The 71,846-nt window shown below is 42.6% G+C and overlaps 4 protein-coding genes across 4 annotated transcripts; all 4 read right to left on the minus strand.

Annotated features, from left to right (window-relative positions):
• Positions 1-4,926: 4,926 nt before the first annotated feature.
• Positions 4,927-6,986, minus strand: LOC128740924 (sodium- and chloride-dependent glycine transporter 2). Its single transcript, XM_053836501.1, has 7 exons — positions 6,475-6,986; positions 5,961-6,418; positions 5,754-5,905; positions 5,567-5,695; positions 5,311-5,511; positions 5,087-5,254; positions 4,927-5,025 (listed from the first exon to the last, which is right to left on the minus strand). Exons 1-7 carry the CDS (start codon positions 6,984-6,986, stop codon positions 4,927-4,929), a joined length of 1,719 nt encoding a protein of 572 aa, XP_053692476.1.
• A 196-nt stretch (positions 6,987-7,182) lies between these two features.
• Positions 7,183-26,875, minus strand: LOC128743202 (fatty acid synthase-like). Its single transcript, XM_053839732.1, has 6 exons — positions 26,442-26,875; positions 24,420-26,384; positions 23,940-24,360; positions 15,357-17,501; positions 8,932-9,278; positions 7,183-8,872 (listed from the first exon to the last, which is right to left on the minus strand). Exons 1-6 carry the CDS (start codon positions 26,873-26,875, stop codon positions 7,183-7,185), a joined length of 7,002 nt encoding a protein of 2,333 aa, XP_053695707.1.
• A 14,181-nt stretch (positions 26,876-41,056) lies between these two features.
• LOC128740925 (fatty acid synthase-like) lies at positions 41,057-53,266 on the minus strand. Its single transcript, XM_053836502.1, has 6 exons — positions 52,833-53,266; positions 50,803-52,767; positions 50,322-50,742; positions 43,219-45,363; positions 42,816-43,165; positions 41,057-42,758 (listed from the first exon to the last, which is right to left on the minus strand). Exons 1-6 carry the CDS (start codon positions 53,264-53,266, stop codon positions 41,057-41,059), a joined length of 7,017 nt encoding a protein of 2,338 aa, XP_053692477.1.
• An 11,312-nt stretch (positions 53,267-64,578) lies between these two features.
• LOC128740926 (uncharacterized) lies at positions 64,579-67,472 on the minus strand. Its single transcript, XM_053836505.1, has 5 exons — positions 67,297-67,472; positions 66,620-67,236; positions 65,283-66,557; positions 64,978-65,212; positions 64,579-64,911 (listed from the first exon to the last, which is right to left on the minus strand). The coding sequence occupies exons 1-5, from the start codon at positions 67,390-67,392 to the stop codon at positions 64,579-64,581; spliced, it is 2,556 nt and encodes an 851-aa protein (XP_053692480.1). The 5' UTR covers positions 67,393-67,472.
• Positions 67,473-71,846: the final 4,374 nt, after the last annotated feature.

Consider the following 71,846-nt stretch of genomic DNA (forward strand, 5'->3'; position numbering starts at 1 on the left):
AACTTCAGTGCACATGCGGGACGTTAGACAGTGGTGTATACGCCATCGCACGCTCTGCTGTCGCTAGGAATGGAAGTGTGTGGTGATTTTTGCGCGCGCCTCTTGCATACACTGAGGGGAATGCCAAGACTGAATGACATGATAATCTTCACTAATTTTCACGCTTTTTCGCTTTCTAATCATAGTATATTCAGTATTTCTCGTTGAAACGGGGCCACTACTAACACGAGGTCTTCAAATATTGGAACTTTTACACGTAGTTGAAAATGGTTTAAAAATGAGAATTACATTTTTAATACCTAGAAATAGTTCGCCAAGGGGTCTAACAGTTTCAAAAAACGTTGGATTTTTAGCAAACCTTAAAAAATTTCATAAATCTGCAATGAAACAACTAACAAATGGTCCGGTTCTGTAAAGCAGAAGAACGGGGCTGGAGTAAACAAATTTTTTGCGGCCATCTTGGATTTGGTCGCCATATTAGATTTTATCAACGAATCGCCGTTTTCGCCATGAACCCCCCAACTGATTTTCATTTTAAGACCACCATTGGAAAACTGAGAAAAAATGTTACGAGAAACTTTCATCCTACAGATGTGCAATGGCATTAACTAAATGGGGCAATTACATTTCTGTAGTAAGATTTACCATTTTATGAGAATTGTAAACTTTGAAACAGATAATTAATTGTTTCGTTTATTTAATGCCACCGCACATCTAATTTGATGAATGTTTCTTGTAGCATTTTTTCCCAGCTTTCTGATGGTGTTCTTAAAATTAAAATCGATTGGGGGAACATGGCGAAAACGGCTATTTTTTGATAAAATCCAACGTGGCGGCCAAATCCAAGATGGCTTCCAATTTTTTTTTCACTTCGTTTCTAAGTCCTATCTCTCCTCTTTACAAAGCCGTGCCGTTTGTAGTTTGTTTCATAGTAAATTTTGGAAATATCACAATAATTATATGAAAATTGTGAACCTTGCTACAGGCCACTGATTGTTTTGTTCAGTAAATGCCATTGCACACCTAATTTTATGAATGTTTCTTGTAACATTTTTTCTCAGCTTTCCAATGGTGGTCTTAAAATGAAAATCGGTTGAAGAGTTCATAGTGAAAACGGCGATTCATTGATAAAATCCAATATGGCGTAGAAATCCAAGATGGCCGGCAACAAAAATTTTACTCCATTTGAAAACCCTGTTCTTATTCTTTTCTAAACCGGGCCATTTATTAGTTGTTTCATGGCAAATTTATGAAATTATGAAATTATGAAATCACATGATATAAATGTCAAGGTTTGCTAAAAATTCAACTGTTTTTGAAACTGTTAGGCACCTTGGTGTACAAGAGGTCCACTGTTTCTAGGTGTAATTCTCATTTTTCAATCATTTTCAAACAACTAAGTACAAAAGTTCCAGTATTTGAAGACCTCGTGTTAGTAGTGGCTCCGTTTCAACGAGAATTACTCAGTAATATTTATATATTTATTCTCCCTACATTTTAACAATTCCTAATCTGATTTCTGTAGTGCGATAGAACTTCAAAATCAAGCGTATAAGATTGTTCCTTATAATCAAGTAGCTGCTCTTTTTATGCGATAAATAAAAACTGCTGAATATTTAAGCCTTCAGAAGGAGTCAAGTGGTCAAATACCCCAACAAAAAGAGCCTTCAAAAGAGATGAAAAAATGACTAATGTCCGTAGAAATTTTGTTGTTTTTTCTACGGACATTAGTCATTTTTTCAGACGACGACAAGACAGTGTAAAGATGACAACAATGTGATGGAAAGATAATAAAAAGTCAACCAAAAAAGATAAAAATACGAGGGAAATAACGTAAAAATACGATGAAAAGATGACGCAAGGACACCAAAACCGTGATAAAAAACACGACGAAAAGAGTGAAAAAGACAATAAACAGGACGAAAGATGTTGAAATAAAAAAAGAAGATTAAACGTAAAAAAAAAATCGTAAAATTTTTTACGACTTTTCAATGATATTGACAATTTTACGTCGACTTTTTGATTGATAATCGACTAGTTGACGACTTTTTTAACGACTTTTTGGCAACTTTCTATTGGGTTTTTGACGCTGTTGAGTTTGATGACTTTCTGACGACTTTTTGACGACTTTCAATGACTTTCCGACGACTTTTTGTCGACTCTCTAACGACTTGAGAACGTTTTAAAGACTTTTCGACTGCTTTCCGGCGATTTTCTGTTGACTTTTTGACGAATTTTTGCTGTTTTTCTAGCAACTTTTTGTCGACTTTATGGCGCCTTTCTTTGGCTCTTACGTTTTTTTCTTACAATTTTTCGACAAATGTTTTCTGAGGACTTTCTAACGAAATTATGAGGACTTTTTGATGACTTTTTAATGAATTTGTGATGGCTTCTGACAATTTTCTAACGCTACGTAACGAACGTTACATTCATAAAATTAGGTATGCAATGGCATTAACTAAATAAAAGGATTAATTCTCTGTAGCAAGATATTCCATTATATGAGATTTATAAACCTTGATACAGATAATAAATTGTTTCGTTTATTTAATGCCACCACACATGTAACTTGATTAATGTTCCTTATAGCATTTTTTCTCAGCTTTCCCATGGTGGTCTTAAAATTAAAATCGGTTGGAGGTATCATGGCGAAAACGGCGATTTTTTGATAAAATCCAACATGGCGGCCAAATCCAAGATGGCCGTCGATTTTTTTTTCACTTCGTTTATAAACCCTATCTCGCCTTTTTACAAAACCGTGTCGTTTGTAGTTTGTTTCATAGCAAATTTTGGAAATATCGTAACGTTGTAACGATTTTCTAACTTTCTGACAAATTTTTGACGAATTTCACTCTTTGTGACGGCTTTTCAACGATTTTTAATAATTAGTTTTTGCCGACTTTTTTATGAGTTTTAAACGCCTCCATTTTCGACAATTTTCTATGAGTTTCTGATGAGTTTCTGACGACTTTCTGCAGACTTTTCGTCGACTTTCCGACGATTGGTTCACGTCTAACTGACCAATTTTTGACGACTTTTTGAAGATTTTGTAACGTTTATCTTACGGCTTTTTGTCGACTTTCGGATGATTTTTGATGATTAATTGATAACTTTTTCTCTACTTTTTGACAAGTTTCTGCCGATTTTCATACCTCTCACGGAGGTCTCGGAAGTTTGATTAAATTTGGCCTCTTTTTCAATTTTAAATGAAATTATAACCCTTTCTTCGGTTATGAAAACTTAGATGGTAAAACTACGAATTTTTTCTTGTAGAATTTTTCTCAGCTTTCCAATGGTGGTCTTAAAATGAAAATCGGTTGGGGGGCTCATGTTGAAAACGACGATTGTTTGATAAAATTCAATATGGCGACCAAATCCAAGATGACCGCCAAAAATAATTTTACTTCACTTGAAAGCCCTGTTCTTCTCCTTTACAGAACCGGGTTATTTGTTAGCTGTTTAATGGCAAATTTATGAAATATCACATGATATAGATCTCAAGGTTTGCTCAAAATTCATCTTTTTTTGAACCTGTTAGACCCCTTTGTACACGAGGGGTTCACTATTTCGAGGTATCAAAAGTGTAATTCTTATTTTTTAACAATTTTCAACGAATTAAGCGCAAAAGTTCCAATATTTGAAGACCTCGTGTCAGTAGTGGCCCCGTTTCAGCGATAATTACTCCGTCATCTATACACCGTTATTTTTTGTTTGGGATCTTTCGATCCATTTTGCACAGTAATTTTGAATAGTGCCCACGAAAACGAATTTTCGAACAACTGAAAATGTTACACTTTTACACTTAAACTTTTAATTTCCTCCGTTCTAAATTTAAATTTACGTCCTGATTTCTTACGTCCAAAATTTGAATTAACATTCTCTCTTTTTACGTCCTAAATTTGAATTACCGTCGTCTCTCTTTACGTCCAAAGTTTGAATTAACGTTCTCTCTGATTACAACCGAAATTTAAATTACCGTCGTTTCTTTTTACATCCAAAGTTTGAATTAACGTTTTCTCTTTTTCCGTCTGAAATTTAAATTACCATCCTCTTTTTTTACGACCAGAATTTGAATTAACGATCACTTTTTCCAGAACGATTTTTTTACGTACCCCAATAATGAACGTAAAACTGAACTCTCGTTTTACAATCAAGTCACTTTTTACGCGAAGGATACGTTCCGCATAAATCAGAACCCAGTAAATGCCGGAATTCGCCGAAAACCTTGTGAATTCCGTAGACTTGTAGAGCACATCCGCGTAAATTCCGAAATTCGCGTGAAAAAAACGCGTAAATTACAAAATTGACGTGAAAATTGTCGCGTATACAAAAACCGCGTAAAGAGCGACTTTAGTGTATATCAAATTATTTCAAAATAAAATTTGACAAACTGCTAAAACGCTCCTGGTGCTCTAATTATTAGCAAGCAGACTGCATTAAATGCATTCTTTTATAAAGTATTTTCTCTTTTTGGTCTTAAAATCGCTTTTAAAACACGAAAATGGTGACGAAATATTAAAATTCAACGTCCGTCAACAATACAAGTTTAATAGATATTGCAAAAGTTATGAGAACTACCTTCTACCAACCAGGTACTTCATGTTGGTAAAGTTTGTCTGCTTATTGTAAAAGTCTCTTTTAATTCTTTGAAAGAATTGATGTTTTGCCTATTACTACTCAAAAATTGCAGCTGTTAATGTCAGTCAAATACTTTCATCTCTTAACATAATTCATACACATTGAAATTTGCATAATTATTTCCGATTTATTGATCTCCTAAAGACCTAAAAACAAGCGCTCCACATCATTTTCCACCAAAACGACATTAAGCCAAGGAACCGATTTCAAAAACACTTTCTAGTTTTCTGAAATCGGGTGGATCGGGATGGATTGTCAATCGCGAGATAAGGTCAAGATTTCTCCACTCTACGGTCTGCAGTTCATTTCGATGTGACTCTTCCACAGAGTTCTTTCCAACTCATCCGCCGGTCCCCAATCTTTAGCTTTTAAGTTGTGCTTCACTCTCTGCAATGTAAAAAGTGGTAAATCGTGACGTGAAAAATTAAAAACAACAGTCTAAACGTACTTCCAGAAAAGACCCTTTCGATCGGATCAGTTTATAAACGGCAACACTTGGTATCCACAGCATCGATGCCAAACAACTGCCCCATCCTAATGCGATGGCCCACCGAGGATAGGAAACTCCGTTGTAGGTTATTTCCGTGTTGTAGATAATGGTCGTTAGGAAGATGAACTGAAATTTGATAATTCTTTAGAAGATAAAATTGAACTTCAGAAATCTTTGCAAACCGTTAAAATAACAGGATTTATAAACTTCCAGGATACTATCCAGTACTTCTCCACGGGTCTCTCGATCATGTATTCGATATCACGCACATAGTTGTGGACACCGTAAATCCACCCTATGGCCACTATTTCTACGATACAAACCAAAATTACCGAAATTGAGGACGAGTACCAATCGAATAACTGCAGCAGGTACATTCCCCCCTATAAAAAGGCTTAAAATCGTTAGGTTTTCGAATACGCCAAAGTTCAAGCTTACTTGCGTCGCACAAGAGATCGACAGCAGAAACATTATGAAGCAGGTGCCAAGCGTGATCCAGCGCTTTCGTTTTCTGCACCGTGGATAAACATCCATTACCGATGAAATGATGGCCTCTATTTGAACGAACTAAAAGTAGATACTTAAAGTGGTAAAAGCTATTTTGAAATTTGTTTGTAGAACAAACCTGGCTATCGACGCCCAACAGAAATAGCATAACGAAAAACAAGCAAGCCCAAAACTGCGGAAAAGGCAGCATTCCGATAGCCTCCGGGTAGGTCACAAACGCCAGACCTGGTCCTCCAGTGGCGACCGTTGATACCGGCAAACCCGTTTGATCTGAAAATGTTTTCTTTACTAAAATGAAGCAACAGCATTGTTTGATTTGACTTACGTGACATATACCCTAGCACCGAGAAGACAACGAATCCAGCAAAGATGCTGGTCGAGCAATTAACGATCGGAATAAGTACGGCGTCGAATTTGGTATTGTTTCTGAACTTATTATAGCTCGCCATATTAACGATTCCACCCCAGCCGGGTCCGAGCGAGAAGAAAATCTGCACCGCCGCATCGGCCCATACCTTCAGGTTGGTCAGCTCACTCCAGTTGGGCATGATGTAGAACCGAATTCCGTCCATCGCCCCGGGCAGGGTGATCCCGCGAACGAAAAGGACGGCCAAAATCACAAACGGAAAGGTGGCGGTGAAGTAGACGACCTTCCCGACCGACTGCACTCCGTTAATGATGCAGCAATAGATCACCACCCAAGCGATCACGTCACAAACCAGCAGGTGCCATACGATGCCGCCCGGCGTGCCGATACCGTCCGAGATGTGCAGGATTTCATTGCTGTTTGATAACATTACCGTAAATCTTTTAATAGTTTTAATTTTTGGACACTTAACTGGAAAAACTCATCCGCTGGAGTGCGCATCCTCTGTGACGGTTCGAGCAAACTATTGTTCATCAGCAGCTGCACTGCACCACCAGTCCCGTTCAGTTCCAGACATCTCGGTGTATTCCAAGCGTTCCGGCAATTTTCCCACGGTAATTGAGCTCCAGCAGATTTCCAAAGAAACAAAATCGGATAGGCAATGATCACATTATAATAGGAAGAACAGATAAAATTAATTATAACGATCGTTATTCCCGCACCCTTCAGCAGTGGAACCAGTTTAAACACCGTCACACACCCGGTACCGGTGAACTGTCCCAAACAAACTTCCAAAAAGAACAACGGAATGCCGCAGAGAAACAACATCAACAGATAGGGCACGAGGAAGGCACCACCACCATTACGATAGCAAAGATACGGAAACCGCCAGACATTACCGAGCCCGATTGCATAACCCATACAGGACAGTATGAACTCCGTTTTGGAAGCCCAACTTCCTCGCGCTTTCACACTTGACGACATGTTTCTCGCTCAAACCGAAGACACAAACTGCCAACCCGACGACAAATCCGTGCGTTAGCGATTCACTTTAGCTACTCAATTGGATAATTCGTTCGGGAATGATACTCAACTAGAAGCATGTACGCGTCCTGCATTTCACTTACATACATTTATTTGACGTTACGCTACGCATAAGTACACCAATTGCTTAGCATGACTACAGAATAAAGCTATTTATAATCTCCACAAGCTCGGGATTTTCCACCATTGACATGTGGCTGCCTTCGATCGTTCGCACCGCCACCGGTCCACTCGTGTATTCGGACAATCCGTAATCATTCTCGATGTCCAAATAGGAAGCCGCACTCGGTCGTATCAGCGTTATCGGCACGTTCAACGGCCGGCCAGCATCCAAATTGAGTAGTGCTGCCATACGAATCCGTTTGTACAAAGCTTTCGTCATTTTTCGGGTGTACTCGGCTGAGTACACGGTTTGACCTTTAGCCAGTTCAATCAACTTCTCCGTTTGCTCCTCGAACGTCGGTGCCTTCATAATCGAAAGAAGCTTCTCGACGGATTCGTTTGGCAGCGCGAACGAAACAATAAGCGCCATAAGTTTTTTCTGGATTTTCTCCGGCGTGTCGCCCATCTGTTGGAGGGACAGGAATTTCATGAACTTTGGGGCACCATCCAGCAGCAGAAGTTTACCGCTCATTTTTCGCGCTTGTAAACGCTTAACGATCTCTATCGCGATCAGCGATCCGAAGGAGTAGCCCACGATCGTGTAGTTATCGTACTTGTTGAATAACGTGCTACACAACTCCTCAATCACACAATCCACAATCTCCGAAACACTATCGCATTCGTAGGTACTTAAAACTTGTAACAACAACACCGGGGCTTTAATCTTGGCTGCTAGCATGTGCCACACATTTAACGCAACTCCTTCGAGACCCGGGATTACTAGCACCGGTCGTCCGGTCTCACTAGCCGACGGTAGTCGGAGAAGGGTTTGATCACTGTTTTCTTCCGTACCCAAATTTCTTATCAAAACCTCAACGCCATCTGCTGGTTCATTTTCAGCTTTTTCGTCCTTCCCGCCTCCATCCAACTCCGCTTGCTTCTTCTTTTCATCCAATTTCACCAGCTTAGAGAACGTCAACGTACGCAGGTCTTGCGGCGACAAGACCAGATCAAAGTCTCGCTCGAGAACTTGCTTGATCTCAACCGCCATCAGCGAATCCATTCCGATATCCGCCAGGGTGCTTTCCATCGAAACGGACTTCAACTCCCGAATATTCATAATATTCATCACAGCTTCGATGATGTTCTTCGAACCTCCTCCAGACCGCTTTTCCGCTACCACCATACTAGCCACGATCGGTTCCTCGCAAGTCAACAGTCGATCCAACTCCTGCAAACACGAGCTAATCCGCTGCTGTAGTGTTCCACCAATCTCCATGTCCACCTTATCTTCCACCATGTCGGCCACTAGGCCAACCTCTCCTACAGCACCCCACTGGATAGCCTTCGCTGGCAGACCCTCGGCCCATCGCCGCTCAATGATTCGCTCCATGATGGAATTCGCCATACCATAATTACTCTGTCCAGCATTTCCTCGACCGCACGAAACACTGGAAAACACCACAAACCGTTTCAACTGTGGACAACACTCGCGGCTAGCAACATCCAGATGCTCGGTAGCGTGTGCTTTTGGACCAAGGCACTCGTAGAACTTTTCCGTCGTCTGATTTTCCAGTATACCATCCCGTAGCTGCACCGCAAGGTTGTATATTGCCGTGACTATTCCCAACTTGTTAGCTTCTCGCAGCAGCGAGTAACATCCTTCCCGGGTGGTGATGTCTTCAGTACTAATCGCCAACCGGACTCCGTAACTTTCCCATAATCTGTAAAAAAATCTAGTCGGTTATTTGTTCACCACCGCAAGTAAATAAAACAGTCCTACTTTATACGGCACTCCTGATACGGTTTGGTAATCCCCCTACCGGAGCTCAGCACCAGCCTTCGGCAACCTCGAAGAATTAACCAATCGGCAAGCTCCAGTCCGAACCCACCAAGTCCACCGATCAGCACCTGGACATGTTCCGGATTGCAGTACACCCTCGGAACGTAGGTTATCGGCAGCGTTTCCCGGTCGGTTTCGTTGCTGCGCAACCTCAGCAGTACCTTGCCGATGTGTTTTCCGGAAGCTAGATAGCGGAATGCCTGCTCCAGATCGCCCGCATCGTACACGGTGGCATTCAACGGTTTGACCACGCCCGAGCGGAAGAATTTATCCAGCCGACTGTGGAGCTGTCGAAAACGAGCGGTAATAGCATGAGTAAACGCTCAACATTTCATTCAATTACGTTAAGAGTACACAGTATCGCAGTAGGCATTTGTTTTCAGGATTAGTTTATTTGTTTACAATCTGACGTCACCAGAATTCCGGTATAGGTTATAGCAAAATTGGGAGACAATCCGTGGGTGTTTCACAACCGAGGACAATAGCCTACTTCAAATCCACGAAGTGTGATGTCCTGAAACTGTTTGAAGAATGTCTGACCATGGACAGAAAATCCAATAGTGGTAGAAAAGAACCTAAAACTCGAAAATGGTAGCGCACTTCAGACTGAACCCGAAGATTTTCCACGAGGCACAAGTTGTACCGGACCGTAATATCAATCAGCAATTGGAGGTGAATAAACACTCAGAGAGTTTTTACCAGACTTTGCGGACAAAATACGATTGCTTCAGTATGGCTGACTAGCAATAGCCCGCATAGGTCGCCTCGCATCTGATTGAGAGGGAATCGGTGGTACTCAACCAAATTTTCTTTAACTTCTATAACATTCATTCCAGCGGTTAAGCATTCTTCCATCGTATTCCACATGAAAATATTTCTTTTATGTTGAGAAAAAATCAATTTTATCTCGGCAGTTTCCTGATTTAAACTATACATCACCGGACAAAAACTGTTAAAAACAACCACGTACCACGCATAAAAACCATATCTTTGGAATACGTTAAAAAATGTCTTTCCCGAGATTAGGCCCAGCCAATCAACATTTGAAGATATCACGATTGCTTACGATACCATTGCTGTAGCAAAAAATGCACACCGTGTAGTGGTACAACGACAATGGCGTCAACGACAATTAGAAATCAAACAAGCAGTCGGAGCAGAGAAAACAGCAGTTTCATTGGATCAGGACGGTGGCTTTGTTGCAGAGTGTCTCGATGAATGAAACCTTAGCGTATTCAAATGACTGAATATTTTTCTAGCATGGTGACCGCAATTCGAAAGCTAATAACTAGAAGTTTGATAAACAATGTACAGGAGCATCCATGGGGAACCCACTGCTTGTTCTCTCATCTTGAATTCGCAACCAGCGAATGAAGAAAGTAGTATAAACAAGCTTGCCGATCCGGTGAATAGAGAATAAAAAAAAATGAAAAATAGCAAACCGAATATAGAGTACAAACGAAGTTTTGGAACCACGGATGAGAAAATTTTGCGATTCCTCCCCCAATGTTTCTTGGCAGACCTACCTATTGTTCCATTTGCTTGATTAGTTCTCGAGTTATACAGAAATTTGTGTTTCATTTGTATGGGAGCCCCCCCCCCCCCCCTCTTAGTGTGGGGAGGGATCTCTAACCATCATAAGAACCTTCCCTGGCACCAAAAACCCCTGCATGCAAATTTTCACTCCGATCGGTTCAGTAGTTTTCGATTCTATAAGGAACATAGGACAGACAGAAATCCATTTTTATAAGCATAGATTTGTATGGGAGCCCCCCCCTCTTAGTGGGGGAGGGGTCTTTTGCCATCGAGGGAACCTTCCCTGGCCCCAAAAATCCCTACATGCAAATTTTCACGCCGATCGATTCAGTAGTTTTCGATTCTATAAAGAACATAGGGACAGACAGACAGACAGAAATCCATTTTTATAGGTATAGATCACTGGATTTTGATCAAAAATTTGAAATTTTGCTACTAAATGCGCCACTACTGGTACGCTTACCCTAATTTTTGAGCGCTCTAAAACAAATTTTTTATGAAGATTTTTCTCAACAATCTAGAAAATATATTAGATAGAAATTTTTTTTCAAAATCTTCCACCACGGTGAAAATTTCTAAAGGAAAGTTGAAAAATCATGTTCTAACGGGTGGCAACTAAAATTTTGGAATTTATTTCTCAAGCTGTCAAAAAAAGACAAAGATACTTGATGAAGATCTGATTTACTGATATTAAAGATGCATTTTCTATTGTTAGTTAGTTAGTAAAATTAGTGAACATTTGAAAACGGTCCGAAATCGGCTGTTCGGCGAAGCTTTCGTTTGACGTCGAAACAGGAGCATTGTACGGTCGTCATATCAACTTTGCGAATGCATCTCTTGATTCTACCAAACAACTGTTTGAAATTTGTAACTCTCCAGTTATTTTTGTACACCAAGGAGCTCAAAATCCCGAAGAAATCTTTGATTGGGCGACACTGAGGCATATTTGTCTGGTTGTGTTTTTTTGGGTACAAATGGGATCGAATGGGTATTCAGGAACGATTTTTTTTGGTGTAATGCGATGATGCACGATGATTCTACGTCCATAATTTTGGCTGGTCTTACACAATCCTGCTTGCGAGTAGTTGTTGGGGATCTTAGGACATGGCAAACAGTGGAAGCCGCAACATTTTCGCTTTTAAAATGTTTTACCGTATACTTTTTGCCGAGATCTTTGTGCAATTCGCAGAAGTGCACAGCGCGCTCGCGAAATGCTTGTTGTTTTGACGCCATTTTGAGCAAAACTTGGTAAGCTTAAAGAAAACAAAAAGTACTGTCAGAAAGAGGAGAAAGAGAGCTAACACATACACACACTCTCATTTCTCTCTGAGCTTGTTTGTTGTTGTGTATACGGGCCTCGAAAAAACTCCAAAATTTTAGTTTCAAGAATTAGCCACCCGATAATTCTTGATTTTTTTTCTCATTTATCAATTCATTATCTTTAAGTGACAAAAATTCCAAGAGAGCGTTTCTTGTTATTCTGGAGTTATTGGTCGGAAAACTATCACTAACCATTTGTTTACTACAAATGTTCATATATCAGGAACCAAGCATCGCAGAATAAATGTTCTTTAAAGAAAATATAAGTATATTTTTTTAACTATTCAGGAAAAATACTATCTGAAAACGTAGAATTTGTATGGGAGCCCCCCCTCTTAGTGGGGGAGGGGTCTTTTGCCATCGAGGGAACCTTCCCTGGTCCCAAAAACCCCTACAGGCAAATTTTCTCGCCGATCGATTCAGTAGTTTTCGATTCTATAAAGAACATAGGGACAGACAGACAGACAGAAATCCATTTTTATAGGTATAGATCAATGGATTTTGATCAAAAATTTAAAATTTTGCGAAAATGTTGCGGCTTCTACTGTTTGCCATGTCCTAAGATCCCCAACAACTACTCGCAAGCAGGATTGTGTAAGACCAGCCAAAATTATGGACGTAGAATCATCGTGCATCATCGCATTACACCAAAAAAAATCGTTCCTGAATACCCATTCGATCCCATTTGTACCCAAAAAAAACACAACCAGACAAATATGCCTCAGTGTCGCCCAATCAAAGATTTCTTCGGGATTTTGAGCTCCTTGGTGTACAAAAATAACTGGAGAGTTACAAATTCTTGATATTTTTTCTCATTTATCAGTTCATTATCTTTAAGTGACAAGAATTCCAAGAGAGCGTTTCTTGTTATTCTAGAGTTATTGGTCGGAAAACTATCACTAACCATTTGTTTACTACAAATGTTCATATATCAGGAACCAAGCATCGCAGAATAAATGTTCTTTAAAGAAAATATAAGTATATTTTTTTAACTATTCAGGAAAAATACTATCTGAAAACGTAGAAACGAGTGAAAATGTTGGAAAAATCATGTTCTAATTTCAGGAAAAATTCAGCACTGCAAGTTATGAATGAATTGTTTTCAAGGGTAGAAAACTGAGAAAAACAAACACTGTCAGCAGTTCACTAGTCACGTTCATAGGCTGACAGATAAAAGAATACTACCAGCGGCAAAACTGTATGCGCTGAATGCGTTTTATATTCGTCTGCATGCAAGGCCGTCAATTTTTTCGAGCACTGCCCACATCATAGGAACTCTTATATCTTTTTAACGTAGGACTACGTCTTACTGGAAGATAGTGGAGATAAGGGGTCACTAGGATAAGGGATTAACAATTTCTTGACTCAATATTTTTGCAAAAATCGGTCGGCAAATCTTCTAGGTGTCAACTCCAGTGAATAAAACTATTGATTTTGCGGTGCGTACCATTGCAAAATTGAAAATAATGAAGTATTGTCTAACTAGACGCTTCGTGATTGATTGGATAATACTAGCTAATTCGCGTTGCGTGTAACGAAAGTGGTAACATTTTACACGATAATGACTCAGTCAATCCTCAATATATTTCAGAGTTTAAAATACTTTATCACTAGGAAGACGGGTGTGTCTTGCACCAACGCGTTTAGCGTAATATCCTTTTTACAGTGACCTATTGAAAAATGGAGAACAGCACGACTTATAGTTTGTTCTAACGAGCCAACCAGAACGGCGTGCTTTCTGCTTCTTCTTTCTCCTTTGGGTACTTTCCATTGGTTTTCGGTGCCATTTCGATGATTTGCGTTGACCTACTCCGCAGCAACTGATAGTACTGCGGAGAGGTAGCCCTTGTTTTATTCCAACACATTTCAGGAACAATTTTAGTCCGTCCCATTTATCACGTTTTATCATTTTGTTACTTACATAGCCGAATTTTTTCTTCGATTGTTGCTTAGATGTATAACGAGAGGAAAGTCGGTGGATGGTATCAGTTTGACGTTATTTCTTTTGCAGTGGAGCAAAATTAAAAGTCATTCAACATATTTGGATGCGGCAAAAAGGGAATGGCAATGTCCCGTTCAGTTCACTGGTCTCGAGCTCCCGGTAGGCAGTATTTACCGTTTGAGGCGAACGGGAATTACGGTGAACGCGTTAGCGCAGCTGTACCCGTCTATTTAGCATCCCTAATAGAGCACTTGAATATTTTGGATTTGGCAATTTATGCCGCTCGTGACAACAAGAAGACCAGAATCCTCCCACGTCATTTGTAGCTAGTCATCTGAACGACTTGGTTGTGCAGTTCTATCAAAAGTCTGTTAGTCAGATTGAGCAACTCATACAGCGCAACAAATTAGGATTGCAAGGATGAGGATGGAAGGAACAGAATGTTCAATTGAAGGTGCGACAGCGCTCCACCATGACCACCTCTTGAACAATTCAATCGTATGAAGACAAGGAAGATGCCTGTCAATACCAGCAAAGAAAAGGCCGGATTTGTTTCCGACCCGGTGGAAGACGGTTCCTTCGCGATGTAACCAGCATCCGCACTATTCAAAAGAGCCTCCGCCCCGAATGCCATTAGTTGGAAGTTCATCACCGTGCAGCTCACTGCTGCGCTGACATAGCATCCGTGAGTCTATGAATCTACAAACTAAGCACAGCATAAAGGCTTCTTGGATGAATACTGAATTTATCCCAACTATGAAATGCTTACAGAGTATCTCTTACCAAACCCCACGTGAAACTACGCAAGACCAAAACTAAATGGATAGTTAAACCTTACGAGAGTATTCAGACTCAGTTTTAGGATACGCATCACCCACAAAGGGTTTCCAAGGCTCATAGCAATGGTCCAGGGAACTGAAAAACAGGTGTCTCGCCCATTACCATCGCGGAAATTTTGTAAGTTCGTATTAACAAGCAGTTTCCTGGCTTGACGATGACCAATGGATAAGACCTCGCTTGGTATCAGCTTCCGGTAAAAACAAAACCTTTCCTTAAACTTGCAAGCCATCAAGTCTTACGTTTTTTTAAATGGATAGAAAACGTCACGAACAATCACATTCGCAATAAATCTTTGACGTAGTTTCCTTTATCATGAGCAACAAAACCACACATCACTGCTTAGTGACGTTAATAGAAATGTCGGCCAAATATCAAGAGGACAGCATTATGTGCTTTTCTTGATATTTAAGGTACCTGCGATAACATGTCATTCGCTTCAACTAATACAGCTCTCCTCGAAAAGAGATCGAATCGAAAGAAACTGGATTCAAATAATACCATCGGGCCGAGAAATCACTGCATCATTTGAAAATTTCGGTGGTCAAAGGAAAGAATAAGGAGTTCACTCTCCCTTGCTTTGGTCTTCGGTGGCGAATGCATTCCTCAGATGCTATCGCGGCTTGGCTATGAGTACACTACGCCGCCGACAGCGGCTGCTGTCTGCAAACCTACAAACTGCACCTAAAACTATCATGTTTTTCGCTTTCCTACACTAGGTGCTACTTACCCCTTTAAAACTTTCACTATCCTTCCACATATAATCGAGCATCACGCTGGAAAACGTCAGCCCTCGCTGCATCAACGCAATCGAGATCTTCGAATTCCGAGCCATATCGTATTTGCCGATCTCCAGGAAATGTCCCCCTTTGCCGAGGCACCGTATCGAAGCCTGCAGCTTTTCCTCGGCCAACGAGTTCAGCACGAAATCCACCCCCTTGCCGTTGGTTCGATGTTTCACCATTTGCTCGAAGGAAATGTCCCTCGAGTTGCCAATATTTATTGGCTTCAAATCAGGAAACCGCTTCAGCAAAAATGCCGCTTTCTCCGGTGTACTAACCGTTGTGAATACCTCCAAACCTTCAGCCAGGGCTACCTGAATCGCTGCTTGACCAACACCGCCACTGCCAGCGTGAATCAAAATTGATTTTCCCTTCTGAATGTTCGCATATATATGAAAGGCACTGAACACCGTAGCGTACACCAACGGTACCGTACACGCCTGCTCCATTGTCCAATCATCAGGAACCGGCCATGTCCACTCTGGACTGAATTGTGTAATTGTGGCCAACCCAGCGGATTGTACCGAACCAAATAGTCTTCTGCCATCCTCGGTTATCCCGGCGAATTCGTAGCCCAGCTCACATTCCTCGGTCAACCGATCGGACAGCAGAACATCCGACGAAAGTCGTCCCGTTGCAACCATCACATCGCGAAAGTTCAGTGCACTGTAAACTACCCGAATTTTGTTGCCATCGCCAAGCTGCTCATTCAGGGGTCCTTTGAACCACATCAACGATGATAGGTCACCTTTGGTCAAGCAGTTAGCATAGCAATGATCATTCACTGGTCCAACTTTTTTCATTGGAGGCAGCAACGCATGTCGATAACTGCCCCAGACGCCATCTTTGTAAACATTTATGGCCAACCCTAGGTTCAGTTGATTCTGGTAGAACGGATCGTCCAAGGCAAACGGCGGAGCGGTAGGATCGTCAATGAACACACATCGAACATTTTGCAGCTTAGGTTCCTTTCGAATACAGTTGACCAATCCCAAGACTCCGGAAGTTGAATCATTTTGAGCGTACGCAACGACAGGCATAAATTTCACTGCCTGTTTCAGCTCCAGCAGCCAGGTATAGTCGTTCGTGTGCACCTGAATCGCCATGGGTGATTCTGTGTACAAACGACTTTTGGCTTGAAGAAGAAGCAACGTTTCAGCCTGATCGACACGGAAGGTGGCAATGTGATTGAACTCGTTCGGTGGTCGAAATTCTTCTGCCTCAAAATCGGGACTCTCGCGCACAAGTAAAAATCCGCTATCCACCAGACATGACATAATGGACTGCAGAAAACTAAACTCGCCTAATTTGTTGTCCGAGATTACGAATAAGGAGCCAGTTTGATCTGCTAACTTCTCATTTTTGACGTGAATATTGCTTGATTCCGGTTCTTTGCTTGCCAATAGGACCAAATTGGATTGAACCAGGGGAAGATCGGCGACGGCTTCACCGAACAAATGACACAGCACGGGGAGTCCTTCAACATAAACTTCCGTTACTCCAATGGTATAAGTCGGAACATTTTCCAAAGCCAATTGGACGGAACTTCTTATCGCCTCCAATGCGGAAATCGGTTTCTTATTGTTATACGGAACGAATTGGTAGCTTTCAAGCACCGGAATACCAGGATTTCTCCGACCAACCATCATCGCACGTGGATTGGTAATTACGATTCCGCCGCATACCGAAACATTCGACATCGCGCAAGCTTTGACGGTGAAAAATTCCCGTCCACCGTCGGCTTTCTGCAGCTGCTCCATGTGCTTCAGGGGGTTGATGGAAATCTTTTCGATTGCCGTCGGTACCATCAACGAGCGGGTATCGGACACAATAATGCCAACCTGCAGCATGCAATCCATCAGAGCCACCCAGTTGCCTTTCCATTCGATTTTCGCCTGCGATCCGTCCGCCCGTGCCTCCATAACCGACTTGAAGACTCCGGAATAATGGTAACCCCGCAGGCGAAGTTCTTTGTAGAAATCTTTGGTTGGCAGCAGCGTTGCCTTTGAATCGTTTTCAGTCATGGTGCTGCTCGGTGCAATGGGCATTTCCCGGATATATCCCGTAACAACGACCGTCTCACCTTCCAGTACCTGTAATGAAAGAGCGCGAAATAGTTAGAATAAATTGCAGTTCCTTGTTTATTTGTTTATATTTGTTTATATATATAAGTACACCGAAGACACCGAAACGATCCAATCTAAATTAACATTTTTCTGGACGATTCCTTCGTGAATTTGGAAATTCTTCTAAGACGCAAAATAATTCATAATTATTTCAAACAAACTAATTTATCTACTCTAATTGATAATGCACTATATTCGGAAATACGCTGTAAAATATGTTGAAAAGCCTTCATTTGAAAACAATTTAAACAGAGCAAATCTCACCATACAGAAACACTCGCTGGCTCATTAAACCAGTGGCACGTGCCCCATCTTTTTATTAAGAATTATTATCATACAAAATAGATTCTCCGACCCAGAAGTCCGCAGTTTTTATTTCCACCTGTCTTTATGTTTGCGAAGAGTCAATTAATTGTGTAAAAATATTTTCAGTTTCAAATCCAATGTACAAGTTCAGCTATAAATTAAATCCAATAAATTCAATTTTGAATGCTTTCAAGTTTAATTTCAAGGCCGATTTTAAATCCAGTATCAAGTACAATTTAAAACCATTCAATTTTGTTTTAAATTTTAGCTCCAAATAAACTCCAAAGAATAATCGAAAAATTGTACTCTGTCACATGAAAATACTTTCAAATACTTTTTTCTTGTTTGTCGATTCCTATTCTTTTAATGATAAAATATTCATTTTTCTGAATTATTGTCTACAAACTCGGTTTTCCTAAATATTCAAAAAGAAAAATCCCAAAGATTAGAAGCTGCTAGTTTGGATGCTTACAAGATACCTATTTCTATGTAAAAAATACAAGGAATCGATTGGTGATAGTACCATCTTATGCAGATTTTGGCAAGAAGTCCATTTTGCCCTATTATCCCCAAAAATCAGGGCAAAAGCTAATTAAACCGTATAAAAACTTCACGGGCGGCAACGTGAAATGAACTCAAAAACCTTCCAAATGATGTCAAAACATCAGAAGAATCAAATCCGATCCATTCCATACTGCGCGAAATGCAAGAATGATCCATTTTGCCTAATTCACCCCTAAGCACATAGTGAAGCCTAATTAAAGCGATTAAAACTAACTCAAAGGAATTGAATGCAAAGTTATTGTTCAAAATTAAATTTTAAATATCATTTTTAAACAAATTATTTTATCTCGCAACTAGTAAAGTATATATAGTTACTATTTTCAGCAAAGTTGTCCATTTTAGAATGTTCTACAACTTTTCTGAAGAAAAAAAATTTTTAGGACGTTTAATACGTTTACGTTTTAACAACAAATGTTTGTATCACCTATTCTATTGATAAACTTCTTTAAAGACGTCACCGTTGGAAAATTACGTTTTCTTTTCACAATAGCAAACGATCGTGTTTTTATCGATCTAGGACAAAACCAGGCAAATTCCAGGTGAATTCATCACGGTACGAAATAAATGACATTGGTGCTATTCGAGTTCCCGATCTATGAGTTAGTTTTAATCGCTTTAATTTGGTTTTACTATGTATCTAGGGGTGAATAGGGCAAAATGGGCTACCACTAGTTGATTCCATGTATTTTTTTACATAGAAAGAGAAATAAGATTCCAAACTAGCGGCTTTGCAATGGAAAGGAAAACGGGACGCAAAAAGAGAGAAAAGTAGATAAACAAAACGGGCGAAAATGAAGCAAAAACCAAGCCTACTGGACGGCAAAAGAGGGAAAACAGAAGAGAAAAGATAAAAAAGAAAGAAAATAAGGAAAAGGAGGAAAGAAAAAAGAAGAAAACGAGAAATAAAAAGAAAATCAAGACAAACCGGACAGAAAAGGGGAAAACCAAATAGAAAAGTGATGAAAAAGGAGGAAATACGGGAGTAGAAAAATAAGGAAACGAGAACAGAAAAAAGAGGCAAATAGGAAGAAAAAAATCAAACAGAAAACGACAAACATCGAACGTAACAGAAGAAGATAAAAAGCAGGACATGATAAGAGGAGAACAGAACAAGAATATAGAAAAGGAGTTAACGTGACATAAAACAAATGAAACAAGACTGGAAGAGACGAAAAACGGATAAGACAAGAGAAAACAAGAAGAAAACCAGGACTGCAAAGGGTTTCGCCCTTTGGCGAACACGGGACAAGAAAAGAAAAGAAAGTGGACAAAAGTGGGAAAACGAGACAGAAAAAAAGGAAAATGAAACACAAAAGGGAAAACGTAACCTAAAACAAGAGATACCAAAAGGGAAATAAAGAATAGCGAAAGTGAAAAAAGAAAACCGATGAAAGATAGAGGAAAACAGGAAAAAGAGGTCGAACGGGATATAAGAGGAAAAAGATGGAACAAAATGGAAACGCGAGATGCGAATGAGATGGGAAAATGGGACAGAAAAAAACAAAACTGGCAAAAATATAAAACTGGAGAGACAAAGGTAAAAAAGAGACCCAAAAACAGAATGAACGTGACAGAAAAGAAGAAAATATAAGGCATCTAACAGAAGAAATATCAGAACTATCGAAGACAAAACACGAAAATCAGGAGGGTTAGAAAAAACGAAAAGAGTAAACGAAAAACTGAAAAAGGGAAAAGAAAAGACGGAAAACAGAAAAGAAAATTGCAAAAAAGTGGAAAATAAGAGGAAAAATAGCAATTCAATTTCGGGCTTAATTTTAAATCCTATTTTAAGTTCAATTGCAAGTCTAATCCAATTTCAATTTCAAGCCAAACTTACAATCCAACTTGGGCCATTATAAATACATTACATACACAGTGTGGCGGTATAGTCAAACAAGTATAAGCATGGAATATAAATATGGAAATAAACAATAAAGTATAATCGAATCAAACAGTGCGTGCAGTTATTTATTCAAAGTGGTTGTTTTCCTCTGGAGCATGCCCTGAGAGTCAATCGTTTTCCTAAGAATTACTTTTGAGTGTCTTAGCAAAACGTCAAGTTTGAAAAAAGGAGAGATTTTGAATTTTATTCTACACTAGCTGACCCGACTAACTTTGTATTGCCACAAATGTGTTGTACATAAATCGTGAATCTGTCACAATCTCGAGTTTAGCAAGTTTCTGAGGAGCTCAACCTTAAATAGCTCATTTTGGCAGTGACGTCACTATGAAAGCATGGGTAGTTTAACTTACAAATTTTCAGTTTTTCCTCCCAGTCAAGTAGGAAACATTTCCCCCGTTACTTGGCCAGATAAAATAAAGCGGATAGCACTTAAATATTCGCCGTGATTGTATAACATTTCACAGAATACCATTTCGCGAAAAACCTTACGTGGAATGTACTATTTCGATCCTCGGGGTGATCCTCTCCTTACTCGGTGTCGCTCGTTCGGATCCAACTGAAGGAAAGTAATAGAGGTCATTAGACCTAGGAAAATAAATAAACCTAGACAGAGGTGATTTCTGCGGGGGGCTGCAGATAGTTTCAGGTCTTGTTATTGACTGTTATATTTTATGGAAGAGTCTAAAATTTCTCGAGTTCGATTATTTTTTTAGTTACGCAAAAATTTCTGTTTTGTTAGTATGAGAGTCCTTATTCTCCTATCACAGGGGTTAGGGGTCTCAAACCATCATAAAAAATCCTCCCTAAAAATCCCCATGCCAAGTTTGGTTCCATTTGCTTGATTAGTTCTCTAGTTATGAGAAAGTTTGTATTTCATTTGTATGGGAGCCCCCATGTTATAGGGGGGAGGGGTCATAATTCCCCGCCCAAAGAGGGGAAGGGTCTCAATTCACCATAGAAAAAAAATTTGCCTCCAAAACATCCACATGCCAAATTTGGTTCCATTTGCTTGATTAGTTCTAGGGTTGTGAAGAAATTTGGACTTCATTTGTATGGGAGCCCCCCCCCCCCATTCCTAAAATGAGGAGGGGTCCTAATTCATCATAGAAAAAATTCTTGTCTCCGAAAACCCCCATATGCCGAATTTGGTTCCATTTGCTTGATTAGTTCTCACGTTATGCGAAAATTTGCATTTCATTTGTATAGGAACCCTCCTCCTAAAGTGAGGAGGGGTCCTAATTCACCATAGAAAAAATTCTTGCCTCCAAAAACCTTTACATGCCGAATTTGGTCCCATTTGCATGATTAGTTCTCGAGTTGTGAGGAAAATTGTATTTCATTTGTATGGGAGCTCCCCCCTCCTAAAGGTGAGAAGGGTCATAATTTCCTTCTTAAGAAGGGAGGGGTCTCAATGCACCACAAAAAAATTCTTATCTCCAAAAATACCCACACGCCAAATTTTGTTCCATTTGCCTGATTAGCTGATTAGTTCTCGAGTTATGCAGAAATTTGAAACTCCCCCCCCTCTTAGTGGGGGAGAGGTATCTAACCATCATAAGAACCTTCTTCGGCCCCAAAAACCCCTACAAATTTTCACGCTGATCGGTTCAGTAGTTTTCGATTCTATAAGAAACATAGGGATAGACAGACAGACAGAAATCCATTTTTATAGGTATAGATAATAGATTTTAATTTTTAAAATCTTACTACGAATAAGCTATGAAAACAAAATATGTTGCTTGAGTGCTATTACTGCGAGAGTACAGTGTACACATTTTTTTCACGTGTACAGAACATTAACAGTGATTCTAGTCTGACCTTCAATGGCTTTCTGGACTTTGGATTAGACTAATTCAAGAGCTGCAAGTTTCCAACAGTCAAAGATACTGCATTTTAAGCAATTATATTCGACAATAACACGCGTAAGGAGATTTAATGACGCGCTCAAACTGGAAGTCAAATCTACTTTTCCCTCTGCAAGATGCTTCGATGAAGGAGCATACCCGGAAACAAATAACCATAACACGAACATAAAAATTATGGTAACTGTAGGATACAAAATACAGTAAAAACAAAAAAATTTACCGTCAGAAAAGATAACCAAACCATCAAACTTATTGTTGGCCACCATAAGTTTCATGGTTTTCAGAGATTCTACCATAAAATGACGGGTTGTTAAGTATCTTAACAATAAAAAAATCTAGTTTTTCGCGAACAAAAATTTTCATTTACAGTAAAAGTTATCGTCCTTCTATGGTAATTTTTTTGGGCGAAAAAACAAAATATAATTAAAAAAGGCAGTAAATATATGATGAAGTATGGCCAATTCAATAGCGTAAAATAAGAAACAAAAATATTAATTAACTTTGAATTTAAGGCACTTTTTCAATAAATTTACCATAAGTTTCAATGTGAACAATAAAAACTATTGCAGATGCATCTACTACATAATTTAATGTTGATTTTTTTGCGGTTAGCCCGCTGCTCAAAGCTGACGATCACAAAACGCTAATCAGATCGGTAGTCCTCTACGGACTTGAGACTGCAACTTTGCTTACAGAAGACATACGTGCACTTGTCGGATTTGAACGAAATGTGTTGCGACCTATATTTGGCGGAGTACAAATCGATAGCGGAGAGTGGCGTAAGCTTAAGAACCACGAGTTGCACGCACTACTTGAAGGGATTCCCGTCGTACACCTGGCGAAATTTGGGAGACTACGGTTGGTTGTCCACGTCGCAAGGATGCCGGACAACTATGCACTGAAACCCATTCTTTTCTAGAACCCCACCGACACCAGGAATAGAAGGATTCAATGTGCTAGGTGACTCGACCAGATTGAAGCCAATTTCCATGTTTCGAGATGTTCAACGAATTGGCGACAAGTAGCCCAGAACCGAGTACAATGGTGATAAGTTCTTGATAGAACACAAACGCGAGATCGCTCAATGCTACTATTGGAGTAGAAGTGGATCGGATACTCGTCGATACATTTCGAGAGAAGGAACATATGGAATATGCAGTACATGGATTCAATGCCTTTTCCCTCCCAGGTTTACCATAACATTAATTGGTATTAAAAATGTCATCCTAGTTTTCGTTTGAGTAAAACTTTCTTGATTAGAGTGATCTTTTCAATCTATCGAACTATATAAATTCATTTATATTCAAACATTTCAATAGGGTAAACGCACCATTAGTGGTGGTAGTACCAGTAGTGGTGGAAACTCGAATTATTCCATTATTTTTGCAGATTTTGGTACAAGTTTGATATTTATCAAATAATACTGTTACTGGTGGTTCGATACTTATCAAGCTTGTACCAAAATCTGCAAATATAAAGGAATAATTCAAGTTTCCACCACTACTGGTACTACCACCACTAATGGTGCGTCTACCCTAACGAAATTATTATCGAATTTTGACGAAAACTAATGTAATTGTTCGTTACTCGATAATTAGGTTTATACTCATATGGCTCAACAAATCTTCCACACGATTTTACACAAACGCTTCAGTCGTCTCAAATGGAATGTAAGTTTACACTTCCACCACTAATTCATCGCAATTACCCCAATATTTTTAAGGACCAAAATACATACGAAACCATCTCCTTTCGAGAAAAACCTACCTCAAAGAATCCGGACACCCGTTGCAGCATCACGTCCAGGTAAACGGTTTGATCCTTTGTCAGCGTGGTGGCGCGCAGGAACTGAACATCCTCGAACTCGACCGGAGTATGCAACAGCTCACGGCGAACTAGCGAGCACACCAAATCCCAAACCAGCTGCAGGTAGCCGGTAGCGGGAAACAGCACCCGACCGTCGATGCAGTGACCCACGATGTACTGGTAATCCCGATCGGTCAAACTTATCTTAAAAGCCAACGTGTTTGAGTTGATCGTTTCGTCGCCCTTATAATGTACCACGAAAGCCGTTTCACGATGATCCCACCGGACCAGTGAAGATATCATGGCGGTTCCCCGTGACACCGGAAACGGGACCGCTGGGTATAGCTTTGCGATTTGGGGATTCTGTGTGGTTAAGTACATGCTGTAATTCAGTTTCAAATTATTAGAATATACTTCTTTTTTAGTATCAGAGGAACTTACTGTCCAATTCTGCACAACAATCTGCAAGCCACATCCGGCGATTCAAGTCCCCGTGGAAGGTAATTTGATTTGTAGTTCAAAAGGTTTAAAACTTTTTCGCACGATTGATGTCCGCCCAGTTCCACCACATAACTGTGCCGTGGAATATGATCCAACAGATTTACGATCGAAATCAAATTGTGTGTTTTGGGTGAATGGAAAATCGATGACGTTTGTGGAAGCTTCGCAGTTATCCACTTCGATGTTGGTAGCACCATCTGAGTGAGCACGGCATTCATTGTTTGGCGCAGTTTGTTGGACAATGAACCGTCCTTCGGTGGATCGCAACACAGACAAGCAAACGGAAGCTCTTCCGCACCGAAACCCGATGAATTCAGCTGCCGAATTTGTTCGAAAATTATCTGCTGAGAACCGGATAGAACTCCAAAAGTATTGCTGCTGTTTCTGATCATATCCTTCAGTGGAAGACGATCCAATTTGGCGTTGGTTTGCACCAAAGCAGTGCATTCACTTAGGGCTTTGCTTTCCGTGTAGACCAGGCCATGCCAGAAAACTGCCCGGAGGACGTGCTCCAAGCTTAAACCACGATCGAGATACGCGCAGGTAAACTGCCCAACTGAATGACCTCCGTATTGATCGAATTTCACGCCGATTGAGTTCAGTAGATCAACAATGGCGATCTGCAGAATAGTCGTTCCTACCATGGTGTGCAGCAGGGATTCCTTAGCAGAAGATTTTTTGAACAGATCGAACTTTAGAGTTTGAAGAACTGCTTGGCATCTGGTCAAAGTATTTTCGACCGACATGAACTTCTTCAATCCGTCAAGTTCCTGTCGCCATAGCGGATTGATTCCTCCGAAAATTGCAACCAGAGGTAATGGTTCAAGTTCGATTCGTTCAATACAGGATTCCTGAAGAATTGCCGGCTTGCTGCCGTTTTTCCGGTAGATTCCATAACCACGATATCTATGTCCGGGGGTTGCCTGCTTCTGTATGTTGTACAACAAAGCAAGGAACTCCGTATCCAACGGACGCTGCGTTATAGCCCTTAGCATTGTCTCAACTGCTTCCCTGGTTCTTCCGGACCACACCACCAACCGAGGAAGATCATCTGCTGGCAGACCAAGATTGTTTTTTTCCTTCAAATTTTGACACAACAAGGCATGTGCATTTGCACCTCCAAAACCAAACGAATTAATGGCAACCAGCGGACCACTCAGAGGTGTTATTTCGGTAACCACTTGCAATCTTTTCTCAACCAAAGCCGGAATGGAAGGCTTAACTTCTTCGAAGTTGATATTCGGTGGAATCAAACCGGTCTCCATTGCAACGATACATTTTGCAATGGAACACACTCCGGCGGAGGGTTCCGAATGGCCAATATTTGATTTTACCGAGCCAACCAGTAAAGATTGTTTCCTCCCCGTACAGTACACCTTATCCAATGCGTCACATTCCTCCGGATCACCAACGTAGGTTCCTGTGCTGTGAGCTTCCACGTAATCAACTTCAGTTGGACTAATGCCAACTTCGTTGTAAAATTCCGTCAAAAGTTGCTGCTGCATAACACCCGACGGATAAGTAATTCCTTCCGTTTTGAATCCATCGCAGTTTGTTTTGGAGTGCACTAGATTTGCATAAACTCGTTTAGCATCTTTGGCTTTTTGCAGGAATATTGCACAAGTCGCTTCCGATCTGGAATAGCCGGTGGCATTTTTATCGAAGGGTCGACATACTCCATCCGTCGCCAGAACGCCCAGCAGCCAAAATTGATACGTTATAAATGGATGCAAAGTTAAGTTGCTTCCCATGACGACTGCCGCATCACATTCTCCATTCACTATGCTTCGGTACGCTAGGTCCAAAGCGTACATCGAACTGCTGCAGGCAGTATCACACACCATAGAGGGTCCCCTGAAATCCAAAGTGTACGACACACGATTCGCCAGTTGTGACTTGGAACATCTGAACAAAATCAAGCACATCAATAAACAATCGATGACATTATTTAACATTTTTTACCCCAGTATTCCCAATCCCTTCGGAGGACAAGCAATGTAGTACATTCGCACCTCGGTTTCGGAGAAACAAACACCTGCGAACACACCGGTCCGCGAACCACGCAAACTCTCCGGATTGATACCGGCATCCAGAATGGCTTCGTACACATGTTCGATCAGCATCCGCACCTGCGGATCCATCGTATCCCGCATGCGACGATCCATGCCGAAAAACTGGTAATCAAACTTATCCAAATTGTTCAACTTCCCCGTTCGCTTCGGCATACCCTGCATGGTATGCGTCCACCGTATCTCTCGATCATCCACCAAGTCCCGCTTCTCGAACAAACTGCGTCCAAAGTCCTGAACATTGTCCGTCTGTGGAAATCGTCCGGAAATCCCGGAAATCACTACACTCTCGTCGTTTCCAACGGACTGATATTTCCGCGAAGGCATTTTCGTCTTCTACCCGTTAATTTTTCAGATCGACACAGACAGACCGAACGGTACTAATTGATTAAAAGGCGATAATTGTAATCAGCCAATTTATAGTCTACTACCGGTAAATGCCATGTGCTGATCCCCACCGATGACCCGGGACAGTATAAATCGATATTTGAAATTATAATGCCGCCTGGCGAGGCACCGTCATTATGCAGTTTGCAGTCTGCAGTTTGGCAATGTGCAATAAGTGCATTCAGGGTGGCACTTTGTCCCCCTGGAGATAGAACCGCTAACACGATGTTTTGTTTTCTTTTCCGGAATCGAAATGAACCTGTTGTTTGTGTTCGACGGTTGTAGCTTTAACCTCACGACGTCACACTCGAGTGGCTGAGGACCTTAGATATCCCTGTAATATGACAATCCTTGCTTGGGATGTAAATTTGTTTGCTGACATCCGTATACCATATGTATGCTGACTAATTTTTACATAAATTTACAATTCTCTCAGTAATATTTCTTAGCAAGCGATAAGCGCTGAGCGCACGAAAAAATAGTTTCTCGTTTTTACATTTTCACCGTAACTTCATTCAACTCTTTTGCGGTCTCCATCAGTTGAGCAAAGCGCATAATTATCATAGCAACGATCATTTTTACATAAATTTATTGAAATTGTTATTAACAAATTTGGAAATCCGAAATCAAAGTTCTAACTGGGTTCAGAATTGTATAAGCCAAACGAAAAAAAATAACGAATTTGCCTGTAATCTTCTAACAAGTTGGTAACGATTTATTTATTTAATCATTGATTTGTTCATTAACATAACTTATCGAACTAGTTAATCTAAATAAACACTTTAATACTAATCTGCTCTGCAAAAAATGAGGCGTTCCGCTGAACAAGAACCTGAGACAGAGAATAACGAAGTTCTTCTAAGAGTATCTAACGGAAAGCTTAAATGCTTCGAATATGTCTTCGAGCCTTCATAAAAATTTGTTTTAACATATTCTAACAGCATATGCATAATATTGATTAAAATAATGGGATCGTTGCGCATTTTTCCATTGCGGTTTTCTTTCAGGACATCATATTAGTCAAGGACCAGAAGCAACAAACAATCTGTAGCCTGTTGGCACGGGGAGTCTCTGCCACTTTATTCTCAAATGGAAATAAACGAAATTGCTGTTAACAAGAGGTGTGTCCGAGACCGAGACCGAGACTGAGACCGAGACCGAGACCGAGACCGAGACCGAGACCGAGACCGAGACCGAGACCGAGACCGAGACCGAGACCGAGACCGAGACCGAGACCGAGACCGAGACCGAGACCGAGACCGAGACCGAGACCGAGACCGAGACCGAGACCGAGACCGAGACCGAGACCGAGACCGAGACCGAGACCGAGACCGAGACCGAGACCGAGACCGAGACCGAGACCGAGACCGAGACCGAGACCGAGACCGAGACCGAGACCGAGACCGAGACCGAGACCGAGACCGAGACCGAGACCGAGACCGAGACCGAGACCGAGACCGAGACCGAGACCGAGACCGAGACCGAGACCGAGACCGAGACCGAGACCGAGACCGAGACCGAGACCGAGACCGAGACCGAGACCGAGACCGAGACCGAGACCGAGACCGAGACCGAGACCGAGACCGAGACCGAGACCGAGACCGAGACCGAGACCGAGACCGAGACCGAGACCGAGACCGAGACCGAGACCGAGACCGAGACCGAGACCGAGACCGAGACCGAGACCGAGACCGAGACCGAGACCGAGACCGAGACCGAGACCGAGACCGAGACCGAGACCGAGACCGAGACCGAGACCGAGACCGAGACCGAGACCGAGACCGAGACCGAGACCGAGACCGAGACCGAGACCGAGACCGAGACCGAGACCGAGACCGAGACCGAGACCGAGACCGAGACCGAGACCGAGACCGAGACCGAGACCGAGACCGAGACCGAGACCGAGACCGAGACCGAGACCGAGACCGAGACCGAGACCGAGACCGAGACCGAGACCGAGACCGAGACCGAGACCGAGACCGAGACCGAGACCGAGACCGAGACCGAGACCGAGACCGAGACCGAGACCGAGACCGAGACCGAGACCGAGACCGAGACCGAGACCGAGACCGAGACCGAGACCGAGACCGAGACCGAGACCGAGACCGAGACCGAGACCGAGACCGAGACCGAGACCGAGACCGAGACCGAGACCGAGACCGAGACCGAGACCGAGACCGAGACCGAGACCGAGACCGAGACCGAGACCGAGACCGAGACCGAGACCGAGACCGAGACCGAGACCGAGACCGAGACCGAGACCAAGACCGAGACCGAGACCGAGACCGAGACCGAGACCGAGACCGAGACCGAGACCGAGACCGAGACCGAGTGTGTGTGTTTGTGTGTGTGTTTGTGTGTGTGTTTGTGTGTGTGTCAGAGATTGCTGAACCTATTTGGACGTAAGATGCATTTTCCAAGATATGGCCGGAACAAGTCTCCCAAATCAGTGTTCATTCTAGGTTTATCTGTTTTTTTTTCGTATTCGCCCTTTATCCAACAGTTCCCTTTCTTATGTATTGAAAAAAAGGACAAATTTTAGATGACGATGAAGCTATCTATAAAAATGCTTTGACAACAGTATCTTCGTATCTTTTCATTCACCGTAAACTTCGAACGGAACAACAGAGGGTTGAATAGCTCTTGTCGGTTTACACTATCATATGCGGCTTTGAAATCGATGAACAGGTGATGCGTGAGGACTCGGAATTCGCGGCACTTCTGGAGCATCTGCCGCAAGGTTCCCACAAACCTATTGGCTATTGGCGATAGTCGATGAAAGATGACTTGGGACAGCACTTTGTAGGCGGCATTCAGGATAGTGATTGCTCGGTAGTTTTCACAATCCAGCTTATCACCTTTCTTGTAGATAGGGCAGATAACCCCGTCTTTCCACTCCTCCGGTAGTCGTTCCGTATCCAAAATCTTGACAATCAGTCGATGCAGACAGCCGGCCAACTTGTCCGGGCCCATTTTAATAAGTTCCGCTCCAATGCCATCCTTTCCCGCTGCTTTGTTGTTCTTCAGCCGCTGGATGGCTTCTTTAACTTTCCTTATCGATGGGGGTGGCACATCTTCGTTGCTTGCTACACCAATGTGCTTACTTCCTCCGCTTACATGGTCTTCCACCTGCATGCCATTCAGGTATTCATCGTAGTGCTGCTTCCACTTTTCGATCACCGCACGGTCGTCAGTCAAGATACCTCCATCTTTATCTCGGCACATTTCGACCCGAGGCCTTTGCGAGATTCGTTGAGTCTCTGTTAGAACTTCCGTGTGTCGTGAAAGCGGTAGAGCTGCTCGAGTTCTTCGCACTCGTTCTCCTCTTGGTGGCGCTTCTTCTCCTTGAAGTGTCGGATTTGCTGCCTCCGCTTCTGTTTGTATCGCTTCACATTCTGACGGGTGGCTCTACGCAGCATTTATACCCGCGCTGCGTTCTCCTCAGCCAATATCTGCTGGCATTCCTCGTTAAACAACTTGTTATGTCGATTCGGTGCCACACGGCCTAGGACGTTCTCCACTACGCTCTTAATGGCTGTTTTCACGGCATTCCAACAGTCCTGCTTCGTCCAGCTCACCCTCTTTCGGTAGCGCGGTTTCGAGAGATTACGCATAGTTTTCGGCGACATCCGATTGCTTCAGTCGCGCTACATTATACCGTGGCGGGCGCCGGTATCGTATGTTGTTCGCAACAGATAGTTTTTGACGTATTCTTACCTTACCATCACTGGGTAGTGATCCGAATCGATGTTCTGATCGCCCAGACGTCGATAATGTCTGAAAAGTGCCGACCATTTATCAGAACGTGGTCGATTTGTGATTCTTATGGTTGATGTGGTTAATTATAGCCACCGCAAATCAAAATACCGTCAATTGACGCACAGCTCGCGAATAGAGGTAACATGCGTCTCAATCACAACGGGATCTTGGCTTTTGTCGGGAGGGATGTACATCACACCTACTAAAATTTTCAAACCTCTGATGTTCGCGGCAACACAAACCTACACTAAGGTATCAGCATACTGACGAAACGACTTTCCCTTATGAGGGAAAGTCTCTTCTCGCTGATCGTCAGCCACATAAGGATCTTTTTTGGGAAAATTCGCTTATCTTCTTGGTGGGAGACGTAAAGGACTTCGTTCCTCTGCCAGTCGTTGCCCCCAAGTAGTTTTCATCGCCCATTATAATCGCGACATCGTGCTTCGCTGAAAAGATGTTTTCACCAGCAGCTGAACGGCTGAAGCTAGGCTAGGCAATTGCATGCTAGTAAGACACAGCAAGCATAGACTGACCATGTAGCCGGTTCCTCCGACCTCCCGGCTCAAGGCGCGAAACGATGAAAACACCTTACTTTCGGTTTTCATCTTCAGCTTCTGATGCATGTTATGGCCGCGCAGCACTGTCGGGAGGCCTGAACCAGGTTTCCGTTGAATGCTTTCGCTTTTCTTGCGGGGAAGGATATTATATTTGCCAGATTGGCTCTGTACGACGGATGCAACTTGTTCGCCACGGGGTGGAGCTGGCAGTACGAACAAAGCATCGAGCGTATCTGTTTACTTTACTGAAATGCACGCCTTTTTTGGCGCCCCCCAAGAGCTAGCACCCTTGGCGGGGGCCACTCTGGCCAACTGCACGCTACGGCGCTGAACACGTGACATGCGTAAATTCAACGTTTTTGTAGTAAAATATGTCCAACGTTTTTGTAGTAAAATATGTCCAATAAAAAATGAGACCGAAATCCATGAATCAATTGAAGCTTTGGCCAATTGGCAATTTTATATTTTGTTCCAGCACCTTGTTCATTTAATTTTCCAGAAATGTGGGATTTTTTTTGTGAATATTGACACAATTTTCTTTTTGCCATATTATTTGAAGCGCTACCGGGACTCTCGAAGTCCACCATAAGCGGTTTATCTGGTACGAAGCGCTGCCGGGATTCTCCTTTTGCGGTCTGTCGATGCTGTTGGGAGCACCAAAGGGACTCCCGCCGTTCTTGACCAGACGTCGTTGAAGTAGGGGTCGCTTCTGACACCCTCGACCTCCTCCAGCAACCGTTCTTATGCTACGAATCGCTGCTAGGACTCTCAAAGTCTCTTACTGTCGGTCGGTTGTACCCACGTCGGCTTCCAGCGGTCGTTGTCGAAGTATATGGTATATGAGACTCGGCCCTAGAACCCTCGGATCAAAAGACGGAATTTCAGGATACTGGATATATACTTTCTAATATCGCCCGCTCAACTTACATTTAGGTATGTAGAGAGGATTCGTGTACAAGAAGCTCAGCTGTAACATTAGGCGGGTGATATATGAAAAGCAAAAAAATCTACAACTCTTAAAAGTGGTCTCAAATTTGCAAATGTTGACCAATTTGGCTGAAATTTTGACCAAAGCCTCAAGATTGAATATAAAACAAGTGGTGTTGAGCTGAGAAATACGGGCCATTTTTAAGGTGTTGTGAATACGTTGAGGTGCATTATAGAAAACAAATCTAGCTGTCAGCCTATAGGCAAGGATTAGTGCTTTTTTCTTGTTTAATTTTTTAACCAAAGCAAGCATTTTTGCAGCGAATTTTTGGAGCCACGCAATTTTGTGGCCGGAATCGTATAAACATTGATGGATTGAATCAAGCAAAGCAAAGCTTTGGGCTTAAACATCTTTCTAAAAGTTTGACCATTCTGTATCGACAGACAGACTTCGCAGCCGACTGTTAGAGTACAGGACAAATACGGGGATAGTGCAACGATCCTACTGACTCTCTGTTTTTCGAGGCACCACCCAGCTGAGATTTGAACATATGACGACTGGCTTGTTAGATGAGCATCGTACCTTGAAACTAACTGGACGGTTCAATCATTACGGATATATTTTTCTGGGGGCTCTCGTATACGGTGAATATTTGGCGAGTTATTGCGGAGTTTCCACCTATTTAGAGTCCCACGTGAAAATTATTAGCGTGGTTATTTTCTGCGTTTGCCACACACATTTGCAATTTAGCAATTTGAACCATCAGTTTTTCGTTGTTGCCTCCTCACTGCACCCCTCCTTGCTAGACGAGCATATTTTCAATGTATTTAGTAAGTACAGCATAATTATTATTAAAAAACGAATTTGCGTAGAACTCGTAAAATTGCTGCAAGGTACAATATCATTAACAACACTTTTTATTTCGTTGAAAGTAATAGATGAGAATTGGTTAAGCTTATCAATTGCTGGTTAAAATAAAGTGCAACTCCAAACTTGAAACGATATAAATACTACCTTTAATTATAAATAGCTTTTGTTGTGAATATTACCTAAACAAACTAAAAATTTGTTTAAAATAACCCAATTTTTGATTGATTTTACTAAAATTTTCTCTCCGTGACAATACACCCGCCAAAGAAAATCACCCCTCTGCTAATGATACGCATAGTCAGAGAACAATTTTCTTCACCTTTCCGAGCTATTTATAGCCACATTACGCGTCGGCGCAGTGAGGGGAACGAATGCAAAAAATACACAAAACTGTAGGGCTCCTTTCACCAGCACTTCCGACTGGGAGCTTGGCAACTCCTGTAACGTGGCCACTCACACGAGTCGGGTTGCGGACTGATTTTGAGGAGGACAGCGTGGGCTCACTGAGCACCCGGGTGGGTTTACGGGGGACGTCCCCACTAAGCTTGACCGTGTGTGTCAACATGGGTTGTATGCAAATGGGATTCCGGCTACCCCGGGCCGATGCAACTCAGGGTTGGATACGGAGAGATGAACCGGGTGAGGGTCAAAAGCAAGCATCTCCGCGGTCAGCGGAGTGGGATCGCGTCCCGGGGTCGACTACTCGGGTGCTCAGGGTTGTGCCAATAATCATACCGTAATCTTTTTGTATTTTGCTGCAAATGCAATATGGTTATAAATATGTTGACAAAATTTTAATTTTGGTAGATGAGTTTGTTTCTGTGCTTGTTCAGAATGCTTTCAGATTCGCAGAATCATGTTTAGTTGCTGAACGCTTTTGCTTTTTAGTTGGCACTTTTCATAAAAAACGAGTCTGAAATGCGTGCGATTGGTTTTGGTGAAAAATATCACTGGGTTCTGTTGGCAGCTTCGAATTAGGCATCGACAAATAACTGAAAAGTAGTTGTAGTTTTGAAAAAAGTTGAGCTTGGCCGGTACATAGGCACGAAAAATATTGCCATTTATTTAACTTACCTACCTATAAAGTTAGCAGAACTATTGAGTTAATGCGGTTTCTTTGTGTGAAACTCCAAAAGTGGTGACTCTTTTAGAGCTGAACTCAAAGTGGCACACGGTGGTGGCGTTCGACAATGTTCAAAAACCAAAGGAGAAGGTTGGTTTGAGAAGGCGTCAACTGTAACGCGAAGTAAAACCTGGAGGCTATGATAGCTCAATGAGAATTTCCTGACGAAATACGATTGCGTCATTATGGGTACGGCAAGGCCGGTTTTGGACAAATTCCGGGACGAGAATTGTATACCTTATCTGATCAGCAGAGTGTCCCGGAAGATACCAAACTAAATATAGTCAGCACGATAGTTTCCTCGACCTAGCGAGCGTCCCAATTCTGTGTTGTTTTAACTTTAATATTGGGTTAATTTATGTAACTAATGAATTATCGCTGTTAACAGTGTGTATGTTAACGTTTACTTTCAAGTGCTGCAGCAGAACATCGGAATTGTGTTATTGCAATTTTGTGAAAATGTACGTTGTGAATATTACCTAAACAAACTAAAAATTTGTTTGAACTAACTCGAATTTTGAATGAATTCTACTAAAATTTTCCCTCCGTGACAATACAACAATACAAGCGCCAAAGAAAACCACCCCTCTGCTTGTGATACGCACAGTCAGAAAACAATTTCTTTCACTTTTCCGAGCTATTTATAGCCACATTACGCGTCGGCGCATTGAGGCGAACGAATGCAAAAAATACACAAAACTATAGGGCTCCTTTCACCAGCACTTCCGACTGGGAGCTTGGCAACTCCTGTAACGTGGCTACTCACACGAGTCGGGTTGCGGACTGATTTTTGAGGTCGGGAGGGCCCGTGAGGGAGCTTGACCGTGTCCGTCAATATGAGTTGTGTTTGCAAATGGGGTTGCGGGCTGCCCCGAGCCGATGCAACTCAGGATTGGATAAAGAGAAGTGCCGGGCGAGAGTCCAAAGTAAGCGTCTTCCGCGGTTAGCGGACTGGGACCACGTCCAGGGTTGGGCACATCTAATATTCACACCGTAATCTTTTTGTTTTTTGCTGCAAATGCACTATAGTCATAAATATGTCGACAAAAATTTAATTTTGGTAGAGAATTTCTTGTTTCAAAATAGATTCAAATCCACAAAAGAATGTTTAGATGCTTTACGCTTTTGATTTTTGTTTGACACTTTTCATACAAAACGGGTCTAAAATGCGTCAGATTGGTTTTGGCGAAAAATTACACCGGGATTTGCTGGGAGTTGGCAGATTCAGATAAGCCGTCGACCAATACCGAACTGAAAAGTAAATGGAATTTTCACGTAAAAAAAGTTTGAAGCTATGTGCCTATTGGCACGAACGACAGGCTGACGTTGAACTACAAATGCAGGTTGAATTCGGAAAACACGCAAATTTTTTAATTTGCTGCACTGTAATAAATGCTCTGAAATATTCGAATAAAATTGATACAAGAAAACAAGTTTAAATGTCCTAAATTTCCATGCTCCGTACATCAGTTTTATCCGTTTCTTAGAATTTGTAGCTCCGCTAAGAGTTTCATCAGGCCACAATCACACTACTTCTGGTGATTGGCGACGATATCGCATTTTGATAATTTTTGTGTGACTTGTAACACAAGTCAACTTCAGGTAACTGGCGAGAAACGAATGTTAACTGGTTTAAAGATCTTGCTAAATCTAATAATCTAGGTTAACATTTACCACTGGTCCACATTCATCCTTTTCCTTGCAAATAGTTGTTGTTGTGACATGTTGATTTTAAATATAACCTTTCAACTAACATACGAATAACGAGTTAAAATATCATCAATTTCCCCACTTCAAACATCAATCATGAGTCGATCGGTATCTAAATCATGAAAATCCATTCATAATTGGCAGAGCTATTAGCGTTCAAAGGCTTTCATATTGTCGTAACGGCGACTAGAATCTAAATTGCGGAATGACAACCTGCGGTAGGACGTAGTCCTACGTCAAAAGATTGAGCTTAACCGATACACAAACACGAGAAATATTGCCATTTATATAAGTTACTAGCTGACCCGACAAACTCCGTATTGCCACAAATTAACCTGTGTTGTACATAAATCATGAATCTCGGATGATCTTTGTCATAATCTCGAGTTTTGCAAGTTTCTGAGGAGTTCAACCTTAGATAATTCATTTTGGCAGTTACGTAACTATCAAAGCATCCCAGGTAACCAATAAGCATCACCAATGCTATTCAAATGTAGGCCAATAAGCATTTAAGTCGCCTTAAATGCTACTTAAATGCTATTTTGGCAAAATATACAGCTAATTTACTGATAACCTTCTTATAGTGCTGACAATGCTAATTTACAGCTAATTACCGACACGAAGAATTTGAATACAATTTTGGATGCCAATTTACAACATCTATGCAGTCAAAAAGCTAATATACAACAACGTGCAGTATAAAATGCCAGATACGCTGATTTGCTGCTTATGTTAATGCTTATTAGTTACCAGGAATGGGTAGTTTAATATACAAATTTACAATTTTTCCTCACAATAAAGTAGAAAACAACTCCGCTGTCCCCTCATTCCATAGCCGGAATGCGGATAGTAATATTCGCCATGATTGTACAACATTTCGTCAAACAAATAAACCTAGACAGTAGTGATTTCTGCGGGGAGTTGCCTCCCCCCAGTGGCTGGCGCTTCCGACGGCGAGTCACCGGCAACACTCGCGGCCGTCTCGTCCTGAATGATCTAGTGTTACTATAGATAGCTTTTGTGGTCTTGTTATTGACTAATGTTTTATGGAAGAGTCTCGAATTTCTCGTGTTCGATTAGTCTTTGAGTTTCGCAAAAATTTCTGTTTTATTTGAATGAGAATCCATATCCCCCTACCACAGGGGTGAGAGGTCTCTAACTATCGTAAAATAAATTCAAGACTCCAAAATCTCCCACATGCCAAATTTGGTTCCATTTGCTTGATTAGTTCTCAAATTATAAGGAAATTTGAATTTTATTTGTATGGGAGCCCCCCCTCCTAAACAGGGAAGGGGTCTTAATTCATCATAGAAAAAATTTCTGCCCCCTAAAAGCCCCACATGCCAAGTTTGGTTCCAATTACTTGATTAATACTCAAATTATAAGGAAATTTGTATTTCATTTGTATGGGAGCCCCCCCTCTTAAAAGGGGAAGCGGCCGTAATTCACAATAAAAAAAATTCTGTCATCTAAAACTCCCACATGCCAAATTTGATTCCAATTGCTTGATTAGTTCTCGAGATAAGAGGAAATTTCCATTTCATCTGTATGAAAGCCCACCCTCTTGAAGGGGAGATGAAAAAAATCTTGCCTCCAAAACCACTTACATGTCAAATTTGGTTCCATTCGCTTGATTAGTTCTCGAGTTATGAGGAAATTTGCATTTCATTTGTATAGGAGCCCCCCCTCCCAAAGTGGGGAGGGATCCTAATTCACCATAGAAAATATTCTTGCCTACAAAAACACCCACATGCTAAATTTGGTTCCATTTGCTTGATTAGTTCTAGAGTTATGAGGTAATGTGTATTTCGTTTGTATGGGAGCCCCCCCCCCTCCTAAAAGGTAAAGGGTTCTAATTCATCATAGAAAAAATGGATGCCTCCAAAAACAGCCACATGCCAAATATGGTTCCATTTGCTTGATTAGTTCTGGAATTATGAGGAAATTTGTATTTCATTTGTATAGAAGCCCCCCACTTAAAGTGAGGAGGGGTCTTAATTCATCACAGAAAAAATTCTTGCCTCCAAAAACACCTGCATGCCAAATTTGGTTCCATTTGCTTGATTAGTTTCTCGAGTTATAAGGAAATTTGTATTTCGTTTGTATAGGAGCCCCCCTGTTAAAGTGGGGAGGGGTCCTAATTCATCACAGAAAAAATTCTTGCCCTCGAAAACTTTCATATGCCAAATTTGGTTCCATTTGCTTGATTAATTCTCGTGTTATGAGGAAATTTGTATTTCATTGATACAGGAGCCCCCCCCTTCTAAAGTGGGGAGGGGTCCCAATTCATCATAGAAAAAACTTTTGTCTACAAAAACACCCACATGCCAAATTTGGTTCCATTTGCTTGATAAGTTCTCGAGTTATGAGGAAATTTGTATTTCGTTTGTATAGGAGCCCCCCCTGTTAAAGTGGGGAGGGGTCCTAATTCACCATAGAAAATATTCTTGCCCTCGAAAACTTTCACATGCCAAACTTTGTTCCATTTGCTTGATTATTTCTCGAGTTGTGAGGAAATTTGCATTTCATTTGTATAGGAGCCCCCCCTCCTAAAGTAGGGAGGGGTCCCAATTTACCATAGAAAATATTCTTGCCCTCGAAACCTTTCACATGCCAAATTTTGTTCCATTTGCTTGATTAGTTCTCGAGTTATGAGGAAATTTGTATTTCATTTGTATAGGAGCCCCCCCTCCTAAAGCGGGGAGGAGTCCCAGTTCATCATAGAAAAAAATAGTCTCCAAAAACACCTACATGCCAAATTTGGTTCCATTTGCTTGATTAGCTCTCGAGTTATGAGGAAATTTGTATTTCGTTTGTATAGGAGCTCCCCCTCTTAAAGTGGGGAGGAGTCCTAATTCACCATAGAAAATATTTTTGCCCTCGAAAACACCCACATGCCAAATTTTGTTCTATTTGCTTGATTAGTTCTCGAGTCATGCAGAAATTTGTGTTTCATTTGTATGGGAGCCCGCCCTCTTAGTGGGGGGAGGGGTCTCTAACCATCACTAAAACGTTTCCTGGCCCCAAAAACCTCTACATTCAAATTTTCACGCCGATTGGTTCAGTAGTTTTTGATTCTATAAGGAACATTCGGACAGACAGACAGAAATCCTGCTTTATAGGTATAGATAAGTAAAAATTAACAAAATTCTAATTACACTCAACCCCCGCTAATATGAAAAACAGCTCGTTCAGATTGGGCGAGTTCATTTTTAATCTGAATATTTGGTAACTCTATCCATTTTCACACACGCGCAAGACGCGCACCCTATGAACTTGTTGTTTTGATTTGACGAAAACAAACGTTTTGAGAACATTTCAAACATGCGCGAATTCTAAAGGTTCGGTTTGTATAAGACGAAATTGGCTCGGCAGTTTCGACTAAAATGGTCTATTTTGAGTGCTGGAGAGAGGTAAGTTGCATATAAGCTATATTGCCAAAGCTCCTGAGCAAGAGGAAACGCATTAAGATTTTTTGCTTTTTTTTAATTTACCGGTCAACTTTAACGTCAATTGTGTGTGACGCTTGATCGGTTTTTAATGTGAACGCATTCATGCCACCGGGGTACAGATTAAAAATGTTCAGATTAAAGAAGGTCATACCAACGGGGGTACACGGTAATTACGTTAAGAATGTAGAGAATCGCAGTAGACATTTGCTGTTAGGGTTAGTTCACTTGTTTACATCTTAGCGTCATCATCTAGTCATCGTCAACAGTGTCACTGGGGTGCTCGGAATGAAAATCCAGAACCATCCGTTCGTGAGTTGGCCGAGCCATTGAATTATTCCTACTTCATTGTGCGTAATCTTATGTAAAGAATTGGAGCCCGTAAATGGCAAAGAAAAGCAAAGAAGTTGATCAGAAAACTCAGTCGGAAGTGGTGATTCTTTTCAAAAGGAACACAAAGTTCTTATCGGAAGACATGGTGGCAGTCGGCAATGTTCAGAAAGCAAAGAAGAAGGTTGGTTTAAGAGGTTTTAAGGCATAAGGTCAATCAAACTGTAACGCGGAGTAAAACCTGGAGGAAAAGATACACCCAAGAGAGCTTATCGAGAATTTGCTGACGAACTACGAGTGCGTCGCGATGGATGATGGAACGTACTGCAAGGCCGGTTTTGGACAAATTCCGGGACGATAATTTTGTCCTTGTCTGATCAGCAAAGTGTCCTGGAAGATAAAAAATAAAATTACTCCGTAAGATGATTTCCTTACCTCCAGTTAAGCTCACGACTAAAGCCACCAAGAGGGCATCCCCGCAAAGAGGCTCAGAAGCGTGACCGTAGTAAGGCTTAAAGTGAATTCTGTGCTAAGATTTAAATAAGCACATATCGAAATATTAGGCATTGACCTCAGTGTGCAGCAGGAAAAAATGCGAAAATGTTTCAACTTTAATATTGGGTTAATTTATGTGGCTAATGGCTTGACAGTGTATTTGTTTACGTTTAGTTCCGAGTGCTGCATCAAAACATCGGACTTGTTTCATTGTAAATTTGTAAAAATGTACCCCAAAGAAGTAATTGCGAGTTTGCTGCTCGTCCAAAAAACTCCGAAGGAAATTGCCAAGGTAGTCATTTGGCCACAGTTTATGGCACCAAAAAGCCTCTACAGGATTAGTCCTAAGTAGCCGGAAAGCGGAGATCCGCGGTTTGCACGTACACCAAACGTGATCAAATCGGATCATGCAAAGATAGCTCGCAACTCGGTGCATTCCATAAGGAAACTTTCCAAGGAAGCCAAAATTATTGAAAAATTCTTGCGGAGAATCTTCAAAGAAAACTTGCACGCATCTTCCAGAGCCAGAACGAAATGCCTCTTGATTACGGGGCTGATAAAGGAACTATACGAATGACTCGTTCACAAGGTTTGCTTTCTTTGTAGAAGAAGGAAAAAATGATAGTCCTATATTCTCCGACGAAAAGCTGTTTTGCATCAATACTGTGTCCAACAGTACTGAAGAAGTTTGAGAACGTTCCGGAGAAAGCGAAGTTTGAAAATTTTAAAAGAATTTGAAAGAAATAGCATGCATTTTTATGCTGCACCCTGTGAACAACGACACAAGGACGACTAGAAAAAGTATGGAAATCGGAATATTGTCGGAATTGTCAATTTATAGTATTATGATGAAATTTACTATAATATAGGATATTATTTCGATACAAGCTACGTTCTTCCCTATTGTAATTCGTCAATTTCGCTGTTTATGATCTCCACTAGGGTCTGATTCTCCAGCATCGTCATGTGACTCCCTTCGACTGCCTTCAGCGTGACCGGCTCGGTTGTGCAACTTTCCAGTCCGTAGTCTTCCTCGATATCCACCGTTGAAGCCAACGAGGCACGTATCAAAACAATCGGTACATTCAGTTTTTCCTCCTCCTCTTGCTCCCAATTCATTGTGTACACCATCTTGAGGCGGTTGAACAGTAGTGTTGTCATTTTGCGAGTGTATTCGGGTGAATAAATGGAGGAATCTTTTCCAATTTCAATCATTTTCTCGATCTGCCCCTGAAAGGTTGGAACTTCCAAGATGGATTGCAAACTTTCCGCTTGTAGATTCGAAGCAACGCTGCTAACTATGCCCGCCATTAGGCTCTTTTGGATCAGCTCATCCGGAGGATTTTCCCCTAGTACCAACACCGACATCCTCGTTAGGAACTTTGGCGCACCGTCAATCAGTATCAATCTACCAGGAAGCCGTTTCTGTTGCAATCGTTTGGCAATTTCGAATGCAATAAACGATCCAAATGAATAAGCTATGATCAGATAGTCGTTGAATCCATTGAAAATTTTCTCTTCAAGTTCTCCCATAACTTGGTCAACAATTGCCGCGATGCCGTTTAACTCAGCTGTATTGAGCGTCTGCAAAATGAATACCGGAGCATTCAACCCGGATGCAACCGTGCGCCAAACATTTCCGGCAACTCCTTCCAGTCCCGGGATAATCAAAACTGGTCGTCCTTCCGTGCATTGGGAAGGTAACTGGAACACAGTTTCCGAACTGAACTCTTCATCGCCCAGATTTCTAAGCAGCATCTCAATACCGATGAACACTCTGGTTTCACCACCCTTTTCGGCAGCTTCGTTTTGTAGCTTTCTTTCATCAGCCAGTTTTTGCAGCTTCATAAACGTCAAAGTGCGCAACTCTTGAGGCGACAGAACCAGGTCGAAGTCTCTCTCCAAGACTTGTTTGATTTCCACGGCCATCAGTGAATCCATTCCAATATCAGCCAACGTACTTTCCATGGAGACAGATTTTAAGTCTCGAATACTCATAATATTCATGACGGCTTCGAGCAGATTTCGTGCACCTCCACCGATTCTTTTCTCCGCCACTACCATACTGCCCACAATGGGCGCTTTGTTGTCCAACAATCGATCCAGCTCCTGCAGGCAAGAGGCTATCCGTTGCTGCAGGGTTCCTCCAATTTCCATATCCAGTCTATCCGCCGCCATTTCGGCAACGATTCCAACCTCTCCAATGGCACCCCACTGAATAGCCTTACCGGGCAGCCCATCGGCACACCGTTGCTCCACTATTCGTTCCATGATGGAATTCGCCATCCCGTAGTTACACTGACCCGCATTACCTCGTCCACAGGAAACGCTCGAAAAGACCACAAAGTGCTTCAACTTTGGACAGATTTGACGGCTCAGTTCGTCCAAGTGCTGCGTAGCGACTGCTTTCGGGGCTAAACATTCGACAAACTTCTCCACCGTTTGGTTTTCCAACAGACAATCACGCAGCTGGACGGCCAGATTGAATATGGCCGCCACCGGACCCATTTCGGCTGCTAGCCGAAGTAACTCCCGACAACCCTCCAACGTGCTGATGTCGGCAGTATTGACAAGGGTTTGTACTCCATACTTGTTCCACACTCTGGAAAATAAAACTTGATGAATTGATGGTTTACCGAAGATTTTGGATTATACTAACCGAATTCTGTACTCCTGGTAGGGTTTCGTTATGCCACGACTAGAGCTGAACACTAGCTTACGACAGCCACGAAGTACCAACCAATCGGCAAGCTCAAGACCGAAGCCTCCCAAACCGCCAGCAATCACGTACGAGCATGCCGGATCACAGTAAAGCCTTGGTGCATAAGAAATCGGAACAGTCCGCTCGTCGGTTTCGTTTTCTCGAACTTGAAGCAGGATCTTACCGATGTGTTTTCCGCCGGCCAGATAGCGGAAGGCTTTTTCGATTTCCACCGCTTGGTAGACGGTTGTGTTTAACGGTCTTATCACTCCACTGTTGATGTCAGCTGTCAACAGGTCATGCAGTCTCTGAAATGAAACATTGTACCATTTGTGGACTTCAGAAAGCTGGACAAACAAACCTGTTTCTCCGAGTCGGTTCCTTTGAACATGGCATCCAGCATAACTGCAGTGAATGTCAAACCTCGTTGGAAAAGTCGCATGGCAAGTTGGGAATCATTTGCCATGTCGTATTTCCCGATTTCCAGAAAGTGTCCATTTTTAGCCAAGCATCTGAAGGATGCTTGCAATTTTTCATCCGCCAACGAATTCAGCACATAATCCACTCCCCGACCGTTGGTCCGATGTTTCACCATTCCTTCGAAAGACGTGTCCCTGGAGTTCCCAATATTCTCCGGCTCCAGCTGGGGATATCGCTCAAGCAGGAAGTTCCGCTTTTCCTCCGTACTCACCGTCGTAAACACCTCCAGCCCATAAGCCAAACAGACTTGAATAGCCGCCAGTCCAACGCCTCCACTGCCGGCATGAATCAATATTGATCTGCCCTTCCTTATGTGACTACAAATAAACAGCGCCGTGTAGACGGTTCCATACACAACCGGAACCGTTGCAGCATCCTCCAGACTCCAGTGATCAGGAATGGTCCACGTCATCATGGGATCACATTCGACCAGGGTGGACATCGCACCGCTGGGCAAAACACCCATAACCCGCCTACCGCGAACGGAAACCCCCGAGTATTCGTTACCAAGCAGGCATTCCTGCTCCAGCCGGTCAACTTGAAAAGCATCAGCCGAAAGGCGACCCGTCGCAAGCATCACATCTCGGAAATTCAGGGCACTATACACCACTCGGATCAGTTCCCCCTTAAGAGGGCAGATGTTCATGGCACCGGTGAACCAGCTCAGTGACGATAAGTCACCACGAGTCAAGCAATCGGCATAGCAATGATTTCCTACCGACTCGGTAATTCGGCTTTGATCGATGAGGGCATGTCGATAGCTACCCCAGCATCCATTACGGTAAACATTGATCGCCAGATCTAGACTGAGCTGGTGCTTGTAGAAGGGATCGCTCAGCGCGAAGGTTGGTGCTTTCGGGTCGTCGATGAAAACACAACGGATGTTGTTCGATTTGGGCTCTTTGTTGATACAATTTACCAAACCTAGAATGCCGGATGTTGGATCGTTTTGTGCATACAGCAGGACCGATCGAACTTTGATGGCACTTTTAAGCTCCTGCAGCCAATCAAAAGCCTTGTCTTGTGACTGTACTCGAATAACTGCCGGCGCTTCCTTTCCTATGTTCGATTTCGGTTGGAGAAGCAGAATCGTGCGATCATCGTCGGTTACAAAGCTGGCGATCTGATTCAGCTGGGCAGGAACGTTGATGGGTTGAATGTTGTCCCAAATCACGAGGTATCCAGTGAGGGATAAACTAGCCAGAGCATGTCGCAAAAGCTCCGGATCATCAAGTATGTTGTGGATGATTAGGAACTGTTGATTCGTTTGGTTGATTAGTTTTTCATTTTTCACTGTCACGTTAGGAATTTCCGTTTCAACCGGACTTAGTAGAGACAGCGTTGGTTGAATTAGTGGAAGATCAGCCATGGCTTCCGCAAACAGGGTCAGTAGAGAGTCCCTTCCCTCTTTGAAGACTTCCGTTGCATGTACAGAGAGGCTTGGAGCATTCTCAATCGATAGCTGAACAATTATTCGAACAGCTTCCAATGTGGAAATTTTCTCCGTCAACACATAGGGGACGAAGCGGTAAGTTTCCAGCACTGAAACACCTGGAGGATTCCGCCTACCGACAACATTCGCCCGAAGTCCGGAAATTCGAATTCCACCGCTCGTCACCACATTAGTTTTGGTACAGATTGTAGCAACAAAATAGTCCTGTTCCTCTTCGTTTCGCAACATGGTCGAAAGGTGGAACTTGGGGTAAAGCGTAATACTCTCGATCGCAGTCGGCACCATCAGCGTTCGCGTGTCGGCGGCAATAATCGCTACCTGCAGCATGCAATCCATAAAAGTCAGCCAGTTTCCTTTCCATTGAATTTTCGCTGCCGAACCATCGCTGCGAGCTTCCAGAATCGACTTGAACAGATCGCTGTAGTGGTAACCGCGGAGACGCAACTCCTTGTAGAAATCACGTGTCTTCAGGACGGTTGCCGAAGAGGGAGCTTCCTTGGTTGAAAAGTCCTGGTGTTTATCGGGCAGCTGTCGGGCGAAGCCGGTAACCACGGCGACGTCGCCATCCATGATCTGAAGAGAAAAAAACAAACAAATTGAAGCGTTTGATAATTCGTCAATCGGTTCGGATTGGTCTCTTCAGATTATCTTGGAGTCAGAATTCGCCAGGAAAATCGCGAAATACACCAGTGCTTCGCGTACCTGCGGAATAAAATAGACCCCACAGTAGTCCTCTGCCTCTTATCCAACAAGCCCTATCCCTCCGCATGGTACCGACCTGAGAATGATGGCTGAGTGTCAACACGAGGGTAGCTTGCCTGACAGCAGCATCTGTCTGCATGTCAGGGGTGGCTCTTGACGAGTCTACATTCCTCAACCTAGTGTTCGCCCACACCCTAGATTAGGAGCGGCTCACGACAGCGTCTGATTCAGAGCGCCCCAGACGGACATCAGCCTTTGCGTACAAACTACTAAGCTTTCTGCATTTGTGTCTTCTCAAAAGTTTCTTGATTTTTGAAGTACTTTTTTGTTATACCAAAAAAATTTGCATTAAGGGAGTGAGTCAATAAATAATCAATTTAACTTTTTTATTTAAAGCCAAAAATAAATAAAGCACAAAAAAAAGTTGTACAAAATGTTATTTAAAGAATTTTTGTCGACGAAAGAAAACTTCCATCACTTAAGGAAAAGAAATTACAGTGCCTCAAACTAATGTATCTCTTCAATACCAGTTTTTCTAATATTTCGACTTCTACGCAGTTTGTATGTTCCACAAAGTTAAACATACTATGAAAATTCACCTTTTTGCTGAAAAAATTACAGCTCTATCGTTCTTGGTTTTCGAGCTATTCCAGGTTTCGTCTAATTTTCAATCAATTTTTAGGCGGCTTTATTTTAAAAGGACGCAGACATGCGAACCAATCTCAGCCAATTTACGTACTGCAATGCAGTGTGTTTAATTTCATATGTACGTCCCGGTGGATCACGGTGGAACATTCGAGAAAACGGCAAATGAAATTCCCAATTTTGCATGATTTCTTTGCTCTGAATCGAAATACGCAAGAAAAAATATTGCCAAAAATAATCAACTATCACGTAGCAAGGCTTGCGGTGCTCATTTGAGACACTCACATCCGAGCATTTTTGTTTTTGACATACTTTTGGCATTTGCGCCTAGCGTATTTCGATTTCAAAGCAAAAAATCGTGCGAAATTGGTAATTTCATTTACAGTTTTCTCAAATGTTTCACCGTGATCCACCATGACATACATATGAAATGAAACTCACTATATTAAAGTACGTAAAGTGGCTAAGAGTGGCCGCATATCTGCGTCCTTTTAAAATAAAGCCCCTTAAAAATTGATTGAAAATTAGACCAAAGCTAGAATAGCTCGAAAACCAAGAAAGGTAGAGCTTCACTTCTTCCAGCAAAAGGTGTATTTTCGTAGTATGTTAAATTTCGTGGAACATAAAAACTGCGTAGAAGTCGAAATAACCAGAAAAAATTAGAAAAACTGGTATTAAGGGGATACATTAATTTGTAGCACTGTAAATTCTTTCCGTTAAGAGAGAGAAGTTCTCTTTCTTCGACAAAAGCTCCCTAATTGACATTTTGTACAACTTTTTCTTGGACTTTGTTTGTGTTTGGCTTAAATAAAAAAGTATAATTGATTATTTATTGACCCGCCCCCTTCATGCAATTTTTATTTAGTAACAAAAAAGTACTTCCAGAATCAAGTAACTTTTGTGAAGCCGCAAATGCAGAAAACTTAGTAGTTTCTACGCAAAAGCTGATGTCCGCCTTTTTTTTTTGAAGCCGTCCCACTGTGCGACCGGTTGAATTTAAAAACGCGAAGACCCGGCACTAAAGCTAAATAGCAGCCCCTGACACTGACACGACTGATCAGAGTTACATTGGATCGAGTGATGGGTTTCGTTCGCACCTCCGGGACACTTTCGGGTCCCTTCGAGACGCGGCGAGAGTTGAGAAAGGGTGACGGTTTATCTTGCATGCTGTTCAACATCACTTTTGTTGGGATGCACAATTTTCACCAAAGGTAACCAACTGCTAGGCTTCGCAAGAAACTTTGTGATGGCGGAGACAATCTACACCAGACTGAAACCGTAGTCCAGGAGGACACCAAATACAAGTAAAACGTGCGCCTTCCATGGACGGTATCCGTTGTCGGCAACGAGCTAGAAGTGGTAGATGGGACGATCGACAGGTTTCGATGAGTGCCTAAATGGCAATGATTTAGGTTAGTCAGTACCAGCTCCCGACATTTACGAGATCTGACAGGAGATTCAGAAGTAGTAAAACAATAAATCCGCTAACAAGGACGAACTGCTGGGTGAGTCCCAAAAGTGTAGGTTAAATAGCACTGCGTAAGGTTATCTTCATGATCTGAGAGGTGAAAAAATACCGGAAAGTTAAAGGGAAGGAGTTATCTGTCCCATAAAGGACAACACCTTGACAACTGCAAATATTGTGGCAACACTGCCTACAAAATACTCTCTGAAATACCTATGTCCGATGTCCGGATACTATAAGGCAGAATAGTTAGGAGTTGTTGATAACTTGGTTCAAACCGTTTCATTGTTACGTTTTCATTGACTTTTTCATTGACATTCAAGGCAGCGTCCGATACAGTTGTTCAAAGCCCGCTGTGAAAGACCATGATCGAGAACAAGGAAATCTTTCCTTTATCTTGAACTTTCGCGACTCATCAACGCTATTATGAGCCGTGTGATATGTGTCCGTGTCACGCAGAAGATTGAGACAAGGTGATAGACCGATGGCTTTGACATCATAGCACTAAACTTTGCGACGATAAGAGAAACCTTCACCAGATTAAAAGCGGAAACTAGACGAATCAGTCTTCAGATCAACACAATCAACCGAATCGCAATAAGGCACTTCTCGGGTGTCTCGGGTTAAAGTGCGTTATAACCAACATTCCGTCGCCCCCCCCCCCCCACGTTACACTCCCTATCGAGTACGCACAATACTTTAAGACAGCGTTACCGGGTGAGAAAGAGCTACCCAAGCCCCTCTAGAAGGCTGTTGCAATTAAGAGAAGTCGACGTAATGCCTAATTAAAAGCCACACGATTTTAAGGTGAAGGTCGTCAGAGTCCAATTGCTTTTTTACTGATTTCAGTACTTGTTTCCACTATCGTTTTGTTGAGAATAGAGTTGCTAGTAGTAGGTAATAATCTGTTATGAACAATTATGAAACGTAGAATCGCGTATCTATTTTTGCTGGTAAACTAGATCCGACAGTAATTCTATCACATAAAATGTTTTTTAGGGTGAATTTTATTATCAGTGAATTGTATAAGTATATTATCGACACTCTAATTTAATAGTGAAAATAATTGGTCAATTCCATGCTCAAATGTTTACTTTGGCATTACTCCATTTAAACGTCCGTTCCCTTGGCAACGTACAACAACGACGGTCGCAGATTCGGAATTTCAAACGAAACGAAGTGAAGTTTTTCCTATCAATTCAAGTGAATAGTTTGGACAAAATTATTGCAATATCTTACTAAATAACTGTTCGGGTGCTAAATTAAAGTTTTCTGTGCCTTAAGTTAGGTTTCACGAGTGATGTGAGGAATGGAACGACCGAAAAAAATTAACGAAAAATCGACGGCGAAAAAGTGTAAATATAGTGATGAATTTAAATTGGGCAGAAATTTCAATATTTAGTGTAATTTATGGCCCAAAAAGTAATAGAACCTGTAAAATGCAATGTTTAGTGCTTCGAATTGCAAAATCTTATTACGGCTAGCTAATTTTTTTTTGTGATGGTTTCCCGAGTTTATGGGAACATGATGGTACACTGAAGAAGGGAAGGGATGGGTGATATTCGGTGCCATACTGATTGCCATAAATGTACTTTGACGACCTTGTCGTTAAACGTGAAGGATGCAACGAGAATGTCAATGCTGCAGCAGGGGACCCGTCAAAACGGGGAGCGATATTAGTGAAATGATCGACGCCAGCAACTGACGCAGCAGAACTTATCAATATAAATAAAACAGCATTCGGAGGAGCAGAAGGATAGTAAAATATGCCTAATTCATTAAAAACTGAGGCAAGTTGAACTACGAAACAACCACTACTGTCAACGCCACCTTCAAAGTGCTTTCTCAGATCCCAGATCATCTTTTGTCGTCTATCACCACTAGCCAGTAGATTTGCAGGAAGTTATCCAGCCGGTTTTGTGGACGATCGATCGACAACGGACCAAAAGATCCTCCAAAAGTTTCACAAATGCCACGTCTCTGCGCACCACTTCTTTATACCCGAGCCGCGTAAAGAGCTATGGAACATTATGGGTGAAAAGAACTCTCCCGGGAAGCTGGCAAGACTGGAAATCGGGTGCGTTATCTAGCCCGTTTAAAACACTAAAGGGACTTCTGTCCTTAGGGTGATGGTATTGCTTGCCTGCTGTTCGCCACCGAACTAGAAGGTGCTATGAAACGTGCGGTCTTAAACATGCGTTGCACGATTTTCAATAAATCCATGGGAACTATCGGAAGGACGCTCCAGGCGGCTATAGACATCTGTGCTGGAGGGTTCGTAAATAGGGAAGCGATTTTGACGACTGGCTGTCCAGACTCCAGAGCAGTCGATGCTGTAAAGCTATGTCTAACGGTGGAGTTCCTAATGACTAACGGCAGCGAGATTCGTTGTTTTTTCGGAATACACATCGATCGTGATACACGTGCTTGGACGAATACAAGCCTGTCTCAACTAAGAGCTGTCAGTCTAGAGACATGCACGGTACCTGTTCAAAACTGAGCATGAAAATTAACTTTTACTCACTTCACAGCAAAAATAATAACGAATTGATGATGCAGCGACAGTAAAGAGACGGACGAAAAACGAAAACTGACCAAAGTTTTCAAAGATCGCACAGTCACTAATCAAAATCATGTCCACTCTATTTTGGGATATGCATGAAAACATGCACTTTCTACCAGACGGTCAACGTTGACAACTACAACTACAGTAACTCACCTCGAACCGTCCGGTAGCTTCCTGCAGCATGACTGTCAGCTCCGTCGCTTGACGCTTGGCCACCGGAGTGGCTCGCAGAAACTTCACCTCGTCGAACTGTACAGGACAATCAGTAATCTCCCGTTGACCCAGGTAGGTCAGCAAATCCCAAATCAAACCCAGATAACCGGTCGCCGGAAAGAGTATCCGCCCGTCGATGCAGTGACCCGCCGCGTACACGAAGTCTTGATCGGACAGCGAGACCTTGTAGTGCATAACGTTTGAGGCGCGCACGCTAGACCAATCGTAGCGTACAACGCACCACGAGTCCCGGTGGTCCCACCGGATCAGCGGAGCTATCATGGGAGTGGACCGACCAACGGGAAATTTCACCTCCGGATACAAACGGAGCCAAGCTAGATCCTGCTTCGACAGGTATATACTGGAAAATAAACATATTGCATTAAACCATTTTGAAAAATTCTAGGGGAAATATACTTACTGTCCCAGAATTGACAGAAATCTCGTCACAAAATCATCCATTTCCTGCTCGATCGGAATACAGGCCGATTTTCGTTTCAAACTACGCAAAATGGGCTGCATAGATTGTTTGGCGAATGCTTCTAGCAACTGGCAGCGTTCGGGAATTTTCTCCAACAAACTTACGATTGTTATAGAATCGTGCGGCAATGTGAAAGCAAAGGTCGAAGATCCTCTAGCGGTCAACCATCGTTGAGACGGAGTCATGGGTTGCTTCACAATGTTCCAAAGGGCTTTTTTTAGTTTCTCCGATATCTCATCTGCGTAGTCTTTAGCATAAAGGAAACTAATAAACGGAAGATGCTCGGCAACGTATCCTCGCGCCTTCAGTTGATCGACGACTGCACAAGTCGGATTCAGTGGACCACCAACAACGCCGAACCTAGAATGGATCTGATCGTGAATAAATGCATCGAAGGAAAGAGGCGGTGCCGGTCGCTTGGCACCCAGCTCCAGAAAGGCGTTGTAGTTTATCTCCGTGTTGTATTCAGCAAAGATGGCGCCATGGCTGTGAGCTAAGCTTACAGCTTGATCAAGTGTCAAACATTTATCCAAGTAGGCACAAGTGAACTGACCAACCGAGTGCCCCCCGTAGCTGCTAAACTGGACTCCGATCGCAGTCATTAAATCAACGTATGCTATTTGTAGAACCGTGGACCCCACAATCAATTGTTGTAAATCCAAGGTTTTTGTTGGTCGTTGAAAGAGATCGTAACCAAAGGTTTCCAATACTGCTTTGCATTTATCGACCGTGGCTTGCACCAGTGGGAATTGACTGAACGCCAACAGATCTTCTCGCCAACGTACGTTCACTCCAGGGAATACCACAACCAGTGGCGAGGAATCCAACTTTACACGGGAAATTCTGGTAATCTCGTAACTTGCTAGGTCGGTTCCTCGTTTACGAATTATCCCGAAACCACGATACCGGTGTTCGGGAATAGCTTTACTTTGAATATTATGCAGTAGCGCAATGAACTCGCCATCTAGCGGACGTTCTGTAATGTATTGCAACATAACATCGACAGCTTCTAGAGTTCTACCAGACCAGACGACTAAACGCGGTAAATCGTCTTCTGGTATTCCATAATTCAGTTTCTCCTTAGAATTACTTCGCACAACAGTGTGGGCATTGGCTCCTCCGAAACCGAACGAGTTAATCGCTATCAACGGACCGTCCAAAGGCTGTGGATCACGCACCACCTGCAGACGCCCTGTCGATAACGATGGTACATCCGTGCGGGGTGTCGATAGGTGTATATTCGGTGGAATCAGTTTGTTTTCCAAAGCGATTACACATTTGGCGATCGACGCCAGTCCAGCTGAAGCTTCCGAATGCCCGATATTAGATTTGACCGACCCTACCAGCAATGGACGGGTGCGATTTGTACAGAAAATCTTATCAATTGCATCGCACTCTTCCGGATCACCCACAACAGTTCCCGTACTATGCGCTTCCACATAGCCTATGCTCGCTGGATCGATCGACAGTTCTTGATAGAACTCATCTAGCAACTGCTTCTGCATCACGCCGGAAGGATAGGTTATTCCTTCCGATTTGAACCCATCACAGTTCGTTTTGGAGTGTAAAATATGTGCGTAGATGCGATTTGCGTCTTTAGTTTTCTGCAGAAATGCTGCGCACACGACCTCCGAACGTGTATATCCGCAAGCATCCACATCGAATGGACGACACACACCGTCCTTGGCAAGCACTCCGAGCAGCGCGAATTGATACGAAATATACGGATGCATACATAGGTTACTTCCCGCTACAATAGCCGCATCACATTCACCACTGAGAATACTCCGACGGGCGACGTCCAGAGCGTACATCGAACTGCTGCAGGCGGTGTCCACAATAAACGACGGACCACGAAAATCATACATGTAGGAAATTCGATTCGCCAACTGCGATTTGGCACACCTTCGAAAACAAAAACACACCTTAGTTGCAGATACATTGAACATACAAAAAAACCAACGACATACCCCGTCAAAGCGAGGCCCTTAGGAGGGCACGTCTGGAAAAACATTCTGGCTTCCGTTTCGGAAAAACACACACCGGTAAAGACACCCGTACGCGAACCCCGAAGTGTTTCCGGATTAACGCCAGCATCTACTATCGCTTCGTACGTATGCTCAAGCAGCATACGTAGCTGAGAATCCATCGTATTGCATAGGCTACGATCACAGCCGAAAAACTCCCGATCGAATTTATCCAAATTGTTGATCTTCCCCGTACGCCGGGGTACCTCCGGCATGGTATGTTTCCAGCGTGTTTCCTTATCATCCACTAGATCCACCTTCCGGTAGAGACCGTCCGCAAATTCATGCAAATTGTCCGACTGCGGGAAACGACCGGATATTCCCGAAATCACTACACACTCATCCAGATTCACAGACCCCAAACCAGCGGTAGCCATCGTAATCGGTTAGGCGCACTTTCCGTTGGCAGTAAAGAACAAAACTAAGACTGGCGAAGTGCACCGCTAGAGCTACCATTTTATATCGTCTCGTCAATTAGCATTGAATTAATGGCTTGCATTAAAATGCATCGATAGCTGAGTGTGGGGACTTGTACTAAACAATGTCATCGACTCTGGTCGGCAGATTTTGTACGGCTATCATTCATTGAAATCCAACCCTTTTGCAGAAGGACGTGTCCTATCGGTCACGGTCAACAATTCGCTCAACGCTATAGAGCTAGATAAGCTTCAAATTTGTCCCACATGAAAGTGTGTCAAGCGGGTCAGCAAAAACCGAAAACTAATTTGCTCCAATTCTAGCATCATGTAACAGTCCCCCAAACAATACATATTAACCTTGTGTGAGTCTGATTGATTATACTGCCTGTTGGAAATCGTCGCCCCAAGTTTGGAATTACCAATGCAAATGGATTGCATCGCACACGACAGTGCACCGTAATTTGTGTACTTCTTACAGCAAACGAAATCCCGGCTCCAAACAGGTCATCATAATTGGCTTGACCTGCCGTGTCAGGAGCGGTACAAGGGCGATGCAGGGGTAGCTGGGCACCCCTAACCGAAATTTTAGCAACAGCTAGTCCGCTAATTCAAATCGTTAGTTTCGATAACCACTAAATTAACCCAAAATTTAGCAGAAGCTAACGCTAACCGCTAACCACTAATTTTGTTAGCAGCATAGATTTGACAACACTTTGATCAGCGCTAATTTCGGCAAAGAAAGAAAATCTTCGTTGCAATTACACCTTTGCCGAAGAAGTACACGAATTAATTCAATGAAAAAATTGCACATATTACCAAAAAATGTTTAAAGAACATTACCGCTTACCTCTTACCACATTAGCACGTATCAATCAACATGTATCATGTAGCAAGAAGACAAAGTTTTCTCATTTTTCATTGGAATTTAACATCACTGTGAAAATGTTTGCAAAAGGTTTCCAAATATTTTTTTTCTGAATTGCTAAAAATAAGTTACTTAAATTTTGTTGGGTTTACGGCGGGGTAGATTACAGAGGCGACGAGACACTCGAAAACCGCTAAAAGTATCATCACAAATCAAGGTAACTTTGTAGGTCTCTGTAGGTGGATAGTGCTCCATAGTTCTTGTCGGTTTACACTATCATATGTGGCCTTGAAGTCAATGAATATATATGATGCGCGTCGATTCGGAATACTGCTGGAGCATTTATGTATGGCTACGCTTGTCAATAATGCTAACATAGAAGAATCGCTCCTTAATATTTTTCATTTGCACATTCCCGGGTTGATCAGTGACATATTTTTCGGAAATGTCGGGAGCACAACGTGGGATCTCTGGTCACCGGTGACAAAAATACGAGCAAGGAGAGTCAAAGGCGTATTTACCTACACTGGAGCATCTGCACACACTCCTTTCGATGTACCACTCTACTTCAAACTCAAATACCCCGGAATCGACATCTCCAGCTACAGCGTTCGTTGGAAGACCAGTGCGCAACACGTTGGACCTGCTAAGGAAACCTGTAACACAAGCTGAAAGGAACCGCAAACAAGATGAGCAGTTCAATCGTCGACATGGAGCTATCAAACGCAACTTCGAAGAAGCCGACCTGGTCTACGTTGAACAGCATCGCAGAAATGCCAAGTCTTGGGTTCCTGAACGAGTCATCGAACAGAAGGGTTCCGTAAACTACATCATTGCGCTGGACATGCCTGGATATTTTGTTGTTGAGCAGGTTTGGAGATATATTTATAAAACGTTTTGTTATGGAGTAGATATTTAGAACATTGATAGTAAGATAAGTTTAATAACTGATTGTGTTATCATATCTTATTAAGACTTTAAAATTACATTCGATATATTTTATAAAATGATTTTTTAATATCTCATTTGATACTCAATACCCTACTAGCATAGCATAGCATAGCATAGCATAGCATAGCATAGCATAGCATAGACAACCGTACACACCATGGGTGGCTGATATGGTGTACCCGTAAGTAAACCATACACCTGGCCATGTCCTTACGATTGTAGAAATGGGTACGTTAGTTAAACACTTACTTTACGAGGATGTGTAAAAACTCACGCAATCTTCATTGGTGTTCATGTAGCCAGTAATATACGATATGAATATAATATGAATATTTAGGTGTAAAAATAAAATTAAATGGAGCATATATGGGCAAAAATAGAACAATCTCATGAATGAATTAGAATTGCGTCATTTGAGTTTCCATCAGTGCATCTAATATTCGATAATTGATTTAATTCTTCATTCTGATATCCATGTGCATTATTTAAACTTGTCAAGGTCAGAGTTTCCACTGTACAGACGGAGGTGCTTGATGAGCTAAAACAAAACAAAATATTAGAATAATATATTGGGCTTACCTGGCCGTGTGGCTCAGCCGTCTGCCCAAAATCGCAGTTTTGAAATCAGGCAGCCGGGAACCACGCAGCATCGCACCTCCTTGCTTAGTTACTCAATAGAGCATTACCGGGTATGGCCACGTGGAGGCGCTTGAGATGGCAGGAGCTATGTTGGTCGCTTTCTTGTCGCCCAAGAAAGCTATTAGTGTAATTTGTTTAATAATGATTGTCATTCGTTAATCAACCACCAAGCAAAATAGAACTGTTTTATTAACTACGAACTATCAGTCCATTAGGGTATGAAATGGAGAAGGCAGAAATGGAGGAGGCCCTAACATAGCTCTAGCCTTCCCAAGCCCCTAGCTAGCGCCACCAAGTGACCATATCAGAAAATAGTCCAATTTAAATAATTGAGTAGCCAAGCTAGGAGGTGCGGAGCCATGTAGTTTTTAGTTCCCGATGTTACAACTCGGCACCAACTTTTCAAAAAGGCCAATCTGCAAAATGTAAAAAACCGAGTGAGGGTTCCTTTCCCCCAGATCCCCCAGGCAGCCAGATCGAAATGCCATTAGTTCATTCCCAAGGGTCTGAAGTATCACTTAACCATTATTAGTAAAGATACTCCCAACCAATGTAAATAAATTATTATCTATATGAGAAGCGTTTGGAACGGGAGGTTCACGCTTTCTTCCTTCTCTTGATTTTAATGAGTTGAATGAAATTAGGTATTATTTCTGGTTTCACTTGATTCCTTGGAACTCTTGCTGCGGCACATGCTGCGCAGTTGGCCTAACCGTTGACAATCGCCATGTTTCAGGATGAGGATGCTTTCAAGAATTGACTGCGTTAGATTGGATTATACTGCTAGCCCATTACCTTGGTTTTTTTGTATGCCAGAAGGGCACTGGGTTCAAAAATGCCACTGCGACGTCACGAAGATTGTCTTTTGTAGCTGGCCGTGATTGCTGTACAGAGTTTACGGATTGCTCATACCCATTAATGGAGTTGAGCTGGGTTGTAAGACTGTGCCCCAATTAGGTATTACATGGTTAATAAAACCAACTACCTTCTTGGGATGAAGTTTTCATACTGAGTATGGAGGTAATAGGTAGCTTCCGAAGAAACTGAACCTGGAAGACGCAAGAGCTCCACAGGAGCAGAGCAAGTGCGCTGAACTTTCTAGTTCTAGTTTGCAAAAGCGATAAATGTCGGTTAAGACCTTGCCAATGCTCTTTAAATAGTAAAGAGTGGGGCAATGTCCGGTGAGGAGTCCCGTGATTGTGCGCAGTTCCCTACGCGTTAAGGTAAGTAGTTTGTTAACTACTGCAGGGTCTGAGTAAATAAACTGTTTAGCTTGTCTACAGCCCTACGCTTTATACCAACTGGATGCTATTTCTAGCTTTTCCCAGGTCAGTAATTCGCTTTTGACAGCGGATATGGAGGTGCCCAGAAACGGTTCGGGGCAAATGAACTGATGAGCAGATACTTGTCTCGCTAGGCTGTCGGTAAGCTCATTGCCCTCGATTCCGCAGTGTCCAGGCACCCAGAATAATGAAACTTTGTTCTGGCTGTGCTGCACTCCCAAACTAATTTGGATGCACATTTGGTGAACTTAAGAGCCAGTAGTGCTCTGGCTGTCCGTGAAGATTCCGATTTTAGCATACCTATACTTTCGTTTTTGACATATCTTGGCGCAGATACATATACTTCCGCTTGGAACACGGTGGGCCATTTGCCCAGTGGAAGAGCTTCCTTTATTCCAGGTCCGTAGACTCCAGAACCTGTGCAAGTCCCAATTTTTGTTCCATCTGTAAAAAAGCAGATGGTACCGGATGTAAGAACAGGCCCGCCATTGCTCTATGCAGCGCGGTCAGTAACAATTACACTGTACGGAACATCCATGTTAGGCCGTGCCTCCATCCAATCAGAGATTGTCGTTACCAAGGGTGACAGTTTGAACTCCCTTAGTACGCGAAGGTGACTGCTTTGATCCTCCTCAAGTATGTTACGACACCTCTGCAACCTTAGTGCAACCGAGTTCGGCTTCCTTCTTCACATGAAGATGTAAAGGTAGCAAGCATAACATTGCCTTAATGGCTGCAGTTGGTGTAGTGCGCATGGCGGTGGTCACTGACAAACATGCCAGGCGTTGAACTTTGTTTAGCTTGGCCTGCGCTGTCACCTTGTTTACCTTTGGCCACCGTACAAGTGCGGCATAAGTTAGCCTAGGCCATGCAATAGTAGTGCATGATCAAAAGGCTAGTTGAGGATTTAGTCCCCAGGTGAACAGTGAACTGCATGCCCAGATGGCTGTTGTTGCTTTCTTGACAGCATAGTCTAAGTGAGCGGTCCAGTTCAGTTTATGATCCAGAATAATACCCAGATGTTTAACTTCAATGCTGAAGCTTTTTTTTTTTGTATGCCAGAAGGGCATTGGGTTAAAAGGCCACTGCGACAGTCTTAATGATCGTCTTTTGTGGCATGCTGAAGCTTAGTCTAATTCCATTCAGTGTAGGGCGTGTACGAGTATGTCTCCTCCGCCTGGAAGGGTTTATATTAAGCCCCTCTAGTAGGCACCAAGAGATAGTGGAGTTTAGAGCTCCTTGCAAACGACTGGACAGCACTGCATCAAATTTACCTCTGACAATGAGTACCACATCGTCGGCGTACGCAATGACCTCATAGCCATGCTCTGATAGCTTGTGCAAGAGTGCGTCGACCACTTGTGACCAAAGCAAGGGGGAGAGAACTCCTCCTTGAGGACATCCTTTGATCGCTGAGATTGTGATCGACGTATCTCCCAATGAGGATGTGATTTCCCTGCTTGACAGCATTGTTTCAATCCAGCTCATTGTCGGCTGATCAGTTCCTTTATTAAGGAGAGCCGTGTTAATTGAGGCGAATGACGTGTTATCGAAGGCACCTTCAATGTCAAGAAAAGCACAAAGTGCCGTCTCGTGGTATTGAAGCGACTTCTCAATTAGCGTCACTAGGCAGTGAAGTGCGGTTTCCGTAGATTTCCCGTATTGATAAGCATGTTGATTGCCATGTAAAGGAGAGTTCTTTAGAAACTCGCTACGGATGCGATTATCCGTGATTTTTTCCATCAACATAAGAAGCGTTGATGTCAGACTAATTGGTCTGAAAGCTTTTAGCATAGTTTTACCTTTTTTGCCTGCCTTAGGTATGAGCACCACCCTGACCTTCCGCCAGCTTGCCGGGACATGTCCCAACGTAAAGCTGGCACGAAAGAGGTTGATGAGCTCGGACATTATAATATCGTCCGCTTTCTGTAAGAAGATGGGAAGTATGCCATCCGGACCCGGAGACTTCATTGGTTCAAAGGAGCTGAGTGCCCAATTGATTGAAGCCTCCGTAAATAGTCGGCACGCAAGTAGAACCGAGTCGCTTGACACATTGCGCGACGACTCAACTTGCTGTTGCGCTCCGACGTCGCTTCCAGTGGACACTGAATGGCCTGAGGCTAATCAACTTCGCTGCAGCCAGAGGAATGGTTATCTGTAGTACCCATTTTGCACGATGGAACATTCGGAAGCACACCTGGAAACACCCTAATGGAGAGGCCTGCTCTCAGATCGACCACGTTCTGGTTGATGGCCGGCACTTTTCTGATGTCGCAGACGTGCGATCCTTCCGGGGACCTAACGTTGACTCGGACCACTATCTCGTAGTAAGCAAGATCCGCGCTCGGTTGTCCAAGATACGACTGAACATTCGGCGGTTATCAGCGGAGGGAGTTACTGCAGAGTACTCTCGGAAGACTGATGAACGGATCGGTGAAAATCTCGGAGAGAACATGAACGAACAGTGGAGACACAACCACGACGCGATCAGTACTACAGCGCGGGAAGTGTTGGGTACTACTGCTGCAGCCACTGCCAGTGAGTGGTTTGACGCAGAGTGCCAGCGAGCGACTGATGAGAAGAATCGAGCCAGAAGTCACATTTTGGCTGCAACTGTGACACGCCAGAGCAGGGAGAGATACCGAGATGCTAGAGCTGCCGAAAAGAGACTTCACCGTCGTAAGAAACGTCAGCACTGGGATCGCGTTCTTGCGGAGGCGGAGAATTGGTTCGAGAGGCACGATACAAGAAGCTTCTTTGATACGATCAACGGAATCAGGAACCGGACCGTGCCAACTCCTGTTATGTGCAACGACAAGGAGGGGAACCTGATTACCGAAAGATCGGAGGTGGCTAGGCGGTGGAAACAATATTTCGATGCATTGTTGAATGGTGAACAAGATGGAACGGTCAACAGAAACAGGATAACGATTGAGGATGATGGACAAGCTGTGGATCCACCAACTTTGGAAGAGGTTAGAAAAGCAGCGAGAGAGCTGAAAAACGGCAAAGCAGCTGGAAAGGACGGCATCCCCGCCGAACTTTTGAAAGTCGGGAGCGAACGGCTGTATTGTGCAATCCATCAGGTTATACTAAAGGTATGGACTGAGGAGGAATTACCTACGGACTGGTTGGAAGGTCTCATATGCCCAATTTACAAAAAGGGCCATCGACTCGAATGCAGCAATTATCGAGGAATTACTCTCCTCAATTCTGCATACAAAATTCTCTCCCGCATCCTGTTTCTCAGACTGAGGCCGTTACAGGAAACCTTTGTTGGCGAATACTAGTGCGGTTTTCGAGAGGGACGCTCCACGACGGACCAAATGTTCACCTTGCGACAGATCCTCGATAAATTCCGGGAATTCAACTTGCAGACTCATCATCTGTTTATAGACTTCAAGGCGGCGTACGATTCAGTTAAACGAAACGAGCTGTGGCAGATTATGCTTGAACATGGTTTTCCACGTGCTACCCTTGATGGTTCAAAATCAAGCGTCAGGATAGCGGGTGAGACTTCGGACTCGTTTGTGACGTTAGATGGTTTGAAGCAAGGTGACGGACTATCGAACTTGCTGTTCAACATTGCATTGGAAGGTGCTATTCGAAGGGCCGGCGTGCAGAGAAGCGGTACCATCATCACGAAATCTCATATGCTCCTAGGGTTCGCGGACGACATCGATATCATTGGTGTTAACCGTAGAGCTGTGGAAGAAGCGTACACGCATCTTAAAGAGGAAGCTGCGAGGATAGGGTTTATCATAAATTCTACCAAAACAAAGTATATGATGGCTGGTAGAGAGCGTGGTAGCCCTTCGGGTGTTGGAACTGCGGTGGTGATAGATGGAGATACTTTTGAAGTGGTCGACGAATTTGTTTACCTTGGTACGTTAGTGTCATGTGACAACGATGTGAGCCGGGAAGTAAAAAGGCGGATAGCGGCTGCCAACAGGGCCTTCTACGGATTACGTAGCCAGCTGAGGTCCCGTAGCCTACAACTCCATACAAAACTCGCGCTCTATAAGACGCTAATTCTCCCGGTGGTACTCTACGGCCACGAAGCGTGGACGTTGAAAGAGAGCGACCGACGAGCTCTTGGCGTTTTCGAGCGTAAGATCCTGCGATCAATTCTTGGCGGCATATTAGACGAAGGAGTGTGGCGCAGGCGCATGAATCATGAAATATACCAAGTGTACAAAGATGCGGATATTGTGAAGCGACTCAAATACGGCAGGCTACAGTGGGCTGGCCACGTAGCAAGGATGCCGGATGAGAGACCAGCGAAAACAATATTTAGCAGAGAACCCGACAGAGGCCGACGACTTCGAGGCAGACCCCGTACCCGTTGGATGAGCGCTGTTGACGAGGATGCTAGAACAGCGGGTGTTAGGGGCGACTGGAGAGTGGCAGCCCAAGACCGAGTAATGTGGAGACGGCTCCTGAATTCGGCATTAATTCAATAAGCGGATTGTCGCCGAAAAAGTAAAGTAAGTAAGTACTCACCCCTGTTATTTACATCCGTGCTGCCCCAAATCGTGTGGTGGGCGTTGGTATCGCAGGTGATCAGGAACGGCACGTTGATGGCCCTGCAGTACCGCACGAGAGCGGCAACCTCGGATGGCGCTATGTCGTCCTTGTCGCCCGAGAAGTATGCGGACGCCACGACCTGGTCCTACCTGATTCCCCGTCCTTGTTGGCACTTCCAGTTTGACAGCGACATTGCGTTGAATGAGTTCTGTAATGGGAGAAAATTGTACCGTGGACCCCCGTTCGTTTGACAATTTTTAATCTGAACACTTTTTAATTTGAGCCCCGTTGGTTTGCACGACGTGCAAATTAAAAATGGTTCAAATGTCATTCTCAACATGACATCATTTGTTCGATTCGTTTGTACTGACCTAGCGTGTTTAATCGGTTTCACATTTCGTTTTCCTAACGATTAAGAGAGAAATCCGATCGTAAAATGCAATATTCGCACTTGCAACTGCCAACTAAAACAAACCACCAAAACAATAACAAAGATCAGGGCGGCCAGTTCACACAGGTTTCAGCATATTTCGGGTTACCAGTTGTTCAAATTAAAAAGTAACCCCGTTAGTTTGCATGAGGAATCGTTCAAACGAACGGGGGTCCACTGTATTTCCTTCGTTAGCAGAATTGCAGACCTAGGGTTGGTCTGCGTGTTACAGTAGATTAACTTACCGTAGCTTCCTAGGCCGAGAATTCTCGTGCTGTGAACCCAAGGTTCTTGGATGAAGGCAGCTGTTAGCTGCTGGTTTACGAACCTTCAACCAAGAACACTAGAAGTGCCCTTGGCATGATGAAGGTTCCCTTTCCCGCAGCGAAGACTGCCCACTATGTTACTGGTTTACCGTCCTTGGCAGAGTCGTTAGACTCAGAACCTGACGGACGACTGCCAGTGGCGTGAACGCCTTCTTGATTTGCCTGCTTCCCTACATCAGAGGACCTCGATGGCTGCAGTCGACTGGAGACCGAATTACGGCCTGCGCTTTTCGGTCGATTCTGATTTTTGCGAGTGGTTGGTGTTTGATGCAGAGCTCCTTTTCGGGAAACCTTTCAAACCTGCGCTACCGTTGCGGACGTGCCTGGAGCAGGCGGTTGCGAAACTCCCTCGGGAGGTCGCCCCGCACGAACCCTCGCTGCTCTTGACGCAGAATCCCCTAATCGGCAGTTGGCTGCTCCTCGGCCAACCAGTCGCATGCAAGCTTTGCCAAACGTATAATTTAGCATGAAGCCCTGCCTGACAATCAGGTTAGCGGACAGAGGGTCTATCTCCAATGTCCGTTCGACGGTATTCCCTGTCACGCTGCGACGAAGTACTTGCCACTTTTGTGTAGTGAAACCGTCGTTCTGATTTTGGAGCAGACGGAGGATCTTCTCACTCGAAGTTTCCACACTGCACGAGAAATACCCCATGAACACAAGGGGCCTTGGGAGGTCCTTCATGGTGTATGTTCTCAGCAGCGCTTCATTCCACGGCTTGAGAGTAGGTACCGTACTATCCACCGTAGTATCTCACTGTCTCCACGTCGGCACACACAAGGAGCAGGTAGCCGTTCTAGGGATGACAGCTCTTGAACTTTCGCCGTATGGCTGGAGAGTCCTGTTCCGCAATGCAGTTCAGGATTTCTTTGCGAATAGCCGTGAGCTGATCCGCAGTAAGTATAGTGGATGGGTAACCACTCGACGTGATTGCGATGCTTGCGGCATCCACCATCTCACTATAGGAAACGCCTGTTTGAGGTTTGTGCACAGGCGGTCTTTTGTTTTGGCGCACTCTAGGTCGTTTAGTGTTTGGACCTTTTACGCTAGTGTTTGGCGACGCAGTCTCCTCTGCTCGAGAGGTTGTGGCAGCTGGTCGGCAGGGCAAAAGGCCAGTTTCATGGCCTCTTTCTCTGTGTATCCCTTGCTGAGATACCGCTTGTGCTGCCTTTTCTGTGCACTGGAGAGTCGCTTGAGACCACCACGAGACGACGTTGGGGCCCCATCATCGTCTGGTCGCGACTTTCCACACTCTCTTTTGGCGAACTCAGGATCAGCGAGGGGACTGAAGGTCCTCCGTACAGCGAGTCGCTGTCGAGGTTGAAGGTTTCCTCCAGCTCTTCATCCTTCGGTCGACTTTTTGCGCTCGATTCCGAAGAATCACGCGCAATGGAGTTCTCCGACTCCATTGGTTCCGGCTTTGGAAGGCCACCGGTGCCTCGAAGTGTTGAATTTTTTATATTGTTCTCCATAAAGAATCCCATGAGTTGAGGGGAAAGAAAAGTCCGCATCATCAGAGCCACTCATGATGCAGTAAGGGCAGATTACTTTGAAGGGCGCCCTGGTACTCCACAGGCTCCGTTAGTGGCTGAGAATTTGTAGAACCCCCCCACTATTCATCTCTCAGCACGGGTCGCATGACACCTTGGGTTAGGGGTTTTATCCATTTTTCGTTTTACATTAGGCCATTGCAAATAATTTTAAAAGTTTTTGTCTCACTACTGGCTCTTCTTATTTTCTAATCTACCCCTGTATTGATAACTGCTCAATTTGATCATCGCTCATTATTCTAATGATGCTGCTGCTATTCTCTCATGTTAATCCTCCATTCAACAAAGTGTGGAAGAGCTCGTTCTATCTAGCTGCTACCGCTGTGTTGTCAGTAAGCAGGTTACCAGACATCACAGAGGCATGGCAAAGTTCCCGTTCGTAACCATTTTATATAGAAAGTACGTGCATCGTTCCTGACAAAGCGGTCGTAGGAGTACCAACGTAGCACTGCTGTTTCAAGTATCTCGATCTTTCAGCATAGTGATGAAAGCTACAAAACCAGCTATACCTGCAAAATTTATGTGAATCTTGTAACTTCGATTTCCTCTAGACGAACTGGCTTGAACATAGATAAACAAACAAAAATAGTTTGTTTAGTTGCAAGTACAAACACGCTTTTAAGAATAGTTAAGAAATAAAACCTAAATTTATTGATCATTCCGGCCGCTTTTCTATTCTCCTTTTTCGAGCATATATGTTCATTTCTTCTTGTTCATAAGACTATAGATTGCTTTCTGTATGCTTTCGCTTTCCTTGAGTTCAGCCTCGATCTGCTCGATCCGTTCGTCCTTGGTGGCGATCTGCGCGAGCAGATCCTTCGCTTCTTCCTCGTGCTTTTCGAGCTTAGCATCGCGATCCGACAGTTGCTGCTCGAGCTGACTGATCAGGACGGTGTGCTTGGAAATTTCCCGTTCCCGCTCGCGGATCTTCGTTTCGAACATCTTACGGTCGACGGTCTTCTGCTCGGTCAGTTTTTGCCGCTCTTCTTCGGCGATCTTCAGCAGCTTGCGGGAATCGTCACGGTTTTTGGTCTGAAATTAAAAATTCCGTTAAATAAGTGGTTTTGTTTTTGGTGATGGACTATGATGGTATCGTACCATTTCTGCCAGGTCGTGCTGCAACCGTTTGTTCTCCTTTTCGTAGTTTTCATTTCGCACTCGACCGGCTTCAACCTCCTTCGCCAGTGCTGCGCACTGTTGTGTCTTTTCACTAGCCTTTTTAATATAATCGGACAGTTCTTGTTTCATTTGATTGATCTTCTTATCATACGAAGCTGTAGCACATCTCATATGATTTAACTCTTTTTCCAGCGATTGATTCTCTGCTTCTTGTCTGTTAAAGTTAAAGAACAGATTGGTAATTGTTACTTCCATAGGAACAAACAGTCGAAACGGATACTTACGCCGACACTTTCAGCACCAGGGGTAGATTTTTCCTTTGCACCTTTTCGATTTCCGCTGCCAGAAGTTGATTCTGATGCATAAGATTACTGATCTGAGAAGACATCCCAGCTAGACTTACGCGCAAATCATCCATCAACTGGGTCTCCATGTTAAACTTTAACTGATAGAATTCGATCAGTTCGACCTTCGTCACATCGTTGATGTGGCCGGCGGCACTGACGTCCTGGATGTGCGACGCAGTTCGATTCATTCGATCGAGCAGATCGCGACTGATCGCGGTCGAGTTTGCCCAAGGTGTCGGCGCAGCTGCTGACATTGTCCCAGGAGTCGACTGATGGGCTCCACGCCAACTGGTCGCTAGCATGCTGACCATTTGGGAAACTTCTCGTCGAGGAAAATCCACCGAAGCTGAAACGTGCAACATGGCCTCTGTGAGTTCCAAGCAACCGGACGTCAAACCTTTAGCAATTAGGAAGTGTAGCGGTTTCTGATTCAGTAGATTGTTCACCTTGGCGAACCAGAGCGTCGGAGCGACGTTTGCGAATTCATTAAATGTGTGTAATGCCCATAGATACACGAGAATATCACTGTCTGGCAGAGAATAATCGAACGAGTGTTTCGATTCCATAACATGGCCAAAGAAATGCTGAAACAGTGGTTCAACCATGTGCTGTAGTTCGGAATGTAAAGCGTTCTGTACTTTCACTATCGTTGTAAGTAATTTACAGAGAGAAATTAGCAACCTTTTATCATCATTATTTTTAACTATCGATAGCAGATCGATAAGAAGTTTCTGGCAGGAATTTACAAACTTTTCCGTACACTGATCCGCTTGATTTCCTTTTGAAGTCATGTCCAAAATAACTCTAAGTAGATCAACTGCTTTGGCGCAGCTTTGCTTGGACTGAATCCATTTTGCGGCCAAGTCAACCATCGAATTCAAGTAAATTTCACCAATTGGTTCGAGCGCAACGATACATTCCAGAATTTCGAACAAAACATCCATGCAATCGTCCTTTGTCGACTCCATCGATGCCTTTTTATCTTCATTTGATGCTTTCCGTTTTTTCCTCGTGGAGACGTTCCCGGTTTCATTTGTTTTGTCGCTTGCATGCTTATCAACATCCTCCAGGAATTCTTTGAGATTTTTCCGAAAAAACTCATCCTCAATATTAACCGCATTACGATTATTTTCCTTCGAACCATCATTTCTACTGTTGTGTTTAAGAATGTACTGCAGGTAATCGACGACGTGTCGTAAAACAAAACTATTCCTGGAAACATAAAAAGATGGGTTTGACTTAAATTACAAAATATCTAAACCGTAAAACCTTACCCGGAAGCCAAAACATTCCGAACCTCTTTGAAGCTCATCTTCAACAGATAGTGCAAGTCCATCTCTTTCAGGTAATCGTTTTTCTCCAAAATAATGTACATCTTACATGCCACCAAACCAAACTGCTTAATCTTTCCGCAAAACGATGAAATGCTTATATTTTTCGTCAAGAGATACGTCATGGGCAGGTTCATGTAGCAGAGATTCACCAAAATCGAGAGAGCCAACGTAACCAGTTCGGTTTTATCCTTGTGACCGTGATTCTGTTCCATCAGGGCGAGCAACTTCAACAGCAAGGTTTCAACGTAAGGCTCGTGACTTTCCAGCTGTAGTCCATGCGTAAGTTGTTCGATAAGGGCCAGCAACCGCTGCTGCTGCTCGCCGTTATGGATTTCTTCCAGCATTTTTGTTAAAGCCGGCAGGAAGTGAAACTTCACCACCAACGCTTTGCGAGTTTCCTCGCACCGAGCGGCTGCTTCCAGCACCGACAAGGCGGACCACAGTAGGGACATTTTTTTCGTTCCGGTGGTCATTAGCTTGTGAAGGTTGACAAAAAATGCATTATTCCCATAGACGGACACATCGAAAACTCGTTCGTCGGTCACCAATGCAAGGTGCTGTAAAGTAGAATTGGCCAATTACTACGGAACTTGAATTGTTTAAATATTTTCACTTACATTCAAACTATTGGTCACCAACGTTTCGTTTCCGTAGGTGCTACTTATGAAGTAGGACTGGATGTTGTTGTTGAAATCATTTATATACGACGACATTGTGCTAAAATTTTCCTTAATCCGAAACACAAGACGTTCACATTCAGCCGGTCACAGGAAAATTCACTCTAGTTTTTGCAAATTGCACGAAATTTATCAGGTTTATTATTTGAGAACACACACAAAATTAAAAAAAAAACGGTTGATTACTGCATTCGAGTTATTGCCGCCGCGCTGTGTTACTGTTTGTTATGCTTATGCAGGCAGAACAACAAATTTTCAAACGCACCCTGGTTACCGATAATGGGCGATATTCTCTTTCGCTTCGAAATATCGATGTCATATATCGATATTTACGGCACCCGCCGTTTCGATATGCCGTAATCGAATTTCTAATATTAGTAATTTATTACAAATAATTGAAATACTTACAATAAAGACGTGATGGGTAAAGTTTACTATATTGAAACTTTAAATTCATGTAACTATAGCGAGCTAAAAATAGTCTAGCTAAAATTTTGCTAAACACAAATCACAATATCGATTATTGTCAGCCGGCAGTTACGAGCGTTATCCTTGCCGTTAACGATTAATTTCAAGCAAAACAACCCTGAAAGGAGTAGAGCACAGACTCAGAAAGAACAGAGAGACCAAGTGAATAAGAGAAACAACCGAGAAGAAGTGTTTTCGATCGGCTCGAATTTGAACTAAATTGGGACGGATTGTTCATTTTGGGTTCCAAAGTGAAAAATTCTGACTTTGGTACTGGATGGAGCACGTCGATTAGCATCTTAATTTTATGTCTTTTTTACTCTATTCATTTTCACAGACGCGCACTCTATGAACTTGTTGTTTTGATTTGACGAAAACAAACGTTTTGAAAACTTTTCAAACAAGCGTAAACGTCCGGTTTGTAGAAGAGGTAATTGGGTCGGCAGTTTCGACTAAAACGGTTTATTTTGAGTGCTGAAGAGAGGTAAGTTCCATAAGAGCTATATTTTCAATTTACCCGGTCAACTTTAACGTCAATTGAACAAATTCATACCACCGTGGTACAGATTAAAAATGTTCAGATTAAAGAAAGTCATACCAACGGGGGTGCACGGTATTGTCCACGGTCCTACACGCAGAAAAATGATAGTTTGAAACAACAATTACCTGTTGTTGAGTTCAACTGGAATCATATTTTTGAATCAAAAAAATATTGTTCAAACTTGCCCAAGTAACAACGGTAGCTGAATTGCAAGAGCAATGGCTGTTTACGGGTTGGTTTAAGCCGATCACAGCTGCATAAAGTAAGCACTCAAATGGTGTTTAAATAAGCGATGTTTAAACTACTTTAAGTTTTTCAAACCAGTTCTCTCCCAAAAGCTGATAAAAAAGCTTAATAGCGGATTTTTCTGGTAAACAATCTGCTTCTAAACAACCATAAACATCAAACCGTTTTACGGCTGCTTAAAGGTGTTAAAATGTAGAGTGGAAGCTTTCATTAGGCTCACAGCTTTCAAACTACTTTAAGTCTGCTTAAGGGTGTTAAAGTGGCTTTACAAACTTCTACCAAGTTTTCTTTCTGCTCACAGCACACATACTGTCAGATCATAGAATTTCGCAATTCGGCTGACAGCAAAAGTTTGTCAGTTATCGACATTATCGACTGCTTCACGCTAGGCGGGCTAGGCTTCAGGTGTAAAGATATTCTCACTGTCTGTTCTGCAGATGCAAATGGGGCGGATCATACGGTGAGTGCTTATTGATCGAAAGATGGCGGGTTCAATTCCCGGAAAAAAGACATGCATTTTTAATTAGCTAGCTACTTGTACGAATTAAAGTTATTCGAAACTAAAAATATCGCGTTCACGGCGAAATAAAAATGACGCGTTCCGTATTTTTAAATTTAAAAATAGATTTTTTTTTGGCTGCATAAAGGTTGATGAAGCGTTGATTAAGCGACTGGAAAAGTAGATTGCAAAATTATTTCTCGTTCTAAAAATAGAATTGACAGCATTACGCAAATTGGCTATTTAAAAGTGCAAAAAAGTTTCTGTTAAGCTTCATTGCAGCTTCGAAAGCAGCTAATTAATTAGCCTGAAGCTTGATAAAATCACCAGATTTAGATGTTTAAGAGCTGAAAAAAGGTTTTCATTTCCAAACCTAAACCATAGATCAGCCACAGGTTGAATAAAATCAGCTATAAAAGCGTTTGATCAGCCTGAAATTGTTACTTGGGTGATTCATACTCTTTTTGCTTCTACTAGATCGTTTATAAACCCAAACATACTTATTTTTGATTCTACAATATTCAATTTTTTCTTTGATAGAAACTAGCTATTATTCGAAATAACAAACCTTATTGTTGAACTAAAAGGAAGAATCAAAAATCAAAAAAATATCTGGGTTAGCCTTCAGTTAACAATATTTTTGGTTGAAATTATACAGAATTCTTTTGCATTTACAATTTATTTTTCTGCGTGTTCACAGACGTACAATATCAATGACAAGATTTGGGAGATTCTGGGACGATTATGAATGTCCTATCAAAGATTTTATGACAAGTAGTATCTTATATTTTGGGTCGTAACGTTAAAAAAGTCAGAGCGATTTCTCTACAGGCTATATATTAAAATTAACAATTCTCAATATATCAAACGAGAACAATTTGACCAACAATGTAAATAATCTATAATGGACCCAGGTATAATATCATATATTGAATTGTTCCTTTTTTGCAGGGGAGAATGTGGCATCCTGGTATTAATAGAATATTATAGGATTTGTCTGGAATATGTAATGTGTTCCAATGACAATGAGCAATTGGATAGTTGCCAGTAGCATACAACTGAAACAGAGAGAAAGTGTCGGAGTCGGTTAACAGCTTCCCGCGCAAATGAGATGAGTAGTCGGCTTGTGCCAGATGGTGAACTGCAGGACATAACATATATGCCTAACATTGACTAATTGGGTATTTTAATTTCCCCAAAAAGTGGATTTTTTCACCTTATTTGATAGCTCGTCGTTTTCTGCATCTAACAGTTCTTTTTTTATTTCAACTAGGTCAATATTTAATAAAAAAAATTAATAAAAATCAAAAATAGAATGATTTGCTGTTTGACAGATATCAACCAAGCTGATTGATTGAAATGATGTCAGAAGTTCTCTCCCTCCCTTCTATCTTTCTGATAGAGCTCTTAATTTTGACCGAGCTTTTGACAGCTCCCGTATGAAACCTGTATCGTCCGATGACCATAGTTTATCTATTCACTGTGTTGTCTGAGGTGAGCTGAGAAGAAAAGTGGGTTACTTTTCAGCTATCGTCTTATCCCAAAAAAATTTTTAAATTAAAAAAATGCTATTTTTATTACATTCACTCGTCAAATTTGAAAAAGTCTTCATGTGACGATATAGTGACATCATATGTTACCATAATATGTGAAAATTTATATACCGCTAAAATACCCAATTGCCCTAAAGCTTGTAACAGCTTGAAAGAAGAACGACTTCTATCTCTCTGCCAAAAGCACACAAACGTTCCACCCAAGTAACACGACTCTACCACATGTAGTTGAATTAACTTATTTATGACTTGTATTAGTCATATATCAGTCACTGCAACTAAATAACAACATCTGTGCTGCTAGGGCATTGTTTTGGCCGAATCTAACATCTGCTCACTACGCTGCTGCAACTTTTACACTGCCCACAGCTGAAAAAGTTGATTTGATTCAGAAATGTCAAAACCATCCAAAGTGCCCAGAATTGCAGCCAAGAATGATTTAGAAAAGCTAATACCATTAAAAGCTTTGAAAAATGTGGCTTGCAGCAATGCGAAAAATGTCTGTGTACGTTGTGCAAACCCTCATGAAGGGCATCATCAGAAATGTTAGAGCAATCTTCTGAAATAAGCCCTAAGTCTTGTATTTTACTTGATTCCATCATATCGTACAATCATTTTCATATGTAAGGTATCAGGATAGGCAAGGATGTACTCAGGCGAATGTTAAATGTCAGCACAAGCAAGGCCTGTCAGAAACTGAGAGAGAGGAGCCAGCTCAGTTACAGATTGATTGTTTTCGTTGTATTCTTTTATATTCGATGCAGAAAATTCAATTAGCACTATTTAAATCAAGTCAGCATGCTCGGGTTTGCGGGGCGTTTGAAATTTTATCGCAAATATATACTTCCCCTATTTTATTCAATCAAGCTAGCCCGATTCACAGTGACAGTTCTTACCAGGTTTCACCCGACAGTTCGGTGCACAAAAACAATTCCAGCTGGCTCCTCTCTCTCAGCTGCAGCTCAGAAGCGGCTCTTGACAGTTTGACGCTTGCTCAACAAGGGTGAGAAATTGTCAAATTTTTGCGGACTAAACATCCATGGATGGCGATAATTTGGAACCAGTCCGTATATCGAAAATAGCAGCTAATAACAGTTAAATTATAGCTTAAATTAAACTCGAAAATTCCATACAATTTTGACATTCAAGTTGTCACATAGCCCAATTAGCGAACGCCCAATTA

This window comes from Sabethes cyaneus, chromosome 3, assembly GCF_943734655.1.
Source record: "Sabethes cyaneus chromosome 3, idSabCyanKW18_F2, whole genome shotgun sequence".
Lineage (NCBI taxonomy): Eukaryota > Metazoa > Arthropoda > Insecta > Diptera > Culicidae > Sabethes > Sabethes cyaneus.

What these genes read in the sequence shown, in the direction of transcription:
- LOC128740925 (XM_053836502.1), bottom strand. Translation starts at nt 53,266, where the DNA reads ATGGCTACCGCTGGTTTGGGGTCTGTGAATCTGGATGAGTGTGTAGTG. An exon ending in TTTCTGTCAATTCTGGGACA is followed by an intron (nt 50,743 to 50,802) that starts GTAAGTATATTT and finishes TTTATTTTCCAG; the next exon opens with TATATACCTGTCGAAGCAGG. An exon ending in AAGCTACCGGACGGTTCGAG is followed by an intron (nt 45,364 to 50,321) that starts GTGAGTTACTGT and finishes TTTTCTCTTCAG; the next exon opens with ATCATGGATGGCGACGTCGC.
- LOC128740926 (XM_053836505.1), bottom strand. Translation starts at nt 67,392, where the DNA reads ATGTCGTCGTATATAAATGATTTCAACAACAACATCCAGTCCTACTTC. An exon ending in TGGTGACCAATAGTTTGAAT is followed by an intron (nt 67,237 to 67,296) that starts GTAAGTGAAAAT and finishes TCTACTTTACAG; the next exon opens with CACCTTGCATTGGTGACCGA. An exon ending in AGCACGACCTGGCAGAAATG is followed by an intron (nt 64,912 to 64,977) that starts GTACGATACCAT and finishes TTTTAATTTCAG; the next exon opens with ACCAAAAACCGTGACGATTC.
- LOC128743202 (XM_053839732.1), bottom strand. Translation starts at nt 26,875, where the DNA reads ATGCCTTCGCGGAAATATCAGTCCGTTGGAAACGACGAGAGTGTAGTG. An exon ending in AAGGGATTGGGAATACTGGG is followed by an intron (nt 26,385 to 26,441) that starts GTAAAAAATGTT and finishes GATTTTGTTCAG; the next exon opens with ATGTTCCAAGTCACAACTGG. An exon ending in TATCAGGAGTGCCGTATAAA is followed by an intron (nt 8,873 to 8,931) that starts GTAGGACTGTTT and finishes ATTTTTTTACAG; the next exon opens with ATTATGGGAAAGTTACGGAG.
- LOC128740924 (XM_053836501.1), bottom strand. Translation starts at nt 6,986, where the DNA reads ATGTCGTCAAGTGTGAAAGCGCGAGGAAGTTGGGCTTCCAAAACGGAG. An exon ending in CCAGCGGATGAGTTTTTCCA is followed by an intron (nt 6,419 to 6,474) that starts GTTAAGTGTCCA and finishes GTTATCAAACAG; the next exon opens with CAATGAAATCCTGCACATCT. An exon ending in CGATCTCTTGTGCGACGCAA is followed by an intron (nt 5,512 to 5,566) that starts GTAAGCTTGAAC and finishes GCCTTTTTATAG; the next exon opens with GGGGGAATGTACCTGCTGCA.